The 72089-nt window shown below is 37.0% G+C and overlaps 1 protein-coding gene, 2 long non-coding RNA genes, 2 other non-coding genes and 1 pseudogene across 5 annotated transcripts; 3 read left to right on the forward strand and 3 right to left on the reverse strand.

The window, feature by feature from the left end:
• Positions 1 to 8558: 8558 nt before the first annotated feature.
• On the reverse strand, positions 8559 to 10136 carry LOC116159626. The gene has a single exon (XM_031472654.1). The coding sequence runs from the start codon at positions 10134 to 10136 to the stop codon at positions 8559 to 8561; it is 1578 nt and encodes a 525-aa protein (XP_031328514.1).
• Positions 10137 to 10371: 235 nt separating this feature from the next.
• LOC116179153 lies at positions 10372 to 11711 on the forward strand. Its single transcript, XR_004146965.1, has 3 exons — positions 10372 to 10590; positions 10649 to 11015; positions 11068 to 11711. It is a non-coding gene; the product is annotated as an uncharacterized LOC116179153 (long non-coding RNA).
• Positions 11712 to 24425: 12714 nt separating this feature from the next.
• LOC116179146 lies at positions 24426 to 26333 on the forward strand. Its single transcript, XR_004146964.1, has 3 exons — positions 24426 to 24889; positions 25280 to 25471; positions 25520 to 26333. It is a non-coding gene; the product is annotated as an uncharacterized LOC116179146 (long non-coding RNA).
• Positions 26334 to 27209: 876 nt separating this feature from the next.
• Positions 27210 to 27281, reverse strand: Trnah-gug. The gene has a single exon. It is a non-coding gene; the product is annotated as a tRNA-His (tRNA).
• Positions 27282 to 27667: 386 nt separating this feature from the next.
• Positions 27668 to 27739, reverse strand: Trnah-gug. The gene has a single exon. It is a non-coding gene; the product is annotated as a tRNA-His (tRNA).
• A 13851-nt stretch (positions 27740 to 41590) lies between these two features.
• Positions 41591 to 53516, forward strand: LOC116179137 (annotated as a pseudogene).
• Positions 53517 to 72089: the final 18573 nt, after the last annotated feature.

Genomic DNA, 72089 nt, shown 5'->3' on the forward strand with positions numbered 1-72089 from the left:
ACTCTACTTTCTAGTTCTTAATGTACGTTCAAACTCAAATTTAATTCAACTGTAAGGAGTAGCTGAGCTTCGGAGACGCTATACCTACAATTCTGTTGACGTACGAGTATGCAACACCGTGTTAAATTCACCGTTGCCTGCGAGTGCCAACACCTTTGACGTATATTCCACCTACTGGTAACGAGTGGCCATTTTCTGGAATGTCACCGGGCCATAAACGAGATTTGATATCGGGATTCGATCCTCAACAAATAGACAACTTCCATAACTCTTTAGCGTATTAGTTAGTTAATAACTTTTTTTTTCCTTTCTGGGTTATATGCTCTCACATTCAAGTAATTTGTTAACATTAGCAGCTATTTAATATCTTTGTCAACTCGGTTAAGTTATGATCGAGTTTGAAACCTGAATGTTGTCTCCTTCTGGAGAGGTTGTTCGATTAAGTACCGTACTTCTTATAGAGGCAAATTACGAGTAGAGTGAGGCCCTTCAGGCATTAGTCAATTAATTATATACCTAACTCTGCGACTTGGGAGGTTTTCTGTTGATTATTTGCAGGTTTTGGATACGAGAACTGCTTGGCGTCGACGTATAATTGATGCAAGGTAAGAGTTGCCTTATATGTTTTTCTTGTACTTGGCCTTATATGTGCAAATTTTTGTCCGGAATTTATTTGTGAAAAGTTGTTTTAAGATTAAATAACCAATTTAATCAATTTATTCTCGATGAAGGAATTTCATGATGTACAGGGTGAGTCAACGATTGCGCGGAGTAACTTAATGGCTTGAAGATAAGATTTTTCGATAGAGTACTGCTGTATTATGATATGGTTGAATATTCCCCACATTTTAAAAATATTTGGAATTATACAGGGTGCGCCCACAAAGTAGGGCGCCAAAATGGTACATTTTTTTTTAATAGAACCCCCTGTATTTGAATGGATTTTTGAATTCTACCTGTAATTGTACGTGTTTTTTATTATATGGTTAATATCCGAAAAACTAGTACCTGGTTTTAAAGATAATTCGATTTGTAAGAAAAATTTGCAAGCGTCAGTATATTGTCAAAATTATTACTTAAATTTTGATTCCAGGTTTTATATCTTTTATCTTGGGTTAAGTAAAAGTCAAATAATTGGTAGGTCCAAAGTTGCAAAACTTCATATTAAAAAACCTCACTTTTTTAAATGGAACACCCTGTATATTTTTCTGTCATCTTTTAGCTCCTCCAAAAACCTGCAAGTTTTGATACGAGTAATAATGTCCTATACCTATCTCTGATAGTTTCGAAATATCCTGGTTTTTGTATTCTAATCTTAAATAGTTATGTCATTTACATAATAGTGAGGTGGCCATGCAAAATAAAGCAATTTTTATCTATCTCGTCCAATACGAAAATCATATCGATTAATTTATTTTTCAAACAATTTATTTTAAGTCCAAAAACTGGAGAATTAGTAAAACCATTTGACTACAAAGCAAATTTAATTGAACTCCTAATGTCATCCAGTCAGTGATATTAGTTTCATTTTTTTTATATTCACCTCGTTATTATGTAAATTAGAACTTATTTCAGATTAAAATATAAAAACTAGAAAAACCAAGATATTTGTAAGTTTTTACTACCAAATTTATTCTCCAGTTTTTAGACTTAAATGAATTATTCGAAAAATTATTCGAAAGTTGATTGTTTTTGGAAGAGTTAAAAGATGACAGAAAAATATACAGGGTATTCCATTAAAAAAAAGCGAAATTTTTTAATATGAAGTTTTGTAACTTTGGATCTACAAAAAAAACACCCTGTAAGCTATTTTTTATGTTTCATAGTAGATGTATTTATTTGACTTTTGCTTAACATCCTGGAAACCTGGAATCAAAATTTAAGTAATAATTTTGACAATATACTGACGCTTGCAAATTTTTACAAATCGAATTATCTTTAAAACTTCTAGTTTTTCGGATATTAGCCATATAATAAAAAAGACATACAATTACACGTAGAATTTAAAAATGCATTCAAATACAGGGGGTTCTATTTAAAAAATGTACCATTTTGATACCCTACTTTGTGGGCGCACCCTGTATAATTCCAAATATTTTTAAAATGTGAGGAATATTCTATCATATATCATAATACATCGAAAAATCTTATCTTCAAGGCATTAAGTTACTCCGCGCAATCGTTGACTCACCCTGTATATAAAAGGTGTGACTAATATTTTGGCGTTGTGTATTATAATATGTTTTTGGTATCTCGAACGCCCTAACCAACTAACTACAATATATTTTTTTAGAGAATGTTCTGTCCCGCGCCTATATGACTTCGCGCCTTTATGTCCCACGACCATTTGCCTCGTGCCCTTTGGTCTTCGCGCTCTTATGTCCACGCGTCCTAGTGTCTCGCACCCTTTTGGCGGCGCCCTTTACGACTAATCACTTTCTTGTCTAAGAAACAGCGTTGTTAAATCATCCGTTTTCTTCCGCCATTTTGTTTGTTATCAGTTTGAAGATTATGAGTGAATTTTTCAAATTATTTGAAGTAATATTTTCCTGTATTTTTTTACAGATTGTTCGGCAACTGGTATGGCATTGACTAGAACATTGTTTGGCATTTTTAATGGTTAGAAAAATAATAGATCAAAAGTTTTCATTATTCATGTTCATGTACATTAATGGCCCAGATAATGAAAAAATAACTGCAGTCGCGCAATGAGATATTCCAGAGCTATTTCAGGAACAGAGGAAGAGAGGAAAGACGTTATTGGTTATTGGCTCATTTTAATTTTTTTTCACGTATGTTACTTGGTTCGTAACCAAGTAAATTTTGAAATTCTTGTTGGATTGGGCAAACCAAATGGTAATTTGTAAAATAATTTATTTTAACAAGTGATTGTTATAATAATAAAAAACTACCTACTAAAAAACTAACTACCAACTTTGCTGACGGAAAAGAAAACACTTGAAAATTTCATACAAATGTACAATTTCAATCATCTGTGGACGAATGTCTTATCTACTGTTGTACCTAAGTTTCATTAACCTATTATGATAGATTTGGAAAACCGTTCACGTTAGACGTATGGTATACTAAAAGTATTCAAAATGTGTAGTAGAAATTTCCACAATAAACTACTTCCCCCTTAAGACGTGTTTTGTACAAAAATTTAATGCAAAAAAGTCTAAAGAAAGAATTTGCTTCTTTAATCATGAAGGTACTACGCCGTAAAACCTTCAACAAAAATGCACCTCTAAAATTATGAATGAAAAACTATGTTCATTTTCAACGAGAAAAAAGATCCAAAAATTCACTAAGTAAGCTTTACTACTCGTATATTAATATTACGTTATGTTATTAAGAAGCGCGGCTAGTTTCACACAGCCATTAAAGGGCACATTCCGTAATATAATTAAATTATTCTGGAGCGAATTCAACCGTCTGAATTTCAAGAAAAGTTTTTGTCAATACAACCCCCATTTTCGTGGTGAACTAAAATCTCAACGCTCTTTGTTATCATGAAAAACGATTGCGTTTCATCCTGACACTAACTGGGAATATTTTTAAACATTAAAGCTACAATGTGTGCGATCGATCATGGGTTAGTTAAGTAATTCTTAAATTCCACTGGGAGCAATCATTTACTCTCTTTTCTATTGCAAGCGTTCTTTCTACATTACTTAAACTCCCCCTGGGTTTTTTTCCCAAAAAGTATGAAAGTTCGTTTAAAATAAATTGATCATTTAAAACACGCCATGGAAAATAAGTTTCTTGTCATATAAAATAAACTGATAGGTTTTATTATAGAAAGTATATGAAAACTGTCCCATCGTTCACCGGTGAAAAGTGTCGACGTGCGTCGTGTTAAAGTTTCACCCATATTGTAACGAGTGTTGTTTTATCAATTAAGCTAACAAAAGCAAGCTTTAAAATATACCTTTATTAGCATTATGCATTCATGAGTACATTTCAAATTCTCTTGATGTAAAGAACCCCTTTCCTCGACAACCCTTCTTAAAGCATTTACAAGATTATGTGGTGTGTAACATAATCGAAGATTAGGTTTTGTATTTTGCAAGATGAATTAAGATGTTTGTAAGCGGCTCTAAGGAAGTTAACGGAGTTGGGGAGAAAGTCGAATTGTTAGTAGCGGATTTGAAATTCTATTTTTACTGACGGTAGCTACTTCTTAGAGGTGGATTGCGAATTTATTCGAGTGTAATATAATTTTTTTGGCTTACCACTTTAACTCGATTTATAAAACTCCATTGTCCAGAAAAAAGTTAGTCCTTCACGAAAAACATTTCCATATTATAAAAAACACGTTGCACAAACGACACTGTCACGTATATTAATTTGACAAAAAACTGTCACTGTGACACTTCAAATGAATGGTACATTCGGTCTAAAATTACTTGGATAACCATCAAAACTTAAACGTTCGTTTACACTATGCATTTATAATTGCGAAATCTGCTTTATGCTGTCAGACATAATGACTAGTGCATAGGTAGTAAGTATAAGGTTTTTGTACATGTCGCTGTATATTACTAACGATTTGAAACATTGAAATGTTTTTACGCTAAGTTAAGACCTTGAATAACGGAAAAAACAATCCTTTACACGTTCATCTCCACATTCCCTTATAGGTACGTACATTAGGAAAGCAAAGTCTAAATTTTATACGTTTTGTGATGGATATCATTATCATTATTATCATTTTTTCAATTCATAGGCATTTATTCAAAAGGGTGTAAACATTTTGATATTATTATGTACATTTAAATTCTAGTTTGTTTGAGGTTCATTGTATTTTTCATTTTTATCCGGTTTAAATTCTTTGGCGAATTTTTATTGTTTCATCCTTATAAGGCGAATTGAATTTGCATTTACCCTTTTCGTTTCCTTATTCCTTATTCATTGCGAGCACATTGGTTCAAAATCAAATGTAGTTATATTCATCGCTAATAAATTCAATGTCGGCAAGTATTATATTCTGGCGATTAACTGGATGTTGTGTAATTTTCAAATTTCTCTCATTTTGGAGGATTTAATTGAATTTTGGTAAATTTGTCAGTAGCCGCCATTTTCTTTAACCAGTGCTTTTCAGAACTTTTCTATTCGTTTTAGATGGAGTTTGAATCAATTTAATTGTAAATCGGTTCCATACTATTATTTACTATTTTTGTGTGTGAATTGGACATGTCATTTTCTTTACAGTCAACTGAACTTTGATCTGTTCTGCATATATATTTATTTGCGGAATGCAAGAACTTTTTATCTGAGATATCACAGACAGCAAACAGCGCTTGGGACAGAGATAAAGAAATTGGTTCATAGGTCAATTATGTCAACTTATCTATTTATGAATCAATGAAGTTTGTAATTAGTGGGTAATTCCTCTTCAAGGGATTATACCATTGTTAATTTTCTTTAAACGCTGAAAGTAATTTATTAGTAATTAATTTCCAAACTCTATAGATAGATGGCCGATTGGATTTTAAACGTGTTGCGAGTTTGGGTATGCTTACTCCGTCAGTGATCGCGGTGTCTTGTTAACGTATTCGATCGCGGATCTGGATACAAGTATTTGTTTTGGCTCTTAAAGTATGCCTCATTTTTAATTATCAAGCAAATTTGTTCGGTTTTCTTTTTTTTATTTTGGATTGAATTGCTGCAAACGGTGTCGGAACGGAGCTATCTTCTTGTGTCCGCAATTTTTTCATTACTGGTCTAAGGAAATTCCCATCTCTGTCACAGATGAAAAATTCTTACCTCAACCCAGGTTCGAACACTTGACCTCCCACTTTATAGCCCAACGCTCTACCATTGAACTACAAAGTCGGTCATCCTGATGAAAGCGTGAAATGTGCATGGAAGGCGTGGAAAAAGGAAGCACAATCAGGTGTGATGGGGTATCAAGGCAACATGAAGCAGGTGTGACAAAGATGCGAAGAAAGGGTAAGGGGAGCATGAAAAAGGCGTCAAGAAGCAGGCTTGACGGAAATATGAAGCAACTATAAAGAAAGTGTGAAGGAGGTTTGAAGCCAACCTGAGGAAGGCGTGAAAGGTTTGGGACGAAGGCATGTGAAGTAACAGTAGAAAACGTAGGTATAAATGGAGCGTTAACGAAGTGTGTAAAATCAAGGAAGCAGGCGTACAGGAGGAATGAGTCAGACGTGAATGTAGACAGGCACGAACCAGACGTCAAAGAATGGTGGAAAAGGGCCAGCAGGCAGAAGGGACTTAGGGAAGGGTGTAGAAATAAACCCTGAAATAAATGTGATTGCAGATTGTATTAAGGGGGGTCATGGAGAAAGTGAAACAGAGGTGTATTATCAGGTGTGCCTTAAGGAAGTGCAGCCAAATAATGCTAAAGGCAGAAACAGGCAGAAAGCGTGGAGGAGGCAATAGGCGGGCGTACTGTGAGCAGGACAAAAGAGAGGATGAAGCCGCACAGGAAGTTGTAAGAAGCACTTATGCAGGCTTGAAAGTGGAAGTAAAAATGAATCATGCCTGAATGAAGGGCGAAGGGGGTTATTGAATAGGCATGAACGATGAAGGAGTTAGCTGAGAAAAGGACGCAAGGAATGCAAGTAAACCCGAGAAGAACCCGTGATGGAGGTTGGATGTGGTGGTTAGCGGAACGGTACGGAAATTTAGAGCGCCACCAGGAGATTTCGACCCTTGCTCCTGGTTAAGAACGTTGGTTTCGGAACGGGTACCCAGACGGAGAAACGGAAAACTCCAGGGATTTTGTTTATTATTTTTATTTTATTTTACCTTTATTTTTGAGTGGACGGGGTTTCAGCCAAGGCTGCTCTACCAACCCAACCCACTACACATTTACAAATATCTATGCCCAAAAATACATCGAATGAATGTCTTGAACATTGAGATAATGCTCTTAGTCATTTTCCCAACGATCTTGGTGCATGAATAACGATTTTTTGATCAATATACATGTGGCCTAAGAAAAGAATTTAACATCTTGAATAACACACGATCAAGATAATGCACGTGAAAGTTTTTACCACCCCAAATTCATGTGTAAAGGATAATTTTGGATACATTTTGTTTTAAAACTTTTGACCTAGACCACAGAGTTATTTTGAATTGTTAACGCATCTAAGAGTCTTTGGGCATAATCTAGCAAAAGTCTGAACTCGATATAAAACCTAGGGAATGAAATATATATAAATACATATGTTGATTTTTATTATATTGAGCCCACAGTTTTTCCTGTTCCCGATGCGAAGTCCTATAACTTTGTTCGTGTTGACCCAGCTTAATGTAAATCAATAGCGTGTGTAAAATTTCAACACGATCGGCCACTTTTAAAAAGTTATAGGGCACACGGACAACAATACAAAACTATCAAGAATCTGAGGATCCTTAATAATTTACAATTAGAAACACAGTTATGTGCGGCCGCTGGTTGTCCTTATCAGCGGTTAAAACGGATCTACAAATTAAAACATTACTTTTACCTTCTATTTCTCACTCCTAGAAGAATTAAATAAATCTGGATCTGACAGTAACATTTACTGCACGTTATATTTACTATGCTCACGACCTAAATCTATCAGTCCAAGCTCCGCTTTTGCCATATTTATATTTTGTGCGTGACACGGGGTTGGCACGTAACTTTAAAGCACACGAAGAATGTTTTACACGTGGGTACGGCAATTGCAATTAATAAATTTGCGACACGGGCTTATACAGCATTCAAGAAACCGTTCTTGAAATAGGTATCGAGTAATTTAGACAGACTAAAAGGGGCGATGTAATTAAATATCGTTTAATCAGAATCAATTTATGTACCCCGCTCATTGTATTAAATTGAGCGAAGGAACATAAACGATTTGTTCGATATGTTTATGACCATTTCGAGAAAATAATTTCTCCACTCTCGCTTTTAATAACGGTACCTATGTAAACACTATTTTCATATGCTCTACTTCACTACCACCGAAGGAACTTATTAAATTAATATGTTACCTAAAGTTATATTCAAAGTTAGAAATTGTGAAGGGTATAACGTTTGGTTTTCTGTACATATTTTATGCGTTCTGCTATTATGAAATTTGTCCCTACGAGAAAATTGGTAAATTAATGTCTTTAACTTAATTATTAAGTCAAAGCTAAATAAATGACGTTTATATGAGGATGACTGCAGACGTAAAGCTGCCTTGTGGATGAATTGTTGAAGTATCGTGTTCTTTTTTTTTGTTTTTTTTTCTTTCTTTCCAAGGCGTCGACATCTTGGTCATTCGCCTTTTTTTAATATGTTACTTAAATCATGTTGAATAAGTTATTTCCTCTCCTCTACCACTCCTCTTATTCTCGTAGGCTCCCGCAAGTTCTGCTGTAGGTCTGGTGATATTTGCAGCGCTGTTCTTGTTTGGACAAAATTTGGACACGTACATACGATATGGACGACCGTTATCCGTTCACCACATTGACACATGGGAGGAGGTTCTCCGCGAAGTATATAAGCATGGGTGAGTCCAGTATGTCCTATCCGCAGCCTTTGTATTTTCACGCGTTCGGTACGCGTTAGCTTAATTCGCCTTCCTTCCCATGGCCAGCCTCAGGGCTGCTTTAAGATCCGTGGGTCTTAGGTCCTGGACATCTACTCGGGTTCCTCTTGTTGCACGTTTTGCTGCCGCATCAACCAGTTCATTTCCGTGTATTCCTACATGACTGGGTATCCACGCAAATTCCACTAACTTACCGGACTTCGTAACATTTGTGTACATTGCTTGTATTCTCTGAATAAGAGGATCACGGGAAAAAATGTCCCGTATCCCGGCCATAACACTGAGGCTATCGCAAACAATCAGAAACACGTGCCCTCTATTTATTAGACAATACAGCAGAGCCTGCCACAATGCATACAGTTCTGCTCCGTATACAGTTGTCATAGGCGGAAGTGTCCACTCGTGCGACCTGTATTCCACGTATACAGCGCATCCTACTCCTGATTCTGTGCGTGATCCATCAGTGTAGATGATGGTTGAGTCCCGATGCTCCTCCAGAAAGGCAAGAAAGTTGCTTCTGTATATTGTTACTGGGGTATCTTCTTTAACGTATTCCGCCAGTTTTAAGAAGATTTTCATTTTCGGGATCATCCAAGGCGGAACTTCGCCTTGTCCAAATGGTAACACGGACGGCATATTAACTCCCATCGCAGCGAATAGTTCGTGGGCTCGAACACCGGCAGGTCTAGTAATTGTGGGCCTCTCCAGAAAACCGCGTATTCCGGAAAACAAAAGTTTATAGTTGGGATGATCCGGTTGCGCCCGGATTCCCGCTACATATCCACTTAGGATTTTATCGCGTCTGTGAGACAGTGGGAGGAAACCTGCCTCGGAAAGCATTATATGTATGGGACTGGTGCGAAAAGCTCCAATAGAGTATCTTATTCCCGCATGGTGGAGATGGTCCAGTCTAGCTAAGGTTGACTTACGCGCTGAAGAGTAGGCTACACAGCCATATTCCATCTTGGATAGTAACAGGGAGTGGTGCATTTGTAGTAAGGTGTCTGGATCAGCCCCCCATTTGGTACCCGCAAGCACCTTAAATATGTTAAGGACCAATCTACATTTATCTACTACGCCCTCTATATGTTCTCTCCATCTTAGTTGATCATCAAAGATGAGACCCAGGAAACGAACAGATCTTGAGACAGGTATGGGTCGATCCTTAAAGAAAACTACGGGATCATAGTGAGGTCTTCTTAGCCTACAGAAATGGACACATTTTGTTTTTTCGCGGGAAAACTTAAAGCCAGAGTTTTCGGCGTTACTGATTATTTGGTTTAGAGCCGGTTGAAGACGCCTGGTTATTCTTCCAACAGTTTTATCCGCACAGAAAATGGCCAAATCATCAACGTAGAGGCATTTGTGCACGGCAGGGTCTATACCCGATGCAATGTCGTTTATGGCAATCGCAAATAGGGTGACGCTTAGCGGCGAACCTTGGGGAATACCATTTTCAAGGACCTTAGACGTCGAGAGGGCGTTTCCACATTTCACCTTCATTGTTCTCTCTCTCAAATAGTCGGCAAGGAAGAGAGGCAAATTTCCCCTGAGTCCCCAGCTATGCAACTTTCGTAAAGCACCGTATCGCCATGTCATATCATAGGCCTTTTCGAGATCAAAAAATATAGCCACAGTATGTTCTCTGTCTCTAAAGGCGCGCTGGACAATGCTTTCCAAATATACTAACTGATCATTGGTGGATCGGTTTATGGTGATGGTCTACTATGAGTCGGTTTTGTTCTAAGTACCACATCAGTCTATTCTTGACCATCCTTTCCAGAAGTTTACCCATACAACAAGTTAGACTTATGGGCCTATAACTCGACGGGATCAATGGGTCCTTACCGGGTTTGAGGATAGGAACGACGACGGACTCTTTCCATTCACTAGGGTAAGTATTTTAGACCCAGCACCGATTATATAAGTCTAAGAGAGATAGCTTTGCAGTTAATGGAAGATGTTTTAGAAATATGTTATGGGATTGTGTCAGACCCTGACGCCTTTGAGTCTGCGCATCTTAGAGCTTCATCCAACTCGGTCATGGAAAGGGGTATCTTATACTCAAGTATCTCCGCAGTGTTAAAGTTGAGAGGTATTTCCCATTCCAGGTGAGGGGTTTCAGTGGTAGACCCATCTCGAGTTATAATCCGAGTGATTGACGCAGTTCTCTTGCCATTAGCCAGAAGCTTTATCCTTCTCCATACCTCAGATGAAGACGTGCTGGGGCTAATCGTAGAAGTATAACGATTCCAAGATTCTCTTTTGCATTCTAGAACTATTCTACGCGCCTTAGCTCTAGCTATCTTGAAAGCAACCAAGTTGTCTTCGGTGGGCCTTCGACGGAAAACGTTTAGTGCTCTTTTTTTAACTCTTATAGCATCCCTAACCGCAGGACACCACCAGGGAACGTTTCGGGTAATCGATCTGCTGCCCACTACAGGAATAGAGTTTAGGGCCGCATTTTTTATGGAATCCGTAAGTATCTGCACCCCTTGAGATAGGTTAGCAGTCAGATTTATGTCCTTAGACATTTTCTCCTCAAAAGAGGCCCAGTGTGCCTTCTCCAGATTCCATCTACGGGGAGTGATAACTGGCGTTCTATGAGAGTCTGTTCCAATAGCAATAGGGAAATGGTCACTGTTGTGAAGGTCATCAAGTGGTCTCCACTCCAGACGGGCGGCCAACACTGGTGAGGCGAAAGTCAGATCAATCGCGTGGAAATTACTCGCTCTGGCATTAAAATACGTAGAAGCACCTGTGTTTAATAGAACAATATCATCCCGCTCCAGTAGTTCTTCTATCTTACGACCTCTACTGTCTCTAGCTTCTGAACCCCATATAGGACTGTGTGCACTGAAATCTCCCACTAGTAGGAGAGGGACAGGGAGTTGATCCAGTAGATTTTCAAGATCTGCAATTTCCCAATCGTCTCTCGGTAGGTATAGACTGCATATTGATGCCAAAACCGGATGAGACATTCGTACTGCCACCGCCTGTAGGCGTGTGTTTAGTTGAATTTCTTTAGAACGAGCTTCAAGTTTAGTTATAATGGCGACTCCTCCTGCAGCCCTAACATGTACGTCGTCGTCCTTCCTTACGATATTGTAATTTCTCAACCCGTAAGGCTGGCCGTGTTTTAAATGCGTTTCTTGCAGACACACACATATTGGATCATGTTTCGTCAGTAGCATCTTGAGGTCACAGTACTTTTGCACGACTCCGTTGCAGTTCCATTGGATAATCGTGTTCATTCTTGTTGAATAAATAAATAAATAAATATATACATTTATATAAATAACGACGATTAACACTTTTGTAGACAAACGAACATATATATCACAGTAAATACAAGAATAACGTAGTTAAAAGGTAACTATACTTATCACAGAGGTTTTCACAGACTAGTTTGTGCAAGACCCTCTCGACGTTTCCCCTGAGTTACGGGGAAGTCTGGGCTTGCCTTTCGGCCAACCCTTCTTCTTCCTCTCTTGCTTGGCTTCCTTTACTTTATCTTCGTCAACAGACGTAACGCTAGATTCCCTAGATCGGGACTTGGCGGAAGGCGTCTTACGTTTGGCCCCCGCGTCTCTGTGTCCATACATTCCACCTCCGATGACGTGGTAGGCTCAGAGAAAAGGTGGACGCTATTCGCAGGGTTTGGCCTGGAAACTTCCAAGACAGGTCGAAGGGGTTCAAATATCCTTTTTGAGGTGAGTATTTTCATAAAGGCCTCCATTTCTTCTTTAATTATTTTTCGAATTTCAGGACCAACAGGTTTCACGGGAGATGGTGTTACTAGCGCTGAGGTAACCTGAGCAAATGACGTACTTGGAGTCACTAATGTCTCCGCTTTCCTTTTAGCTTCTAAATACGGTATCCTATGTATGACTTTAATTTCCTGTATTTTCATCTCCTTCTGATAGGTCGGGCATGTTTTCGAAATAGATTTGTGTGAACCCTTACAGTTGGGACACACGACGCTTAATAGTTTTTCAGTTACTATGATAATAATGATTATTAATATTATTATGATGTTTGAAATTCAAATGTTAAAAACATATGATGAATGTTTATTAGTGCTTTGAGGATTCTTCAGATATATTTTGGCGATTCTTCCAAAAAGTTCTTCCAAAATTGTTTAAAGGTAGAATTTCTTCAGAAGGTATTAGATGTGTTTCAGAAAATTTTTAAATATTATTTGGAAGAGCATAAAGGTTTTCTAAAAATTCTACCAAAATTCATCAGTTTTAAAGAATGCCGCACTCACCATAACTATATTTAGGTATCTCTTAGAATTTCTGCAAAAATATAATTATTGCTGTGTGCAATGGTGCACCACCCACAAAACACCTGTTCAGCTAGATCAAAACAAATCAAAGTTAAAACGTAGAATTTTATAATCTCTCCTCGTACACTTGCGGCATCTGCTATAAAGAAAAACCCTAATATTGACTTAAATTAATATAATTGGCGAATGGTGAGCCTCGTTCAACTTCCAAAAATTCCTGAAGTAAGAAAAAGAAAAGAAAATGACATGAAAACTCTATTCGGGCCGCACAATGGATTCGAATAAACACATAATTAATTGATTGACAACGACAAACATTTATTCCAAATACATAACAAAAAAAACGCAGGTTTTGGGACTCACTGAAGCTGAGTATGGCAGTAAGTCACGTCGTGGCAGATTCAATGGGGGAAAAAAAATTCGCCTTGCAAATTTAAAAAGACCGAATAGCTTCTCGTAGGGTTTAAAACTGCATGCAAAAGGTACCTGTCGTTTTGGTCTGAACACCGGTTGAGCATTGGGTTTTAAGTAGAGTTTCACTTTTGACTTCGTACAATCATCAAGTGAATTCTTAAAAGTTCCGGAAAACTAGTGATATATCAATTAATTGGTTTGATAAGGTTGGAACTGTTTACTTGATTGCAGATACTGGTTAACGGTTTTGCCCAAAATTCAAAAGCGCTAATGAAGTCTACAACAAGCAAAATTCGATCCTTTACTGGAGTATCGTAACAAGCTCCCTGTTGTTGTTCTTGGTCGATCTGCATCGTGCAGATAAATTCCCCAAGAAGAGGAGACTCTTCACCGGACGCTGTATTTGCGTGAAAGCAGGAGATTTACATTTCTTTCAAGCCTGTAAAGATAAGTTGATGCGTTATAATATCAAAAACAGTTATCAAAACGGTACACCCCGTTTAAGTTAATTGCAAATTCAGATGAACTATTCATAAGAAAATCAGAAAATTTAATTTACCTCTACTGCATTGAGGTGCAATTATTTTATCACACTCCAGCATAATTGGAAATTGACCACAATCAAACTAAACAGTCTCATATCTATAAAGATATAATTGATTATGAGCTAAATTAATTCACACCTGATGGTACTGAGCTTTAAATTAAACCGGGCCGATTTAAATGTTCTAAACATGAAGAATCCATACTCAGTTTATCGATACGTACTGAAGTTTGGCTTAGAATAAAATATAATAGGTAATTGGATCTCTTTAAGGGTAGACAAAACTTAAATTGATGCTTTACACGCACCATCATAATTATATCTTCCATTTAGTTTACGGGAAAGACCCAGGATAATGATTTTGTGGATTCTTAAACAGTAAATTGTAATGTAGGAGAATTATGATGATTTTGATTTGTGCGGCGCCTTAAATTCGAGAAAATTAAAGTAATCTTACTTAAGAGATAAATAATTCAGTCGGGGAATTTTAAAATGCGGACGGTGTATTAGAAAACCGCGTCAGAATTTACCCCAACTTGGCGTGTAAGAAGATCCAGTATAAAACAAGGGAAGTGTATTATTGATAAAAATGAGCGTCGCAAATTGTTTTATACGAGTGCTCGGCGACAGGAGCGTCTCTCTTGGCGGTCGGGACCATCTTACCATAAATAATGCAAAGACCGACCACCGCTCGGGCTAACTTAGGACCGTATGTCGATCTCAAATTGATATACTTAGTCAGCCATAGGAAATATGTGCGCGCTATTATAATTTATGTGCCTTCGGAGAGGTGTATATACTTGTTTTATGATCTCTACAGGTACGGCTTTTAAGATTATAGCTTTTATTGTTCCATCGCCCACTTTACTTCTATTCACTACACACGTATTGCATACGTCAGATACCTACACGGTATTCGGGGCAGAATTTTTATTTGAAATTTATTTCAGATATAAAGTTGGTGCCTGAAGTATTTTGTTTGGTTAACTAATTCATCATTAGATGACTTGTGCTTTTACAATATTCTGTTAATGATTTGAATATGAAATTTTTTCTGAAATCGCAATCAACATTATCATGCATTAAGGAATTTTTGATGCATAACATGTAACGATTTATTTTCTCCATTACAAGGCATTGTTGTTGTTTACGGTTTATTACTTATTGAAAGATCTCTGTAACTTCTTCATCTACTGATGGAATTTAACCACGCAATTTAACCGCGCAGATTGCCCGCGCCGTGATTTTTGCTTGTCAATTGTCACTTTTTTTTCTTCATACGCCGTATCGAAGTACACGTCAATTAAACAAACAGCTGAAAGCGACAGGTAGAACGCATGGAATTCTAATTACCAGATTCCGAATATATTGATCTTTGGCAACTGAATTTATAATTTGGAGATTTCGAAGTAATTAGTGGACGGGATTCGCCTATACTCGTAGTGAGGATATTCTCTTTATATTAAGTGCCGCCATTTCGAATTCTTGTAAAGTTTCCAAACCTTTTAGGATCTGGTCTAAATCGGCGTGGGTGGTGTTGACCCAGACCAAGCATATCTGGGTGGTCAATGTGGTAGTTGGAAGGAAAGTTCGTAGCTGGCTGAAATTACTTGCGCATATATCTGATATCTTGGCGGATATAATAACCAAACCGCTGAATTCAGTAAACCTGTAAGATCTACGTTCAAGATTTAGATTGATCTTATGCTGAGGAGAACATCGATAAGGCACGTTTTCCAATTACATATCTTCCTTTCGTCATCGAGGTAAATTTTGAAGAATTTGTGGAAAATGTGTCACCTATATCCGTATTTCCGTCAGTCAAGTGTTGAATACGGACGCGCGTACAGCCAAAGTAGTAAACAAATGTGAACAATAGCAAAGTAAGTGAAGTTTTCTCCACTATATAATTGATTACAAATTTAATATTGATCCCATTCCGTAAACTCTGTGTTTCAGTTAGCGTCTTAATTGCGGTGAGTTCACAGTTCATTTGGGTAAATAGTATCTATGAGAGGCTTTCCCATAGGTTGCAAGAGAAATCGAAATTGGCAACGTAGAAATTTAAATACCCTGTAATAAGTGTTGTAAAATTCCTCCGTTAGATGTCGCCTGCTGTCGTCGCCACCTTTGAAATTAAACCACCTCTTAGTTCTCTCTTTACGAATAACCCTCCCAACCCCCATAAGGAAGAACATCGCGCCCTCGCTCTCGGCGGGAAGAATGTAAGAAAAAGCGCCCCAGGTGCTAGAAGTAGAACAAAAGGAAGATATAATAACCAGAAACCAGAAACCTTAGACTAGAGCTGCTAAACAATGGCTCATAGCTCAGATCAACGTGCGTATTCACGAAAAACTTTTCCCGAAACCTTAATCAGAGCTCACCAACCCACCAGACATTAATCCAGAACCGTATTCCTTGTATTCCAGACCCGATCATTTATTAATTACCCCTGTCTACTCCTCACCAGATACCAGTATTACTTTTACGTTTATTTTGCAGCCACCAAATATTCAAAATTAAGTTACGTTACATAAAAATCTGAGTATCTGAACTTTGCAATTGAAAATGTTTCCAGTTTAACCAACCTCCAATCAAGAATGATCGATTACCAAACTAATTACTGAATCTTAACACAACTTTCCCCCAAAGAAATAGATGTTCCGGGCAACAATTCGCACGTATAGGGCCAAGTACAAGTAAAACATCTAAGCAACCTTGCATAAATAATGCTGACGCCAAGTGAGTTGGATCCCAGAATCCCGTAAATAATTAAAAGAAAACTCCCAACCCCAGAGCTCGGAATATATTGATTTTGACTAATTCCTCACTTTACACGTAGTAAGCTTCCATCCCAGGTACGATACTTATTCGGGCAACCGCTCCACAAGGAAGTCTACAATAACATTCGCGTGTCCAACTTGATCATAACTTAAAGAAGATCGCAAAGTTAATCAGCCCTGTGATGTATGACTAACGTTAAAGTTAACGTACAGGTTATCTGTCAAAAACGTCATTTTGCCTATACTAAATAACGGAAAATAACGTTTTTTTGGCAGATAACGTGAACGTTAAGGGTGACGTTTCTGATACATAACAGGGCTGAATAAAGAGGTACTGAAGTTAACAAATTACTTAGATGTGATAACATATTACCCAAAAGGGGGGAAGGGGAGGTGATTGATTAATACTCTAAGGTGAAACGGAGGTTGTCTCTTTGTTGAGGATGGCATCCCGTTATCAAAACTCGTTGCGGACTCGGTGACCCAATTCCAGCAAATGGCCTCTCATTATCAGCATGTGGAAGTTATATCAAAGGTGTTGACACTCGCAGGAAACTGGTGAGCTTTATCCAAAGTTATCAACTCCGCTTTTTTGATAAGCTAAAATGTACAATTGTACATATCCCTTAAATAAGAGGGCTAATTATAGATGAATGCAACAATCGTCGATGCATATTGCAATATGTCAAATATCAGCCGAAACCTACAGAAAGATACAATTCAAGTACAGAAAATGCAAATGGCGTACTTACGATAACAAGATAAAAACGCCATTATGTACTCCTCACATAGGAGTTATAGGTGAATCACCAATTAAATGAGGTTTATAAAATATGGATGGCGGCTATTAAAATTCCATGCGTTCTCAACTAATGCTCCAGCTGTTTAATTAAAATTGAGTGGTTCAAATTCAAACAACAGATGGAGCCATTAAACTGCTTCCCAAAAGCTCTAAGGATCACTCAACAAAATATGCTGTGAACAACATAATGCTCGTAATTAAGAAAATAAACCGTTACACGAGATAGCTTTCCATTTGGTGCATTATTAGGTTCTCACAAGACCTGTTAATTTTTATTTAGTTTTGATTCATTAGCCCATCTAAGTAAATATCCAGCATAAAAATTATTCTGAGATCTAAAAATATACCAGTAAGTAAACATATTGAGAGGTGTCTGTTTCCTTTGAACTTGTAGGATAAACGAGAATCTCAATAAAAGTACCACCTAACGAAAGAAGAAATGTGGCAAATCCCCATGAATTATGTATTGTTTCTATCAGGAGATATCCCTAAATGTCAGATATAGGATTTACAGATGTCGTGTTTAATTGATATCACTAACGTCAATACCTACTAATTTCTGTTCACTAAATAGTCTGGCAGGTCCTTCTCCCTCAAACTTTTATTGTAAAATGGAAACAATTTCCATTGCTATTAGTTTTTTTGCAGTATAATTTATTGGTAAATGGGTCCGAATTGTGGTGGAGATGTCATTTTGTAGAAGTGACGTGCAGCACGTGTTGGTGCCAATTTATTTATTTATTTATTTATTTTATTTACTAACAAAACGGGACTTGCCCTTTTACATTGTCAGCAGTCAACGGTTTTGGCTTTAACAACTTAAACAAACAAAAGTAACAAAACAACAATACTAAAAAAAAAACAAATTAGACATTACGGACACTCGTTCAAGTTTCCTGGCTCGTGACCTATTAGATTTTGTCATAATAGTATACAATAACTCCTTTTTTAAATAATGTTAAGTTTACATTAAATATATTAGAATTGGTCTGGTGAATATATGCATTGGTGCTATGACAACTTGTAACAAATATAGCAAATGAGCTCCTGGGTCACTGAAAACAGAATTGGAACATTCGAAACCGAGCACACAGACAAACGGACCGACAGAGTCCAAAATCATGACCTTGCTTAGGACCTCGTTAATAAATTGTTCAAACCACCTCGCACTTCAATATTTTCTCGCCAGTAATGTGTCATTTTCCTGACTTTTCTGTAAATAACTATTTCATGAGTAACAGCTTTATGCTGTTATAAACGTTTAATATAGTATTCTAAGTCTGATCGCATTTACAATTTGGCATTTGGTCAAACGGACAAATCGTGCAGGGGTAAAAAAGGTTACGGGGCACAATAAGCCGACAAGAAAGTCTTATTAAACATTCAGATGTACACTAAGCTGGAACGTTGGTCACATTATCCCGACAGTTCGGGTAACGTATTCCAATGTACGTGATAGAGAAATGCCAAATTGAAAGATACTTGGGGCTGGAAAGCAATTCTGTTACAAGATGTTTGATTGCCAATGTCGCCGTTTAAAAAAGACACGGTGTAAGTTTTTCGGTAAATATAATAAAAGTGGAAGAGAGGCGTGCGGATAAGTACTAAATGGTTATTTATCGTGTAATTTGAAAATATGCTCATTTTATTAAGCGCGCGCGCGTGCTATCTACGCGCGAAACGGTGCGGTTTCGCCGTATTACAGACAACCCACAGCTAATCTAATCTAATTTTATGAACCCTTGCTTATACGAACTGGTAAACAACACACCGCATCTGTATTGTCACGAAATCGACGTGGAAGTGTCGGAAAAGTGCTTTTCAATGAAGCCCCATTTAATACTAATATCGTTCCGCGACACATCACGCATAAACACAATGGAAAGATAATTTATATGCTCTTGTTGTGCATTTACATTTTACACACTTTGTAAACGACAAATGCTAAGATTTGATACAGCATTAACCCTTTACTTTCGCCTACTTCTCAAACCTTTGGAGACTATACAAAGTATTATAACGCAAATTTAACTACGCCATTTATTTATTTACAACTAATTAATGAATTTATAATACTCTGTAGATAGATTGATTCATAACAGTTAATAAATATGCTCTAATTAATGTATTCACTTGTACACGATGTATATCAGGTAAACACGAGCAGCGGCCATGTTGGAACTAACTAACTAAACATTTCAACTTGCATATATAGCAAACAATAATCGTTCTAGAACATTCCCGAACATTTTCGAATATTCTAGAAATACATCACATTTCCCGAAACGAATGCGTCATCAACTTGATGGCGCCCCGATGTCTCTCTTGATTTCTAAAATATTTGCGACAGTATTCTCCATTCACGTACCCATTGGACTAACTTGTCGATTGTTTGAGGGCAAGTGGGTATGATGTATATTCGAGTTCTTATTTGTAATTTGCATGCCATATAAAGTGCAACTAAATCATTAAGCTCACTGATCGGAATTTGAGTAGCAGATCAAATAACAGGGACTTCAATAGTACTGACAAAGAAAAATAGTCTTCTTCCCATGAATATTAAACCAAAGATTATACAGTCTGGTGCACTGCAAATGAAATGAATAAATTCATTATTTCTTAGGTTGGTGACTGCAGGGAAAAATCCTGAAACCCGTCCATTTTATATTTTAAAATTATATCATACTATGTAAAAATTTCATCCCTAAATTAATACTCTTAGAGTAAGAGGGGCAACCCCTACATTTTTAAATAGGAAGTAGGAGATTATCATTTGAAAGGTCTTCTAATTCTAGTCCTATATCTGACATTTAGGGATGATTCCTGATGGATAATAAACAATAATCCATGGGAATTCACCACAATTCTTTTTTCGCTAGTTGTTCACAACCTCCATCTTTTATTTATAGAATCGTTTATACTATTAGTTCAAAGGAAACGGGCATAGCAATATGTATACCGTTGCTAAATTTTGAGATCTCAGAATTATTTTTATGCTCGTTGTGTATTTAGATGGGCTAATGAATCAAAACTAAATCCCATTTAATAGGTCTGTTGAGAAATTAATAATGACCGGATCTGGAATGCACGGAACACGGTTCTGGATTAATGTCTGTTCAGCGTGAAAAGTGTTTCGTGAAATACAAAATCATGCTTTCATAAGGACAAGAAGAAGCACAACCAAGGAGCGAACTAAGATGGAGTTTACTTTAAAAGAATGGGGGCGACATCTAACGGAGGAATGTTACAACACCAACTACAGAGTGTTTAAATTTCTACGTTACCAATTTCGGTAAGACCTCTGAACATCTTGACATCCTCGGCTACGCAATGAGCCACAGCGTATTCTGCTGGTGCTTCAAACTAATCTTAAGATTTTTAACACAAAAGTGTGCCCTTTGCGTTCCAGAGTAATGTGCCATAAACAGAGCCAAACGATTTATTTGCACTACCACAGGTTTTCTTCGTGGTAGTTTCTGTATCCGATATACAGGGTGTTTTTTAAAGATGGGAAAGTACACACCTAGCATAACGCAATGTAAAGGCGTGGAGTTATTTAAAATGGACCATAGGGAAATTTACATTGCGCCAATTATTCTCAAATCTTGGCCTTGCGCTTAGTTATTTCACTGACAGATCTCGATCTGATTCTCAAACTGCATCAACTTAGCAGCAACATGTATTCCGCCGCTGGAAAAGCTGTTCATGTAGTACAATTTGTATAACAGTATATATATAGCATTAACTATGTATAACAGTTTTGAAACGGATTAATTTATAACAGTAATTATTATTTATTACTCACAATTTATCAATACATTTAACATAACACGAGCGGCAGCTTAATACTTCACTTGGCATCGTAGTTAAAACTAACTCTAAACACAATGCGATTTGCTCATGTAGCAAACGCGAACACTCCTGAACGTTCATGAATATTCTAGAACAAACACGTCATATTTCCCGGAAAAATGAGTCACATCCGCCTTAGATTCTTATCACCGATGACTGATCTTTCATGGTGCCTCGACGTCTATCGAGATTTCTAGAATATTCGTTACAATAGTTTTACTAAACTTACACGGTATAAAGCTCTAGATAGTTCTTCATTAATTTTGTCTTAGTGATTACGGATGCTTTAATGCGTGGTCTATCGGCAGGGAAATAAGTTAAGTGCGTAGGCATGCTAATGATTCCACGCTAAAAATTTATTCAGAACGAAGACAAGAGAGCGTGAATCCTCCCAATGCGTTGCTTTGAAATACAAAAAGATATGGTCGAGTAAAACGTGTTTAGTCGTATCTACTGTTGGAAAACTACACGTGCTTATTAATCAATACGAAATGTTAAGGCGAACCCCGTTATTGACGTGGCCGTTTTATTTTTGTACAAATCCGCGGTTTTAAATTCTCGTATTGTTGAAGACATAAATGTACGAAAACGGTGAAAACAGGTAGACTCATCCGTGCATAAAGAAAATCTAGGGAGAATAGCCGCAAACATATTTTCCGGCGGGATCCTTTACGAGTGTATGAGAAAGATGGTAGACGTGGAAATTGTTTTTCCCGGTGGATTGGTCCACGTGCGGCGTAATACTAAGATATGGCCAATAGCAGGTAGTTTTATATCCTGTACCGATGTTGCATATATAAGGGATCTCTCAATATTTTAGTACCTTGCCTCTTGAAATACACGACCTTCAAAACAAGACCTGAACGAACGAACTATATGAAAATTACTTTTCCGTCTCGACTTGTCGATACGCCATAAAAATGAAAATTAAATTAACAAGTAGGTTAAGTGCGGATTTGCTTATTAAAATTTATGATAAAGATATTATTCCCAATCCTTTGTCTGATTGCGACGGCAGGTAACATATTACACGTGTGTCTGTAACTATCATCAAATTTAACAGTTTCTTTTGAGTAGCTGTTCTTGTTCACCCTGAAACTTTCTGGTGAATCCGTGTTTGAGTCGGAAAATTCTTCGAACCGCGCTCGCCGTTATTACAGTCATCCGATCACTAACTCAACGTCCAATAGCAAACTACATAACTATAAAGGACTAATGTATGGTAATTTTGAAACTACCTTGTTTCAGGTGTGGAAAACACATGGATTTGTTGGGACACGGCCCCTCCTGGCAGCAGTTGTGAAACTAACGTTGCATATAACGGTAGGGGAGACCGAAGAGGATTGATACGTTGTTTAAAAACATCCGAGATTTTTGTGACAAATATTTGGATATATCTTGAGAGACACCACCTTCTTAGAACTCTTAGAACCTATAACAATGTTACATGAATGTAAACATGCTATACGGAAGGGACTAATTCTTTGATGACTAACGGTTCATATAAACACAGGACCCCAAACGGTTCGTTACCGATCTACAGGGTGTTGGTTCAAGATTTTTTCTTTCTTTATATCTCCTGCAATTTTTGAGATATTTCACTCAAATTTTAAATATAAGTTACGCAAAAGGGTTTACATCACTGGTCATGACAATGATATTGGATGTTGTTTTTTCAGGGGTCATGCTCCATTTTCTTCCCCTGAACTTTTTTTCGGTGGGCCACTAGGAGATTGTGAAACAAGAGCTTGGCTTTCTTATTTTTAAAAAAACTTTATGGTCTCTTGTAATGTTTTCGTATCTGTGACCGTTATAGAGGAAAAAAAATAAAAAATCAAATTTCGGTAGTTAGCCAAATGAAAATAAAATTTTTAAAATGGTCCAGTACGCCATGGTTTGATTTGGCTTGTTTTTATTAGTTTTGACATTTGACATTGAAAATTGTGTCTTGTGTTGGGATATTTTTATAAATTAGAGGTTTCATAAATTGTAATGTGTACGGTAGACCTAGGTCTTTGCGCTTCCAGAAATGTAGGACCAGTGTCACAGTTTGTGTACCAAAGCATTTTTCACGATTTTGAACCAGCTTTTGCCTTTTATCGTCCAAAAAAAGATCAGTGTTCAGTATGTAACGCATTTAAAGAGGCCAAGGAAAAAGATCCCTTAAGAGAAGGGCATGAAAAGCATAAACGAGCTGAAAAACAGTCCATGGATATGAAAGAAATGGACAAAAGGATTGCATCAGCAGAGCTGGGAAAAACGTTTAGAACCATAACGTTTGATATGCAGGCTATTCTACCAGTGTCATTTGCTGGTGATTCTCAAATTATATTACAAAAGTCATCTGAATGTTTACAATTTTACAATTTACGATGGATCTACACGAGATGGCTATTGCTACGTCTGGGATGAAACTTATGGCAGTAAGAGTAGTTATGAGATAGGGTCCTGTCTTTTTAAATATTTAGTAAACCTACCCAAAATAGTAAACCACGTTACGTCCTTTTCGGATACGTGCGGAGGTCAAAACAGGAATAAAAACCAAAGGTTGTAAAAACGTTACCACAGCAATGCTCTATGCTGTCAATAAAATCGATCATCTTCTAACCATCGATCTAAAATTTATGGAATCAGGACATTCTTACTTGGAAGCGGACCCTATGCACTCTACAATCGAGAGGGCTCGGGCACATAAAAAATTTTTTTCACTACTAGCGTCTGATGACATGATCATTAACCTTTTTTCCACTTGTAAAGTAGGCTTTCTCGACATTTGTTCAAAGTGGTTAATAATGTGGACATTATTAACTAGTAGTCAATAATGAGAACTGTCACGCTGTCACTTTTAGAAAACACAACCCGAAATTTCGCTCAATGAACGTTTAGACAATTTCTCTAAAATGAATAATTTCCACCATCCGCCATTTCCAGAGAAATTACATACCTAAAATTATCACATTTTGAAAGAATTTGATAATATCTCAATGACAGAACAAAATACGGCCTGTTTGACTTGTACTTCTACGTACTTGATTGACATGTTAAATTAATAAACAAAAAATTCGGTCCAACCGTTCACTTTCATCAATATAATATGTTAATTTACAGCACTTCAAGTGCTAGTAGTGAAAAAAATAGTATATATACCACGGTAGAGAAGTCTATTATTGCCTTCGCACCTTACAACCCTCGGCGCAAGCGCCTCGAGATGTAATCTTGGTGCTCAGGCAATAATACTGTACTTCTCTACCTTGATATATAATTTACTATTATAGCACTAGGAAGTGGTGTCTAATAATATCAGATGCTAGGATAAAACCTAGACCCTATCAAGTTGTTCACTTAAAGAACTCGGATTTTTTTAATTTGCAGAATCTTGTTGATGACGTTATGACAAACAGTACTTTAAATTGTGTTGGGAATAAGGTTGAACGGAGTTCTGTTCAGCTTACATCTAAATATGCCAGTCGCATTCCTATTTCTGACAAAAAGAAGAGTGACCTTGTTTATTTACTTAATCAAGAGATTATTCCCGAAGAGTACACCGATTTTGTTACTAGCCTTCCTTCAACATATGATGACACGCAGCTAGCAGTACACAACGAGGGAGACTAATCTGCAATGCAAATATTTTTAAAGACGTTTTTTCTTGTTTAGTACCCTAAGGTAATATATACGTTTGGGTAACACATATGAGTTAAGTGGAGCCGATTTTCGAAAAATATTTTTTTTTTCAAGTAGATGTGACGATTCAAATTTTTTCTATTGTATTATCAAACAGTTGTGTACAGATTATACAAAAAAATATAAATCGTTGAAAAACAAAACTTATTTTAATTGATATTACGTTTTAAACTTTATTTTTGTAATTATGCAAATTGCCTATTTTTCACTTAGCATTTTTGCGCGCTAGACCAAAGATGTGAGATTTGCATTTTCTCTGTTGCAAAAATACAAAAATTAGCTTTGGTAAGTGGTACGTCGTTATTTAAATATGTTCTTTAGTACTTGAGTAGATAGATAGATATTGAAGTACCTATTATGTATGTTATATAGATGGAACTGTCCCGTTCGCTCAGCCCTCTAATATCTGCTTCTTCTTCATTGGATGATGACATAAATATAACCGAGCGCAGGAAACGGATACGAATAATGCACTACATGGATACAATTACTTCATATTCAGATGAAGAGTTAAAACAACATTTCCATTCCGCTTAAAAAGAGAAACAGCATTAAAATTAATTGGTATTCACACCTCTATTCCTTTTCCATACTTTATACTTGATCTTTTAGTTATATCGCCCCAGTATTAAAGCCTATAAAGGAGATGGAATCATATTACAGCCGAAAAAGCCATTTATATCATAATCTGGTATTTGTCTAATATGGAAACATTTCGTCAAATATCTGATTGGTTCGACGTGACTTTGAGTTGTGCAATCGTAGTACTTGACTTTTTTGTTAACAACAGTTCCAAATTTATAAAATGGCCATCATAGCAAGAAGCCAAAGAAGAGGCTTATTATTTTGAAAAAAAAGGTATCGCCAATGTTATAGGAGCAATTGATGGCCGCCATATAAAAATACATAGACCTGTTACTCACGAATAAGATTACGTGAATAGAAAAGGTTATCATAGCATAATATTACAGGGTGTGATCGATTCAAAAATGAAGTTCATAGATGTTTCAACTGGCCATCCTGGATCAGTCCACGATGCGAGAGTTCTTAGAAAAAGTTACATGTATAATGCAGCAGTTGAAAACTATCAGACTACGTTTTTTAGTACCGCCTATGTGGGCGATTCTGCGTATCCCTCAATAAGATGGCTTGTGGTTCCTTATAAGGATAATGGGCATCTTAATGATGAACAAAGGGATTATAACTACAGGCATTCTGTAACTAGGATTATAGTGGAGCATGCTTTTGGAGCATTGAAAGGAAAGTTTAGAAGATTAAGATATTTTGAAAATTTAAAGCCAACATTTATCATAAAATGTGTTGTTGTCGCATGTGTTCTGCACAAAATATGTTTAATGGATAATGACATTACCGAAAAAATCTATGATGACGAAATAAATGAGTAACTTTTATTAAATATCTTTAAAGCAACGTGTAATTCATAATATATACTGTAATAATCTATGTTTGTCCTTTGTAACTTTTCAAAAACTTCTTTCAATAATTCTGTCTTTGATTTTTCCACTTCCACTCAATCCCAAATTTTCATGCAAATCGTGCATTTTGAAAAAAAACTGCCAGGTTTACTATTTTAAGTTTCGTTTCCTGTAATATGTTCGTACCTCGACTTTTCATATATTTATTTTAAAACAGTATTATTACATGTTGTCTGGTCGCAGGTTGAAGATCTTCTGACGTCTAACTTAATTCTAAATCTCCAACCTACTTTTACACACATTCTTTTCTAGCACGCAATCATTCTGTCAGCATTCATACCCAATATAATAGTACTTAATATTACTTAAATTAGGTTGCAATATATACAGTGTGATTACCTTAATTTACACCTTACAAAACGCTCTGAAAAAAGGGAACAGGAGGCTCCAAAAAGAAACCCAGAAAGTCCCAGTCGTAAAAATGTTGGTTTTAAGATGAGAAAACGTAGATTCTCCTGTAATTGGCGGAAGCTTCAGAAAACTAAACTTCAATCTACAAAAGAACCCAAACATTTAAGAAAGTAGGTACCTAACCTTAAAATATAAAAGTCACATTTTCCATTGTTGCTTTTAATGATATGTCAGACTATCAGAGATACAATGAATCCATTAGTTAGGCGAACACATGGGTGCATGAAAGACGGTCAGACATATTTTATCGCAATGAACCTGTAGCAAAAAAAAATCAATTCAATAGAAAGTTAAAAATAAATCCGCTTTTATCTTTAATGTATACCTATTAATTCATGCATGATTGAATATGCATGTCGTCACCAAATTTAGTAAACGAACCAAAAATGACTTCGTGCCGTGACCAGGATTCGAACCTGGGTTACTACGGCCACAACGTAGGGTCCTAACCACTAGACGATCACGGCTACCGAAGTAGTGCACGGAGGTGTAAACTGCAGTTATTTGGCGTTCAATTTATAATGTATTGTAAATCAAGGCTGACCTACTTATATTGCTATACCTAGCTGTTAGTTTACTTTCCAATTTAATTACATTATGTATACGTTAGCCGCTTTCGTAATCGCTACTATTAATGGACGAAATGGTCTAATTTTGCCAAAAAAATGATAAACATTCTTTGTTGATTAAAATAAATTAAAAGTTATTAATATCCGCTATCTTCGTAATTCATCTATTACAAGTGCTTACGTTTAGCTAACATGATAGCGGTATTGATAATATGAGGAAACTCGCTAGTAATCGTATCATTAGTGTTAATTATTATACTTACACGTCAAAAAGTGTACACTTTTGCCGTGACCAGGATTCGAACCTGGGTTACTACGGCCACAACGTAGGGTCCTAACCACTAGACGATCACGGCTAAAGAGTGCTATGGAAGTGGCCCATCATGTAACAAACATGCAGTTTACATTCAGAGTTTTTAATTCTTATTTAATGTTTTCAGTTCTTCAACTTAAATGAAATTATGCACGATATTGGGCCCGTAAAAGCAAAATTGGGGTTGAAACGAGGGTTGAAAGAACATAACGCAATCGCCGGTCCTCTAGCTCTTAAGCTAATTTTTTTAATGCATTTTAGAGAACAATTTAGTAGTCTTCACTCGCATGTTTTTATTTGTGCTGTACTTGTAATGGGCTTTTTTATATAAAACTTAAGTAATTGAATCGTGTACGGTGACCTCTTTACAAAGTCCACCCACATTTCCACATATGAAAAATGTAATTGCCCAAATTTGATGCCTCAGTGTTTAATTCATAGCAAAACTAAACAAAATTAAAATTCCAATTTCGCGAGACCATTTTCAAAATTAAGTTGCGAAAGTAGCAGTTCACGTTTAAAATAGCTCGGTTTTACAACTTCTTTTCAATTTAACTGACAGTTAATTCCTATGGAGGTAAAAGTAATGAAATTATTATCATTATTATTATTACACAAATACTACGAGTGGACTTGATGGCAACTAAAAATACACAACAATGTAAAAGATTCAGGATTTTCAGTGTGATCTCAGTTGGCTTTAATTCCACCCCTGTTCCATACAACAAGTTTTGGACCTCGAAGAATCTGTGCGAAAAGAGGAGTGGGGGAGGGGGGTATTGCAATTCTTTTTGACAACTTTCTTGATATGTCAAAGAATAGAAAAATAGACTATTATTCTTTATTGATGACGTGTAAAAGGTACGGAACTTCCGATCGAATGGGAGTGAAGCGGCGTATGGAGCGAAGCAAGGAGGCACAAAACAATACAAATACACCGGACTCAAAGACGAAACTGAAAAATACGATGAAAAGTTATTTATTTATTTATTTATTTATTTATTTATTTATTTATTTATTTATTTATTTATTCATTTATTCATTCATTCATTCATTCATTCACACTCACTCACTCACTCCCTCACCTACTCACCCCTCCACCCACCCATTACCATTAAATAAGTAAAGTGTAGGAAAATGTTTTTGTTTATTTGCTCTTGATTTAATACATATGCTTGTTATCATAAATTTGAATTGGCAGGGCCTTGTGCAATAATGGTCTAAATGTGTTCATTCAATCACATTATTTGTTTGATTTATATGGGGGCGTAAATTATTTCTTGAGTTTGTTTTTGTTTTGCCATAATCTTTTATTAATTGGTAATTGATGATGTCTATGCTGAAAAATAGCATAATTGGTTTTCGAGCCAAAATAAAACGAGTAAACCTCTAAAGCCATTATGACTTGGCATGCGAATAAGAATGATTCTCTCAGATTCGGTAGAGCGCGATTTAGTGAGTGTCGTGAATGGCTCTTTTCAGAACTAACCTTTGTTCGAAAATGTTGGCTAGCCGTGCCAGCCTCACAAGGAGTTTCAAATGGTTTCGACTGGAGGCCATAGAACTAACGCTTCGAGATTGCTGTTTGCTTTGTTCTTGCTTAGTTTAAAAACCATATCTATTAATTGCAGAGACTTGCTATAACTAGACTGCGCTTAACGTATCTAAGGTGTTGTCGACACAGTATGCAACACACAATGCACCGCGGGGCAAAAATCGCTGAGATGATATGCAATACAATGAAATAAGCCGTTATTTTAGATGTTCCGTTCATTAATCATTCTCGTGATTAGCTCGAATTAGTGAACAGATAAATTTCTGTTGAGAATAAACCAATAAACTTAGGTTAAGTGCCTATCAACATGTACTCTGTCGATAAATTTTTAAATAATATGCTGATTTTCAACGGATAAAAGTTTAAAGGGCCAATGGATCAGAGCCATTCGAAGAGAAAAATTTACTCCCACCATAGTGCATTTGCGGGGAATGAAGCCGATTTTAGAAAGGTACCTACGAAGGTGTTAAAAAATAATGCAATACCGAGCGTTTTCGACTTTCCCATTCACTTAAAATAACGTAGAACTATTATTCGACATCCTTTACCAGCAAGACAACGGCAATACTATTTGCCTATTAGGTATAGACGTAACTAAGTACTTACTGGTACTAAGTATATTTCAGGTTTTGTTACAAGAAAAATAGCTAAGTCTGTTAAATGTTCCATATGTGCAGATGCGATATTCGCATCAGAGAGTCATTCAAAGCTTTTAACTAGAAAAAATCGTGGAGGATTGTTGCACGTATCAAGCGATGCATTAAAAATTTGCCAAATTGCGGAAAATGTGTTCAGGTTTTTCATTCAATCCACACCACACCGCGTTGTAAACAAAATGGTTATCAGCAGTCTAAGAAAAATAAATAACAGTTACAGCCCATTTGGGTTTTTGGATAAGCATATATTGAATCAAAATCCGCTAAATAATCATATCTTACTACTTGCATCTTTAGTTTTAAGAGTATATTTTCCCATACGTGTTCACCACCAAAATACACATATAAATCAAATTAGGACTAGTGTAAGGCAGTTATATACCAATTTAGTTCAAATAAAATACCAACAAATTCGATTAAAATAGTTAACAGCTATATGTTATCTTTTTTTGATACTAAAATTTAGAATAAACATGGCTAAAGCAAGCTGCAGAACGTACGTCTGCCCCGCGATGAACAGTTGGTTGCCTATCCTATCTTGACAACAGGCGTTTATAGTAAAATCTACGTTACGTCTTTGAATATAAAATTAGGAAGAAGTCTAGCCTAATGGGAACTTGTGGTTCCGTGACAATCGGTGGAGAGGTAAGGTGTACCTCTCCCACTTTTATAATAATATAATCGGTTTTAGAGCGAATTTATGCTCCGAATTGCGTTTGCACTGAAGATTTCAATACTGTAATCTTTTGTTGGTACGTATAATAGTCGCGCGCACTTTAAATGAAAACGCTGCCGATACCAATTGGGATACAAAAAATTTTATAGAACAAAAATTAGAGACAATTAAATTTACTATAAAAAAGTCCGCGACGGCATATATCTATCTTTAATCGTTTAGCCATATCAACCATTTAAAGTTGCGCATCTTGATTGCGTTGGCATTCATAGTATCTTTGATTGCTTATCATATATTAAGGGTTGAAGATACATATATGCCATTTTTTGTAGGAAATTAAATTCTCTACAATTTATCTTTTATAACTTTTTTTGTATCTCTTTTTGTTTTCTCAGCGTTTGTAAAAAAATGTACGCACATAGTAATTTTGAACATTTAATAAACTTTTTAGTTAAAAAAGAATCTGGCGTAGGTACGACGCGAACCCTTGACCTACATGTAGTTATAATTTCAGGTACTTTTGGGGGTTCCGGTTGGGATGATCGAAGCGTTGTAAAAATTGAAACTAATTTTATATTCAAAGGTTACGTGCGGTCTAGTTATAACAAGTCTCTGATTAATTGGTACTTTGACATGATCTTTGCGTAAATGTCAAATGTGATTATTTTTCGCAGCTCCTGAATTCTTGGCGGGCAACTGAGCTCTAAAATCTGACCACACCCCTATGTATTATTATTGAGAAACAGGTTATGTCTTGGATGGTGGCACAGCATTTTAAATATTGATGTAAAGTCATCATTATGAGGGAAATAAGATTCCCCGATGTTGTCGTGCAAATTGAGAAGTATCATAATGAAATTGTGAAAGAAGTAAGAAAATTGAGTGCATGACATGGAAGCTTTTAATTAATAGCTCTTTGTTTCCGTCCTTGTAAATTGTATCAATGTCCCTAGAGCTACTCTCGTGTTATTAAGAGAGGGCCTCCCTGATTTGAATTTGGATTTGAATGTTTTTGTACACAACGCATTTACTACAATTTGACCCCATCCCCTCACTTCATTTATGTTTTATTTATGTTGGTTTCATCGATCCTCCGAGCGATACACTCTCAAGCAACTCGTTTCACAACACAACATAGGTCCTACTGCTAGAAAGGTTTATTACTTGACGTTTTGGCGGCAGCTTTTTTTGTTTTTGGTTGCGCGATCGCTTCTCGGCTACTTTCTGGGTTTATTACAACATATAAAAGTCACGTGCCATAATAACCAAATTAAGTGTAAATTATATTTAACGACAGACGCCGAAACTAAGCCTCAAAATAGTTAATCCACCACTTTTATTTTTATTGCTCAACTCCACATCTACACATTAGGCATACTTTTCATTTGATATTTTCAATTTTTTATTTTTCCATTTTGATTGTAGTAGGGATTAAATTTAATTTAATTTAACTCTGCTTGCATACAATTAATTTTCATTCGTCCAGAAGTAAGAGATTATGCAGAAAAGAGAGTAATTGGCCATTCCTGCTGGAGGACTATCTTTGTGATTAATATTCAGTTACAAGTAAAGTGAAATTTAAAATTCCGTTGTTTGGTATTCTTCAATGAGTATTTCACCTTAAAAGGCCTGCATTGAATTATTTAAGACTTCCCCTTGTACAGAATACAGGTATAGAATACGAAACAGTATAGCGTAAACGTTGGGAAAGCACTTATCGAAGGCGACACATTTTTATATTTACATATTAGGAATACGTATGGGGTATAATTATTGTGGGTGGGCGAGCCGTACATGAAAATAAAATAGGAATACGCTGTGCTCGACATAAAATTTTGGAAACCCAACGCATAGAAAGGATTCTTTGAGTGTATATTCAAGTTTATAAGTAGGATAAAGGTAGAGGGTTGCGGGTTAAAAATGAGTCCGATTAGGGCCTCTAGGGGGAAGTTACATACTCTCATGCACATATATCTCCCTTGTTTCGTATCAACCCAAAAAGTTACTCGTCCTAACCCACTCTATTTCGTTTGCTTGACTTTTCCAATGCTCATTTCTTAAATATACAACACTTTCTCGACTGTCCTCCAGAATTGCTAATCAAAGGGCGAGACCTTGTTTTTAAATTTTCATCTCTACTATTTTTGTTATATCCGCCCTTCAGCTACGTATGAGCACAAAGCGAAAGTATACAGTCGTATTAAATTTAAATTCTGCATTTTTTAGTTTCAATTATATGATAAACCAAATTTCTTTCGTTAGGTTAGGATTTAGGCACAAAGGTCTAACATCTAGGAAATGGAGTGGACCAAGGTAGTTACTGACCAGAGCAAGTAGTAGAAAAATCACACTAATTAGCTAATGTCAGATAGATAAAATTCCACGTTAATACATTTGTTTCAATGGAAACTATCAGATATAGTTAACAGTAACAAAACTAACCCTTAGACATCAATTTGAGATTCCAGTAAAATTATATAATAAGAGGTACGTATTTCCACAGATATATTGTGTATATCTGTGGTAGTTCGAAAGCTTGCACTAACACGTGAGATACTTTAGTAACGGTTGGAATCGTTTAGATTATTTGTTTTAATTAAAATACTAACTCAACCAGCAACAGTGGTTTCGAATAATACAATGAAATATCGAGACAAACAACCTCCTGTAATTATGACCCTAAATATCTCATTTTACGGTAAGACTAGTTTGTCTGGCATGGATCCTTACAAGGTGTGTCGTTTCGAACCTGTGCAAACCACATCTTTAAATGTAACTGACTGGAATCACTGCAATTCTTGTAGGCATCGAAGTCATAGAAAGTAAAACAAAAACGCCAATAAACCAAAATAAAACTTGTTTATTAAATTTTATTGTTTCGGGGTGAAATTCGACAGTTGTTATTTGTTGGTTTTCAAAACCCCTACCTGCAAACTAATCAACAAGGCGTGTATTAATTGACCTAAATTTCGCAATGGCAATGCCCTACAACTATCTGGCCTAGAATATTTCGACGTCGCTGTTTCTATTGCTTGTTCACAGTATGCGGCTGAAATCCTCTACGTCTTCTTTATTGAAATGATAAAAGAACTATTTAATCATTGGTCACGATAATTACTTGCAGTGAGTGCACTTGTTTCTTTTCACAAATAAGCTAACGTGACTTGTGAATAATAGATACTGAACTCATACCATTTGTTTTTCACAGTAAACATTATTATTATTATTATTATTATAAAGAAATTTACCACAAGGCACACCTGCGAATTTCATACAGTTTAAATGTCTGTTTAAATAAACCAATCAATTTGATTTGTCCATCTTTAACCAATTAACCAATCAAAAACGACATTATCTGCGGGGTGATCAGTTTCAAAATAAAAAAAATTACAAACTAAAATTTTGCGTGCTATCACAGCAGTGGGTACATAATATACCCTTTTGATGAAATAAAATACCATGAAAAACAGTAAAACTAGCCGTAACTACGCTTAAAGCCGTTTGTTGGTTTTGTAATTGGTTTCATGCATAGATGCAACACTACACGATCTACATCCCTATTTTAAGGCCCCTCTTGGTCCCAGGAAGAATCCTATTGAACTTATATAGGTCAAAGATCAACAAAGCTTCAATTGTATCGCTATATCTAGGACCAAATAGGTCCTTGAAATCGAAACATTGTCCGTCCTAATAACTTGTAATGGTCCTAGGGGTCTATCAAGCCTACACCGAAAAAGTTGACTTACCCTATACTTACCGTTGGCAACTCTGGGAAAAAACTACGAGCAGAGCCACCTACCTATCAAGCCGAAACGATAGACGTTTCGCGGCACTTTTGAATTTGGATGGCAGTCGGCTCGATATGGGTGGCACGTTGTGCAATCGGTTCTTGTACGTATTGGGACGTGAGACATAAATTAAATAAAAGACAGAACTTGTGTGCGTAAGAAATGACAAGAACAAATAAATATATTACGCACACCACAAGACTATACCAGGGAAACCTTCTACGGGACAAAAACCCCGGCAAAGGCCACACAAATACATGAAATAAGTCACCTACAGCAACGAAATGCAAGAGAAAGTACACATAAATAAAACATCTCAAATTGTATGATAAATCTCAGGTAATCGAATGAAATGCAATTAAACAAATTCATAAAAACCAAACACACGAGACGTCATAAATGCAGTGGAAAACATGATGTACGAAAATCCCCTAGTATTCGGCATCTGCGCAAAACGGTCGATTGGTTATATGCACACAAGAATTTCCGAGCCCGCGAGTAATGGCACGCGTTCCCTGTTTCGCAATTTTTCTTTTGCTCGTTCTGTTTTTAAAGTGCAATAATTGCAGGTAGTAATCATTCAATTCTTTCTCATGCTAACCATTAATCTTTGAATTTCATCTCAAAATTTGTATTATTATGCGTTATTTGCATTATGCATGAAATATATCTGCTTACTGAAAGTATGACGTGCTCCGAGCTTTTGTTTTTATTACCGTTACTGAGTTATGCTTCATTGTTATACTGTACAGGTGGTTATGCATTTATATTACTTTATTATATATTTATTTATGTATGCACATTTAATTACAAGAAAAATAAATATTATTATTATTATTTCTTTTATTGTATCTAAAGAATTATAATTTCCTATTACAAGGGCACAAACGTGCTAAAACAGTGCGTAATACTTTAACGAAAACAATTTAACAAAAAAAATAAAGATATTAAGATAATTATGAGACATGAGAGAAAAAAAAAGTTGAATCATTGTGGTTTTACAAATTATATAAAAAAAATTACTCATTTAATAGGAATGATCGCGCTCTCAACATAGAGGTGACAAAACCACCCATCGAAAAGAGTGTGTTATATGAGTCCGACTCCAGAGCATTGGCCAGCTCAACCAGGGAGTTTATCTCTCCTAGCTAGCTTGAACGAATATGACTGTAGAATGGGCATTGAAAAAATAAGTGTTCTATAGTTTCACGTTGGTTAAGGTTACATATTGAGCAGATTTCCTCCTGGGAAAAATAAATAAATATTGTAATTATTGTAAGTCAATTAGGTCAGTGGCCGAAAGTAGCGGCAGTCGGCGGCAATCTGGATGTGATATCAAAGGATTGGACGGACGGACTCGATCGCCACCACAGAATACGGCCTTTCCCGTGGTCAAGGTCCATGGTGCGAAACGGTGTCGAACGTAGAGTGAACGGCAGCTCCAGGAATCGGACCAATTCAGCGAGTGGCAGGGGTCACTTCGGATGAACTAAAACAAAATTACGGCGCGCGGTCCATTTCAAGCACTTACTGCAATTATTTAAGGGAATGTTTAGGTTGACGGTGCATAGTTAAAAACACCGCGAAAAGGAGTTCTTAATTAATTCACCGATCAATAAAAAATCAGGAGTTTAGTTACAAGGGAACGTGAGACACATATTTTACAACAATTACGTCATACAAACATTATTCTAATAAACATCTCACTCTGTGAACGCGTTAGATTTTAATCTTTTTAAGTCGTCATGTACGATTATATTTTCTATATTACATTTACATTGAATCACAACTATTTTCACTTCCTTAGTTTGCACGAACTCAGAGACGGTTTTCTATTCTCCAGTCCAGTTTCATAATTACTAGTATAGTGTAATTGTATACCAATTTTCTTAAATCGTTTAATTTGGTAATGTTGTATGAGAAATATCAATATCTTAGTTGACTAACGGATTACCTGCTTTAAACATATTGTAAGTTGAGTATTTTTTTAATTTTGCTAATTTTGATAGATTTACTTTACGTTTGCGTGCTATTATATTGCTTCAATATCCATGTGCTATGTTACTTTTTCAAGGACACCGTTTTATGTTCGATCTTTGTTCATTTCAATTTGAATTTGGTATACGTACTTAAAGTTTAATTCAAAATTCAAAATTAAATATAAATATTAATGATCCGTTGCTGTTTTGGTATCTATCTTATGATGTCTGCTGCGATTATAAAGGCCAATTCTCACCTAAGCGATGCATTGCAGCAGCAGCACTGCGGAGCGTCAAAATCTCTGTCGGGAAAGCGTTGTATGCCGCGTCGCTACGGCGGCGCTGCTATGTAAAGAATTGATAAGCAGCCTCTCCTGCCGCGGGGAGGCATACATGCGCAACCATTTTATTGATAATAAATAAAAGAACTAATTGACAAATGGAATTCACTTTTAGATAAACCCGCCTTATAGAGCAGATAGAAATAATAATTACATTAATTAAATTAATAAGAGTAGTCTTGACTTAATTTTTTTAGGCAACCCATTTCCAATGTGTTTGTTTGCATATTAGATTGCTAAAAAATGTAGTTCGCTCGGTAAACAAATGAGCGAAAGTTGACCTGATGGGGGATCTTATACTATGTTCTAAATTTGCCCCCCGGCTGCAATTCAAATGTAATTCTGTATGAGATTACAAATAACTGACCTGCGTTTAGCACCACGTAGTTAGTATATGAAATTTTATAAACTTCAATTAAATTTACCTTGTATATACATGTGATTGACGTTATTGGCAAACTAAACTAAAGTTATTGTAGCAAACTTACTACATCTCAGACATAAAAGAAACTATTTAGTTCGAAACAGTAAGTATAAGTTTTTAAACTAAATTCAGCCATTACATTAATCCTTCAAGTATACCGCTGTACGCCATCTTAATTCCTTTTTGTCGTACTCACAAACATATAGCTACGGTTTATGAAAATTATCAATTACGGAATGTACGGCAGTTTCTCCAGGAGCAGATGCTCCTTTTATATTTATGCTTAGATTTAGTTATTAGGATTTTACTTGTTGCGAACAAAGTTTCCGTGTTCGAGGGTTGTTTTATAATCTTTTAATGCTCATGTCACAATCTGAGGCGTACAGTTATAAACTGAATAAGTTGAGGAGACAATTAGGGTTTATAAGTGAACGCCATACAATCACTGACGAAATAAAGTCCGTGCTGTGTACCGAATAACCTGCTAATTATCGAAGAACCGTACGTGTGGTTGAAGTAAATTATAGGTAAACTAATCGCGCGTATTTAACTTTATACCTTCAATTAACATCACGACCATCTAAAAGTTCCAGCTCAAATCTAACTCGGATTGGTCGTGAAGCTCGTAATCTTACCCCACTCCTTAGTCAATAAAAATGTTTATGAGTTGAAAATTAACGCCAGCTTGCTATAAATTACTATAACAGATTTAATTAATACCGGCTTTTCTCGGAGTTTATCGTTTCCCGACAAGTTTAATATGTAAGATACTGAGCACAACTCAAATTTGGTTTCAATTATTTTGCAGACTTAACTGCACGAAACGTATTCGCGTAAATTGCGCCTACTTTATGCTATCAGGAACGTTTCTAAATTAGTTTTATAATGTAGTGTAAACGTAAGGTGAACGTTCATTTATTAGTGAAGGTTCGTCTTAGGTAAAGACGATCTTCCGCGGGCGTTTGATGTGATAAGGGGCGCACCACCCCTTACATTTGAAATTAATTTTTTGCTCACACAATATTTGCTGTATAGCAACATGCTTTGATCAAGTGTTTGTTAAGGATGAACTGAGTATTGTGAGGGTACTGCACAGCCCTTTTTGTCTTAGAACAATAATATACATAAGTTGAAATTTTATTTATTCATTACACTAATGCACAGCCACGCTTATAAATTAACATTCAAATTAATAAAAATTGCAGCCTTTTCTGCTCCAACAAATGTTCGTATTCTTGCTGGTGATTCTGCCACTATCGTCCCTAATAATTTTGTCACTGGAGTTTAATGCTCAGCGACTCTTCTATATGACTCAGTATTAATAAGGCACGTCAACCTCCGTGTCATTTAATAGTCAGGATATCAGCAGAATCATTCACGAAAGCAATGTCCTGTATAAAGGTCGACATCCTTCAATTTCAAGTAGCTTGCCACTAATGTAGGTGTTTTGGATACAGTATTTACTCATAGACATAGCTTTTGGACGCAATGCTGCATATTTTCCTTAAATTGTTAAACAATTAAAATTGTTTCCTTCAGCACCAGTAACAACAAAGGCACGCGGTTTAAAATTGTTCGTTTTTCTGATACAGCTAATATACTTCATTTATCTTCAATATCAGTGGGTTTAGGCTTATTTTGAAGCCTGCGTCAAAATGCAATATGGACTTTCTACAAAAACGGTCACTTACATTTCAATATGCAACAAAAAATTGAATAAATGTGCCTAAAAACTGGCGAGACGCAGAGTTTGCGTCATCTGGTTGGCTTACTGCGTTAAAACGTCATCCAACTTCGTAAGCCTAAGCAACAAGTGAAACAGATGATCGCTTTGCCATTTCAAAAATTTGGGTTTGAATTTGTAAATTTATTCTACATATACCGCTTCATAGCGAACGTGAACGAACGTCGGTCTGGAAATAAAAGCGATAACAATATGTGTCCATTTTCTATAAAGATGTGCCTTTTCAGATAAATCGCCCAGGAGACGAGATTCCAACGAGACCTTTCATTTGTGAAAGTTTATAAAGTGTTACCAATTTTATTTGGAGTGACAACAAAAACGTTATTGATATTTATTAATCGCGTCTTAGTAATTGAAATCCGATTGGTGACAGTGTGAGTTACCTGCATGTTTAATTTTATGGTAAACGAAGTTAGCCTAGGCTCATAAACAATTCCGAGTAGTAGGAGCGCTTTTGAAACCAAAGCGCGAGTAAATAAACAACACTAAAACTAATTGTGATAAACAGACAAGTTTTTTTCGGATCGCTAACAGTAACGGCTGGTTAAAGACAAGTTCCGCAAAGTTAAGTGACGTCATTGGAGCGCGTCTTATGCGATAAATTAAATTTTGTATACACAGTCATACTGCAGGGTATTTATCTTTATCCGAAACAAAATTAATCAATTAGGCAAAATTAATATCAACACAGCGAAACATTGGCATTTTATTCCTATGCGTAATCATGATCTCTAGTATTACTTTCCAGAAGTTGTAGCCGATTTGCATGGATTCGCAATTCACTCGAACTGTTCTTCCCCCAAATTTTGCATTTATCACGAACTCGACTGTACGATCGAAGCGATCTGTTTCCATGTTTCTAAAGGCATTCTAAGCGGCATTTTCAAAGGTGAGATAAGATCAGTTTGTTACAAGAAGAGAATATTACCCACGTTAATAACTTTATGGTACGGTGCTAAAATAGCTCAGTTAGTGAAACCACGTAGCTGCTATATTAAATTACCTGCACCGTTGACTGGTCATCCAGACTGAGGATACAGGGTGTTCAAAATAGGGTATTTTAAATTCAATGATTTGCCATTTTAGTAATTCATTAAATTGTTTATATTTTGACAAAGTTTCTTATTCTTATTTATATTCATAATTACTTATATTTATTCCGCAAGATATATTGTTATGCAAACTACGCCACGTAGACGTTATTTGTGTCAGAACCTTCAGTAAGGTTGGGCCACCCTGTATGTGGTATAATTTCAATTTTAAATGCAAACAAGTGGGTTATTTACGAATACACACAAAGTGGTTTATTTTGCTTGAATTTGTATCTCAGTGTTTGCTTTTCCTTCTAGAAATGTTTGTAGATGCGTAATTTTCGTCCAACATGTTAAAAGTAAGACACATCTCGTCAAATTTGCGTATTTTATAGAAGGTGTTATCTAGTCGTTGCGATTGGGAGCTTTATCGTTCGGTGAAATTTAATTAATTAACGCACGTGTCTTTTCGCTAATAAGGAGAATGCAGGTGTTGTGAAGATTTGTATGTGGAGAAGTCATGGCTGGCGTTTATCTAATCTAATTGTGTTTCGCAGTTGATTATTGAAAAATCATGAGTAAGGAGACTGCTTTACAGTGGGAGGGGCTTTTTCTTTCGCGACGATTTGAGAGCGTGGGCTTTTTTTACGTTAAATTTTCGGGCAGTCAGCTGTGTACGTGAAAACATAATTCGGCACTACTGTAATAACGTGTAGAAATTATACGGGACGCATTGCGGCTTGCAGCCACATTTAATAACATACAGTCAGGATTTCAAGTAGCAGGCATCTGGCCTTTTAACAGAAACATGTTTACAGATGCCGGTTTCAATCCTGCATTTTCGTATACCATTAGAAAATTAAAATCGATTAATCGATAATTAACAGACCTAAAATTTAATGAGATTGATTCTCTCTCTCTTTTCCCTGGCAAGAGAGCTTTCAGCAGCTGTAACAACGATGTAAATGTTCCTACAGGAACGGTTGCAAAAATAGACAACTTCACGTGCGTTATTAGCGGGAAGACAAACAATTAAACAAAATGAAAACACACGAAGCTCACTTCTCGTCTCCTTGAGCAAATAAGTAAATTCAGAAACTACTTAGTATCGAAGCGCCCAACGCTACTAGATACCGGTTGTTCAGCAAAGATGGTCGACTCCACAAATGTACGGTGTGGTCATAACTTCGGGTATAAACTTCAGAGCGGAAAACAACATTCAACGTGTTGGACCATGTCGTAGATGAAGTTTCGAATCCCTGCTTGTGTGAAACCATTAACATCGCTAACGGGTTTCTTGCATTGTTTTATTTTTTTAGGACTTTCTAGAGGTTTGTCCAATTTAGAAATTTATGAAATAGAAGTCGCTGTTCCCAGGCTAATATTTAATGCATCCGCAACTCTATGTCGAATGAAACTTGTTACGTGTACGAATTCTTGTATTAATACAGTACCATTCGCCTTTCCGCTGCGACTGGTAAAAGTGGGCCACCGACTGTGTAGCTCACTGATAGAGCGTTGAGCTACATAGCCGGGAGGTCGAGTGTTCGAACCTGGGCTGAGGTAAGAATTTTTCATCTGTGGCAGAGATAGGAATTTCTTTAGATTAGTTGCGAGCAATCTGCCGGCTATTCCGAGTTAGGTTTTTCTGCAATTTTCCTAAATAGTAAATACCGAAGTAGTATAGAATAACTTAATATAATATAATAAATAACGACTACGATTGGAGATAAGTTGCTTACTTTTTCTTAGTGAACCCGATGGCAGTTTTGGGTTATACAACGTTTGGCGCAGAACACCGCAGTGAGACTTGGAAGTTATGAAACTAACGGACAGATGTGTCTGAGGGATGAAACATGTTGACGTTTTATCTTTAGGAAAAATTCAATATACTTCGGTTCCTCATAGCGAAGCAGATCTTCCTTACCTACTGTTCACCATAGCGTAGGGTCCTATTTCACGTAGAGCTGTCACTGTTTAAATAGCGTGGTTTCTACCGCTAGATGAACAGAATCCCTCGCGGAAGCTTCTGCAACCCCGACAATCAACGGCGGAAGCCACAACTGCAAACAGGCAGCGATAATGTGCGCTAGTGCAAATCGCCACTGTAATTTGTTACTGATGTTTTAAAAAACAGCAAATTTTCAATATTGACGAGGACAATAAGTATTTGTATACTCATATAATAGTGCAAATATTAATAACTAACCAATATTTGTTCATGCAGGTACATAAACTCGTCCCTCTTCCCCTTACGTTTCCATTATCTCATATTGACGCTGTCGACTATCAGAGATAAACTTCACATAAAACAATCTCACGACCACTTAATTGACTCAAACATGCATGCAAAGTTGTTCAGGTGTAGTGTGCTGCTGGTCCACTTCCTAACAGGAAGTTGTACGAAACTGAAAATAGGCGGTGCATCATGGATTGTAGAAAATCAGGAGAAAAGTAAGCAGTTGGGTGACTTAAACGACAATAGTATATTCAACTTTATTTAGGTCTCAATCTTTCTGCAATTGTACCCGGTGGCATATACTCAGACTTGATGCGAGAAAACATGATTGAGGATGTGTTTTACGGTTTTAACGATATTGAAACTAGATGGGTTTCAAAAATGGATTGGAATTATTCGACCAAGTTTTCCGGTACGATTTAATTTTGGTTGCTGTATTATAATGGAACGTTCTTTTCAGTGCCGGAAGATATGATGTCGTATAAGACTATCAAGCTGGTGCTTGAAGGGGTAGACACGTTTTCAACAATATATTTGAACGATTACAAGTTGGGATCCACCAATAACATGTTTGTCAAGTACACTTATAATATCAAACCTTATCTGAAGGTAATGTATCCATTTAGATAATAATGATAGATGTACTCGCACACTTTATTCAAAATTTTGTGAAGAACTTTAGGCTTTTGGAATTCTCTCACTCTTTTACATCCAAGATCATGGTTGTATTCATCGCTCCAACCACCATGTAGTCCATTCAATTTTGCCTTGCTTCAAATCTTCACAAGACAAGAACTGAACTCTGTAGCATCTTGGTCTTCACATTCGGGAAAATGTCATCACTGGTACCTCCACTCTTCCTTTTAACTTGTATCTTTGCTAGCCAATCTCTTTTCTCCAACTAGTTCTTCCTCCGCTTTTTTTCTTTGTCTTTCTAATTTACGCTTTACTTTAAGCTATTGTTTTTAACTTTTTATTTCAGCTCGTGATATTGTAACCACCTATCCGCAGTTATAAAGCTTGGAGTGTTTTCCTTTTTTCGTGTTATCGAATATACTTACCAAGGTTGGCATGTATGCTAGTCCTACTCATTAACACTAATTTCGTTTTTGTATTTCTCGAAGAATAACATTTGAGAGGTCATAACGCTATTGACATTAACTAAATACAACCCTGTGACTTTGAATCCAGACAGTACTGTTTTGGCCGTAGCAGAATCGTTTATCAGTCCTGACAAAACTGTTGGAACGTCAGCTTTAGTGATTTCTTCTCCATCGTGATCGATTCTCCAGTTGCTTACAGATTTTTGGCACATTTTCTTGAATGGGCCAAACACAGCCACAGCAAATGGTTGCAGTATATGAGTAGTTCGGAGATTTATAGTCAAATGGGAACCACGTCATCCAACTACTCTCAGTCTTTCCTATACTCCACTCCCCAGTTAGGTGGAACATCTGCATACAGTGATTGGCATTAACCGAAACCAGCGTAGTAATATGTTCTTGTCAGAAATATCAGATCCATTGTACACATTTCGTCCTCGGGGTTCAATAATAAGCCATCCAAAGGAAACAGGTGCTCCTTGTTGAAGATCCTCTTAGGGTCATTAAAAATGTCCATGTCCTGCGGCTTTGTTTGCATATTGTAGCGATCTTTCTAGAACATTCTTGAGGCACCATCAAGTCGGTCTAGGACATTAGGGCGCGAGACATAAGGGCGCAAGGACAAATGGGCGCGAGACAAATGGGCGCGGGACATAAGGGCGCGAGGACATATGGACGCGGGACAGAATATTCTCTAACAAAATAAATTGTCGTTAGTTTGTGTTGATATTTTTTTATCAACAGTCATTATACGGGGCTTTCGAGATACCAAAAACATAATACGCAATGTCAAAAGTTGGGTCACACTTTTTATATCACTTTTAATTCTATTTCTATGTTTTTAGGGTCTACATAGTTCTTTAAACGGGAATGTTATGCTTTCTCCCAATCGCTCGCTCGCTCGATTTTTATGTCCAACCAGAATAGAACCACCGAACCCATTGCGATGTAATTGTGCAGATGGATTCTTTATCAAATTTATGGAAAGGAATTGCACGAATTTCAAAATAGGCATAGCCGACACCATACAATAGGCGACGCCAAAATTTGGGTTTGATAAATTCACAATGCCTTTTTGACTGCTCGGCCATTTCTGAAAATATTTAAAAGGGAACGGTTGAACCGATTAAGCTGAAATCTATCTATTCGGTGGTGGAGCCAAAATTTCAAACGCAATGAACTTGTGATTCTCGACGATGCTACAAAAGTCAGCAAATTAGTTTAGTAATTTTTAATTAGAGAAAATGAAGATGTAACACTTCACTTTTCCATTTACCAAAGGTAAGGAAATGTAATGTGATCGCGATGAAAAATAAATTTGAGATACAACCGGATTTATCCATTTCGCAGTTTGTCAATATTAGAATTCATTTCGACTATTTTTGGCAAAAAACGAAAGTTTGAAACTGTTGGTTTCAACAAGATAGTGCACCCAGGGATTAAAAAAATGTAACCCAACTTTTGGCATTACGCATTATATGTTTTTGGTATCTTGAACGCCCTGTGTAATGACTGTGGATATAACGCGATATCCCGCGCCCATATGTCCTCGCGCCCTTATGTCCCGTGCCCTTTTGTCCTCACGTCCTTATGCCCACGTGCCCTTATGTTTCGCGCCCTAACGGCCGCGCTCTAATGTCCGGCTCCGCCATCAAGTCGATAAGGGATTAGTCACCGGTAATTAGGAATGAAAGCGGTTGTCACTAATTGTTTCTGGAAAATATGCCTTGTAGATTTTTCGAGGTTTACTGTTTGCAAAGTAAGAATATTGAATTGTGTTTAGTGTTAGTCTCAACATCAATGCCCAAGTGATAAATAGTGAACTTTGCGCTCGTGTTATAAATTTGAGTACAAGTGATAAATAATAATTAACTGTTACAAATCAATCTATTTAAGAGCAGTTATAAATTCATCATTAATTTTACATAAATAAAACCCACAATTAAGTTTACGTTAATTCTATGTGCTTCTGTGGAAGAAGAGAATGCCTACTTTAAAATTAACAATGCCAATTTCTTCCTGGCTTGGTATTCGTGCAATGAGTTTTTCACGAGGCGTTAACTAGTTTCTTCACCGGATGAAGGTGTTCTTCTTTCTCTACAAGAAATTTTGCCAGTTTACCTAACATAGAATTAGGCCCACATGGACGTTGCGATTCTTCAGGACACTTTCCTGTTTATTCCTGAGTTTTGTACGGGGTATTCGCCACTCCATTTATTTTTGAAATTTTGGGTATTTTGGAAATGACGTTTTTGGAGCTTTCGAAATTTTGGAAATTCAAAAGTTTGCGACTTTCGAAATTTTAGGGTTTTGAGATGACAATTTTAGATTTTTCAATTTTTGGCATTTTTCAAATTTGAAATTGACATTTTAAACTTTTGTTTTTAAATTTAGGTAATTGTAGATTTTTGGATTTTTCAAATTTTGTATTCGGAGATTTTAGGAATTTCAAATTTTGGGACTTCAAGAAAGTTTTTAGAGGTTTCCATTAGAAAATGAAAAAAATTTTAGGGATGAAACAAGGAAGCTTCAAAGAAACGTTAACAACATTCCTAAAAATTCGCGTAAACTTTTTTAAACATCCCTGATACTTTTCACTCCCGCCGTAAGTTTTTTGAAACCTTCTTGAAACTTTCTTTTGAAATTTTGAGTATTTTAGAAATTACGTTTTTGGAACTTTTAAATTTTGGGAATTCAAGTTTGCACTTGAATATTTGTTTACATGGTTCTTGAAAACCTAGATTGGACATTGCTCTTTTTTGCAATATAAAAATTCTTTTGGAGTAAATCAAATTACCCCGGCAGATTACTCCGTTGCTCCTTTGAGACTTCATTCAACAAAACTTTTTATTATTTTTCAGAAACTTTCTTTGGTTCTATATTTCTTCCATGAAACTCTCTTGAAACTTCTCTGAGAAGTACCTGCATTTTCCTTCATAGTTCGATGAATATTTTTGGTGTTTTGAAACGAAATGAAAGCATTTTTGAATGCGAAGAACATTAGGACATTAAAGTGTCAAAAAACCCGACGCATATAAATAGGTCTCTTTTAAATTTTAGGATTGTTATGTATGCGTGAAATTAAAAAATTTCGCGTTTAAGATTTTTGAAATTTTGCTTTGTTTACTGGCATTGAGAAAGTGTTTTATTTTATTTTTTTTATCTCTTCAAATAACATTAGAAAAAATATCGGGAAATTTCGGTTTTTCTGGCATATCTTTGGAAGTAATCGGAATTTTCCGGTTTTCTTTAAAGCATGATAATAACTCTCTCATTGCACAGCTTTTCTTTGATCATCTACGGCTTCGGAGATCCCCATTATAGACATCCTTATCTTGGACACAGTGTGTACAGGGTGTTCATTTGAAAACTTCCCAGTACGGATTTATCGAAAATCACTGATTAAAGGAAAAAACGCCGACACGTCAAAAGATTCATCAAGAGGGACATCTCTTTAACAAAAAAAACTACTTCGCCTTCTTTCACCATCTGCCCCCCAGGGTCATTCCCTTAAAAAGATTTTAAATGACAAGTGGTATCGAGTAATAGCTTGTTTGAAAGGTATTTCGAAGTCCTTTATTTTGACGTTTGATTTTTTTTAAATCGGTCGATTCGTTTTCGAGAAAATTAGAAAAAACGTCAAAATAAAGGACTTCCAAAGACCTTTTGGTCATTTAAAATTTTTAAGAGAATGACCTCGGGGGGCAGAAAGTGAAAGGGGTGAAGTAGCTGTTGGTTAAAAAGTTGCCTCCCTTGACAAATCTGTTGACGTGTCACAGCGTTTTTTCCTTTAATCAGTGGTTTTCGATAAATCCGTGGTGGGATGTTTTCGAATGAACATCCAGTATTATATTACATATTAGCATTGAAAGAGCCCATTGCTTCATAGGATAACCTTCTTCATTTGATCCTGTCAGTCGTTTCCTCTTTCCATCGACTTATCCCTAGTTTCTCGAGGTTATTTTCAAAAATGTTACAACACAAAACGTTAAAATCCCTGAAAAATTTAGTTATACCTAATACGATTCGTGCCGATTACTCATTCCATGAGTACCTTGAATAATAATGAATTACTTTATTAACGATTTACTTCCAGGACCACGTCAATCATCTGCAAGTACGTTTCAAATCGGCTGTCAACAAGGCGAAAGTATTATTCGAAGAGCAAAGCAAAAACTATTCAGTGGTACCCCTTTGCACACCAGATGAATATAACGGCGAATGCCATGTCAACCATATCAGAAAAACGCAAGCTTCATTTTCATGGGATTGGGGTCCCGCAATTCCGTCAATGGGAATATAGTGAGAAAAATTGCTTTCGTTCGACAATTTATTAAGTGATAACTTGCAGTAAAGACATTTACCTGGAAGGATATAACTCGGCCATTATCAGGGATGTGACCGTTAAAGTTCAAAACAATTCTGCCAACTTTTGGGATATCGAGGTCCGAGTTTACTTGCAACCTAGCCAAATTAAGATAAAAGGTGATATGTCCGTCGTTGTGCATACTGACAATGGTGAATTTCTAATGAAATCGGAAAACTTCATCTTGGGAAAGAACGAGCATGGAGACTACCTCGTTACACTCAACGGGCAAATAGAGAAGGTAGAAACAGATGTTTAGTAACAGGTTTGAAATATTTTTTAGTCTCGCGTGAAACTGTGGTGGCCTAATGGTTACGGTAACCAACCTCTGTATTCGTTAGTGGCACGTTACAACAATGTCCACAACACAGAGCACAGTGAAAAGTCGATTAAAATTGGATTCCGTACAATTGATTTGTGTGAGGATGAAGTTGAAAATGGAAATTTATTTTATTTCAAAGTTAACAATGTACCCATATATGCCAAAGGATCGAACAATATTCCCATAAGTATTTTACCAGAGCTGGCTCAAAACGAGGATAATATTAAGTTCTTGTTGGAATCCGCGAAGGATGTCCACATGAATATGATTCGAGTTTGGGGAGGGGGAAATTACGAAGCCGATGTATTTTACGAACTTGCGGATGAATATGGTATTTTATTGTGGCAGGATTTTTTGTTTGCGTGCAACATGTATCCAGCTACTAAAGAGTTTTTGAGGTAAGTGAATCTGTCTTATTGACCATAGTGAATATGGTGAACACACCATGCACATTACGGACAAAATTTAGTAAATTTGAAGCATGAGGGCTGGAATAGGAGAATTTCATTAGATTTGAAACATGAAATCTTAATCTTTAAGAAATAAGTGCGAAACTTGAGTCAAAGGCTAGGCCAAAGGCATTGAAGCTAGACTAACTCGGATCCTTAAAACTTAAAACCTTCCGCCTAGAACTAAAAGTCTAAAATTGAGAAGTGTAAGATACAAAGGTATAAAGTCTGAGCATTAGATTTGAAGCGTGAAGACTTAATCTTTAACTACAACTTCGGAAACCTGAGATCTAAGGATCCTGCGTAGTGAAAAATTTCCCTAGGGCAAGGCCAGCGTTCTTTGGTATGTGCAGTTCCTTTTTTTAGGAGAAATGGAAAAACTACCGTTGAAAAATTGATATACAGGTCGTCACAAATTAAGTCGTTTAAACCCTTGCATTCAACAATATCAACATCCAGCCAGGTTAAGGCTATTAATGGACAAATTCGTGTATTGCGATTTTATTTACACGGTGATTTGTATGCTTTCAATACTGCTACCGTCTGTATTAATTCATTTATATTGAAACCGCCTTACCTTCCTTTGACTTTATTGTTCTTACGATCACAACAAAATTTAGTTTTACTGTCGTCTAAATTGACGGCGAAACAGCCGCACCTTGAATGATTAGCGGGCAAACTGAATAATTGCAATTCACGTACATGAGTTTTTCTCTCACTAACACCACTAGATCTTATTCCTTTTCTCAAACATGGCACGCGATTTTGTTACAACGCCCGATTTTTTCGTTACGATCGACACAATGATTTACAGAACGTTTAACTTCCTTCAGAATCGAGACTTCGCGTATTTAAATAAATTATTGCCGCCCTCTGTAGGCTTGAAAGGTAGTTGCGCTTACAACTGTTAACTATAAGTTCGCGATTAAAAATTCTCGCAGACGGCTATCCGCAAGGCCGACTGATGCTCGTCTCTCCCTTTACGCTGTAGCTGCCAAGCTAAAACGGAACCACCGCAACACTCGCGACCACGCCTCTTTTTCACCAATCCCGAGTATCTATGTACCTCATCTCGACTTTATGTGGATGGAACAACCGCCAAATTGAAGTTTCGCTGTTATAACCCACGCTTTATATCGCCACTCAGGGCTATGTCTCGTCTCAACGTTCCCATCGCCTTTTGAGAGTACCTTCCTCCGGCACTTCATTCTGCAGATATTTACAATGAAAGTATTGACATCACCAGTAGATGTTGCTTGTCCAGACCTCCCACCTGTACCCTCTTCTGACACTTCGTTTTGGAGATATTCGTTTCGACCTAACCAATATATATGCCTCGTCCTGGTGATTAATGTCTTTGTAAGTACCTACTCTCTTCCACGAGACCGCTTTCGTGAGTACCCTCTTCCGACACTCCACTCTTGAGCTATGAGGAATTATGTCTGATCACAATAATGGGCTGAAGAGGAGGACGGTGGTTGGTAGAAATTAATTCCTTTCATTGAGACTTTTCATGAAAGGCCCCCTCCTCAACCCCCCGATTTTGATAAGGGATCGAAGATCAGGGCTGTGGCCGGTAGGAAACACTTCCTTTTAGCTCAGAATATTAGGAAAGTGAAAACCAATCTGCGAAGTGAAGTGAAAAACGCCCTCCCCTCTCTTACCTGTTAATCTCGAAAAGGAGTCGCAGAAGAAAGTTATTATTTATAGAAACCAATTCCATGACACCTTTCACTGGAATATCACGAACGTGTTTCCCCCTCCCCATTTTTGAAAATTGTCAACACCTCGGAGAATAATTTATACCCCCACCCCCCACCCCACCCTTAAGACAACAAAATTTAATGGCCATCTGGCGCACCTTCACACCTGTTGCAATAATTGTAGGACTCTAGCACAATTCCCCTAAAATGAGTTCAAAACCGTATAAGTTGGCCCGGGCGGACGGACGGATAACACGCAAACAACCCACCACCCAAGTATTTAAACACCACCACCACAACGCTAAAGTGGGAGGATATTTACAATTCCTGGTAGCCTACTCTTCGAAGAACCAAAACCTTAAATGTCGCGAAAACCCAAGACCCCCTCCCAACACGGTTCGAAAATTGAAGAGTAGCTTTCGGATTCGCCCCCTGGTACTTCATTGTATAAGACGAAATTGGACAACACGTTTTAAAAAACTTCCCACGAAGTTTTCTACTTCACTTGACAATGATGGAATACCAAAACTATTAAGGTTGCTTAACTTCTTCTGCACACTTGAATACTGGCGAATTACGTTTTTACATACACAGGCTGACTACCCGAAATTTAGCGTAAAGAAAAGTTCACGCTCCCAAAACGCCGCGAAGGAAAAAGCTCCGCTTTCTCCTTGTCTTCAGTATTTAACGAAATACCACATTCATCATAACACAATCTCCTTCCTGGTAAATTTTCAAAGCAACCGCCAAACACATTTAGATTAGGTAAACACCAGTCACGGCGGAACGCGCCTAGCGTCCTCACTTCTTTCCTTATCAGCGAAAAACACGTGCATTAATTAAATTGCAAACGATAAAACTGCTTATCGCCACGACCAGATAAAACACGCCAATTTGACCAGATACAAGATAGGTGCGAATTTCATGTTGATGAATTCACGGTTACGACGGTTCAACCTTCAACTGGAAGAAGCCTAAAGGAATACCCAAAAGATAACGCCAATGGAAATGGCCGTCTATTCATCACGTGGTGAATTGCGTAAAAATTTCCAATTATAGCCTCATAAAAGAGATCAGTGTAATTCGAATTCAACCATGCAGCATAGATGCTACACCAAAATCGCCAAAAATAACCAAGTTTCTAACTAACAACTTAAGACCTTCTGCAGGGGCACCTCTAAAAAGCATTATGCGGGTCTCTCTGTAATTGGGCGTAAGCCTGTTGAGGGCCTAGAACAAGAGGGACAATAAATAAATAAATAAAATAAATAAACTAAAACGGTTGCAATTCACCTCATGAAAAAAACACGCCCACGTAACTGCTTTACCTTACCGTCTCGGATGAGAAAATAAATGGAAAGAATGCGCCGAAGAGGCTGCGTGGATACAATGCACCAGCAAGTGAAGCTCTCTATAAAACGCTTACAGGGGTTCTCCGACAAGTAAAAGTACCGTGAAACAATAATAATGAGTTCTACGTAATAGAGGAAATAAATCGTTACAGAATACCTTCTCCTAACTCCTCTTCTTCCATATCCCACCTCTACCGCCGCTGTAGTCAAAGTCGCCCGAAAAATAAAATTCCGCGCCTTATGTTTAATGCAAAAACGTACACAAACTATCTGATAGGGAAAGCTTGAAAACCAGTGATTCCAAAAATTATCACCTCCCTTTCATTTATAAACTTACGAAATTTTGTAGTAATGTTCGAGCCGAAGTCCGTGATCAAGTTAGAAGACTTCAACATCACGCAAGTATAATTGTTTGGGCCGGAAACAATGAAAATAGAGCTGCACTTGTACAAAATTGGTAACTGAGAAACGTTCAATGTTTATTAGCTACTATTATTAGAATATGTGCAGGTATGGGACCGCTGATAACTACGAACTATTTAAGTATGATTACCTGAAGCTATACGCGGAAACAATTAAGAATGAGCTTCTACATAGCGACGATACGCGACCATATTTAACATCAAGTCCCTCCAATGGAAGGAAAGCAATTGAAGAAGACTTCGAATCGTTGAATCCTCAAAGCAATAATTATGGAGACAGTAATTGATCGTACCGACGCGACGACGTCTTCATTAAGTTTCTATTTTTAGTACATTTTTATAACTACAATAACGATGGGTGGAACACTGAAGCTTATCCAATTCCACGGTTTTCATCTGAATATGGATACCAGTCGCTACCATCCGTCGACACTTTATTAACTGCCACCAATAATCCTAGCGATCTGTTAACAACCTCCGAGTTTTTACAAAAGAGACAGCATTTGCCAGAAGGATTTAGTAAAATGGACACCTTAATTGGATATCAACTTACTTTACCTGACAAAGATTGCCAGGACTGTTATAAGGAGTATATCTATAAAAGTCAAGTGAGTACTAGAGGTTTGAATGAAACTGGAACGGTGCTCTCAATATTTTACTGTAGGTTGTACAAGCGATGTCGGTTAAAGTTGAAACTGAATTCAACAGACAGTGGAGAAGTATCTTTACGAAGGGTGGCCTGTATATGAACAATTTTGAGTTTGTCAATTAATTTCTAATCATTATGTTGCAAAAATCCAGACTAATCATCCCTTGCAGATTTCAAGGGAAAATGGAAAATGATGCAATACTTCTCCAAACACTTTTTCGCTCCAATTATAATCACTGGAGATCGCACTAATCATGGACTAAATATTTACGTAGTGTCGGATTTAATGCAAACAGTATCTGACGTAAACATCGAAGTGGTGGTATACAAATGGAATTCGTTTCATCCCGTTCACACATTTCGCCTCCAGCAGAATGTCGTAAGTGCTGCGATGAAATCAATAAAAGCGCATATCTATTCGTGTTTTGTTTCAGGAGGCTGGCAGCTCTAGACTCGTCCTGAATTTAGACATCAAAAATGTTTTGGAGGGTATATCAGGTTGCGGCGATAACGTATTAGAAAATTGTTTCCTCTATTTACAAGAGGACGGAGATTTGGCACCTGATAACTTTGTGTTTCCTGTTCCTTTAAAGGAAGCTGCAATAATGAAGGCAAATGCTAGAGTAATTATGCCATTTTTGCTCTATTTACAGTATGAATGGTGATTTATTTTCAGATACGATCCATAGAAGAGATACGCGATCCTAATATCTACTTTACAGTTGAAATTGAAGTTCACAATATTGCCTTGTTTGTGTGGTTGGAGACCGGAAATATTACCGGCCGTTTCTCAGATAATGGATTTCTACAAGTGACAAAAACAAAAACTGTGAATTTTACACCCAAGGAACTAATATCGCTATCGGAACTGCGTAGATCTCTCACGATTACTGATTTAAGTGCGTTTGATCGTATATAATAATTTGGACGTTGTGTGGAATTACTCAATCGTTTATGTGATAGAGAAATTTGAATAAATTTTTCAACGGGAATACATTTTCAGCGTAATCTTTATGATATTAATTTTAAAAAATGTTGATTTCTACAAATTGTTCACATCAAGTGATACTATCCAGCTAGCTTTCTGAAAAAAAAAATAACCACTGTCCAAAAGTATTGTAGCGGGCTATTTACACTTCAAATGGTCTGAAGACCTCACTTGCATAAAATAAAATAGAATCTCTACGGGACTGGCAGAAATCCTAAAATAATAATCAAATTTGTTAATTTACCCACGGCTAGCTCAGTAATAAAAATGTTTTTTTTATTACCACTAATTTATACAATGCAAAAAAAAAATCAAAACAACTCTCTCTCTCTCTCCGGAAAAAAACTTCTCTTATAAAATATGAAAATACACCTTGGTAACATTAACTTCGTGGTGAATGCCAAGCCAAAATGTCCATACGTATTTCAAATTCCAACAAACCAGCTCCAAATAACCGAAAATAATATGCGATATGGTTATTATGCACTGGAATAAAACGTCAATGTCCCGCTGTGTTGATATTAAAATTTTGCCCAGTAATTTAACCTTCACGGTGTGAGTAAATGTACCAATTAATAGTTTCCTGCCGAAAAAAGTTGTGTACAGAATATCATTTATCACACAAAGTGCTACACAAAGGTTTTACACGGCTTTCAACTAGTCGCTACCATTAGCGATGCGAACGAAGAAAAAATAATTTATCTATATATTTATTAGTTTTTTTTTAATTCAGTACATTTAATTTCGTTTCTACATGAAGAGCACGTGTCTCCAATTCGAAAATGTTCTCTAGCATAATTTTTTTTCACTCCCAATTGAATAGTCTTGTTATAAATGAAGCTAACTTCCGAATTTTAATGTAAAACTGAGTCTGCAGGTAACTCTCACTCTGTCACCAATTTATTCACACAAAGTGATGTTGATGAAGTACTCCATATTTATTTCTGAGTTGGATGTAGAAAAAATTAAAATTGAAATAGAAAATTGAGACTCAAAATTTTTATTTCTAAAGGAAACAGAAAATAGAAATAAAAATGTTGAGTCTCAATTTTCAATTTCAATTTAAATTTGTTCTTAATGTAAATGACTTCAACAGCACACCCGACCGACACATTGATGATGGGAGGACTTCACGAGTGTCAGAACAAGACTAATCAAGTTAAATATGGACGCTACCAGTTTCTCGTCGCTGCAATAATCGTAAGCGGGAAGGTATGGCGTTTAATACTGACTCTACAGCCCCTGTCTTCGTTGACTAACAACCACAATAAGTTGACCGCCTTTATTACAGAAACAAAAGGAATCATACCACATTCAATAACTCAAAGTTCGTAAATAAAAAACGTGGTACAGTCTTTTTCAAAAATACCCCCCCCCATTGATAATCCGTGCATGCTTCTTGAACGAACATACATTCATAAATCAATCAGCAGTACCAAGAGATCATGTTAATCTGGAGGGAGAAGATCATGATATGATACTGCCATCACCTCGCTTAATACACTTTATGCCATGTTCTCTTAAAGATTGCGAAGGGACACCCCTTCTGGAGAATCTGGAAAAATTGTTAGGGGGGGGGGGGTAGTGAACGCAGAGTCCGCGAAAATGTACAGTGCCGGGAAATTGCTCGGAAATCTTGGAGGTTTTCGCGGTAATCCGGTTGGAACCAACGATTTCCATAATTAATTAATCCAACTCTATAGAATTTAAATACGTAGAAAGAAAATGATCGCTAAACTTAAATGTAAACCGCGACTTCCCTCTGCTATTAAACAATACGCACTCCTAGCGAAATTCAAGCTTTTACCCCTTGTTGGTAGTATTTTTGAACTTTATTTTGTGTGTTCAAAAACAAAAAATGTGTAGGGTAGAAAAACACAAAGAAACATGTCGTGGCAAAATATTAAAATTAATTAATGTATTCCAAGCTCAGTACAATTATTCAACAATCTTGACGTCCCTAGAGGAATTAGACCATGTAAAGAAAAAGTAATAAACAAATACATACCAGACCTATAAAGGAATTGAAATGCCGGAAGAATTATAACTAAACACTTTAATGTCCATGCCCAAACTGCAGCAACCAGAGAAAAGGCAGAAAATTAATTATTATAAGGAGTTTAATTCTACAGACGCGTGATGCATGCCTTTTAAATACCCTCCATAAGCGAGGAAAGGGTAGTTACTGCTGTTACACAGTAAAATTCGAAGCAAATTTATTTACTTAGGGAATTACAATGTAATCTTGCTGTATGAGCTTATGGAGTAATTAATTACGAGTATGGTCAGCATAATAAGAAAAGTACAATCCGTGGCTGTAATTAATTGTAAATGACCCCCGCTACCCTACAATTACATTAATTTACCAAATGTTCGATATAAAATACACTAAAGATCAAAAGAAAAAGGCACATAAAATGTAGGTATATCAACGCATTAATTATTCTTCCCCCCTCTTTATGTAAAACAAGCTCCACAACAACGGGAATTCTCTTTCTTTTGCATCAAGCGATAGAGAAAATTCGAATACCGCAGGAGAAATATTTAAATCCTAGGCCTACCAGTTCCTCAAAGAAGTAAACCAAAAATTCGCATCTTTTTTAAGAAAATAAGCACTGCCAATATCGAATTTAGCTCCGAAAGTCGGTTCCATTGCAATATAAAATAAATTAAACAAATATAGCAAACGAGTTCCTGGGTATGGCTAAAACATGTGCCAACCAAATTTTGAAACTGGCGTTAAATTTGCTTTTATTCCAAGTGGCTATGTATCAAATTTCATTTAAATCCCTTCATAAATAAGAAAGTTTGCAATTCGGTCTGTAAATGGTCGAGATGCGCAAAGGGCACTGTGAATGCTGATCGATTAAGCTCAACTTTTGGAATTGCGTTTTATATGGATAAAGCTATGCGCGTATTGAATTTCATGCAATTCGGTTCATAACTAACGGAGATGTCAAAAGGGCCTTCCTTATTTTTTGGGCTACATTGCCAATTCACGAACTCCGATCTACAAATTTGATAAAGAATCCACCTGCAAAATTTCATCGTAATCGGTCCTTTCGTTTATGAGTTATCGTGCTAACGGACGGACGGACAGGCGGACAGACACCGCAAAATTATAAACTCGCTAGGAGCTCGTTAATAAAGAATTTCTCATTACGCGTTGGAGAAGAAAAATGACAATAAACCCGCGTAAAGCTATAAGAAGTAGCGCAAGCATGGGTTTTGTGCCCCCTGCCTCGGGGGATTAGTTAATTCTTTTATCGTTTAAATAATAAATAAATTATAAATAAAAATGTCCACCCTAAACATGACGCGAGGAACAGTTATGAACACTTCAAACACAAAATACTATATGCCAACTTTTTTAAATCAGATAGTATATTTGCATTAGTTCCAAAACCGGTTTCTGCGCCCATAATCTTTTAGTTTTGAAACGATCTCTAAATCTTCTGACAATTCTAAATTTAATTTAGACGTCAAAAGTAGCAAGCTTGGGTTCTGCCTCCGCGGTCCTTTCCATAAAAACGGCATTGTCATATGTTCTGACGTCATATTAGGCGTTTTCGAAAATTGAACCGGTTTAACCGGGTTGATAAAAATTATCATGGAAACGATTGTGGCAATAATGGTTACCATAGCAATATCTACCAACCCGGTTAAACCAGTTGAATTTTCGTAAACTCCTAATGTTATATCGTGCTTCGCGTCCAGTTTGAAATAAGAATGACAGATGTCATTAGAATGCACAATCACATGTTTCACTTTATCTATCCTAGCGGTTAAAGTGATCAGTCAGATCAGTCCGGCCGACCACCAGGACTGATCATTTGTCTCTCTAGATAGTAGAAACGGCGTATCCACATCCAATCAATAATCTTTTTTGTAATCACACGAAACTTTCTTGTTCAATGCAAGCGAAAGTAATGAAAACAACCATGGACGACAGGCATTTGCGATTTTATCGACACTTTACTCCCAAGACGATTCACAAAGTAGGTTAAAAGCGCTGTATTTTCTCGCCAAACGATAGTGCGCTATTTCGTACATTTACAATTGATCACTACATGTGACCCGATTGTATTTCATAAAAGATCATTTTGGAATCGCTCCTATTTAAACGCAAATCAATCGGCAAAGCTGAAATATTCAGCGACAGAAGACTGCGCATAAAAGGTTAAAAAAATTGAAATTTAGAGAAGTAATGTAGCGATCAGTCGTGCGCGATTGGTGTCAAACACACCACTTACTGTTGCATACACAAACATTACATTAGGAAAATGTACATCGTTCGAGGCTTGAATAACAAATATGCTCTGTGAGCACGTGACTTCAATCTATAAACCTACCCACTTAGACTTATTCGCTTTTAAAAAATATGGATTCAAATTATGTCGCCGCTTTTGTGAAAATGCGTTTTATGCAAAATATGGTTCTGATTTCGCCAAAAAGAGATCAATAATTTTGTCCGTGACCTAAATCGTGTGAGATTCACATTTAACGCAAAGAAATAAGAAGAACAATACCTTTCCGCCTTGTGATTAAGGTTAACAGTAGCTTGTGACATCTGTTCCCAACTGTAGACAATCATTTATTTTGCGCTGCACTGCTCTGCTTTGTTGTGTTCTATTCTAAACCGCCTTGCTTTGATTCTACGGTAGCTTGTCGTTGTCAAGGTTTAGTTCCTTTGGTTTCTTTTCGCCTCGGAAAAAATAAACCTTTAAAGCAGATCTCTCACCTCGGTGTGACCCTACGGGGTCATTGGATTTACCCATTTTCAATTGGCTTGTTACATGCGGTATACAGGGTGTTTGGTAAACATGCGGCAAAAATGAAAGAGGTTATTCCTTGGACTATTCTAATGATATTTTATCCTTTGATGATTTTTGAAAAAACGCATTCGAATGATGAGCCATGATAGAGGATTTCACAAACAACCGTTTAAGTAATAAGGGCAGAAATTACACATGTATCTTCGCAACGAAGCGTTTTTTCAAAAATCATCAAAGGATAAAATAACATTAGAATAGTCCAAGGAATAACCTCTTTCATTTTTGCCGCATGTTTACCAAACACCCTGTATATGTTAACTGTGCAAAGTTTAAACCGAATAGGTTGAAGCGTTTGCCAGGGGTAGCGAGGCGTGACCCCACGGAGTCATTAGATTTGACCCATGTTCAATAGACTTGTTACATGTGGCATATAGGTCAACTGGGGAAAGTTTGAACCAAATCGGTCCAAGCGTTTGACACTTATCGTGTTCACGGACAGACGGACACCATCGACTCCCCTATAAAGCTTGCCGCTTAATAAACAAAAAAAAAGCTTTTGGTTTCAACAGCTAGGATAGTGCACTCGCCCACAATGGCATAATCGTGCGAGAATACCTATCGGGGAATTTCTGGGAAAATGAAAAATATGTCCGATAGGTATTCTTGCACTATTAGGGCAACGTGCGTGGGTGCGCCATCCTGTTGAAACCAACAGTTTCACTGTTGTTTTTTGTGTACCGTACATCGTTGTATTCGTAATAAGAATGCTACTTAATACGGTGTGCACTTTTTTTACGGACCATATAAAAAAATAAAGTTGATGAGTGTAGTGATATAAGGCCGACTCTAACTCAAAAAGTCACTAGATGTGAAAAAAAGTCACTAGAAAAGTAACTAGGTTCGAAACTGCTCAAAGTCACTAGAGGTTTGAAACTGCTAACAGTCACTAGAAAAGCAACTAGGTTTGACACTCTGCTAGTGATATTGGGCCGATTATAACTCAAAAAGTCACTAGATGTGAAAAAAGTAACTAGGTTTGAAACTCTGCTCAAAGTCACTAAAAGGTCACTAGAGGTTTGAAACTCTGATAACAGTCACTAGGAAAGTAACTAGGTTTGAAACTCTGCGTCATTAGAGGTTTGAAACTCTATAGGGCCGATTCTAAATCACTCTAGATGAAAATCCCTATAAAAGTCACTAGAATTGAGTGGTTCTGAACTGCGCTAGTGAGGTTTGTGCCTGTACTAACGTCAAGGTCAAGGGGTCAAGGTTCGCGCTCGAGATAAAGTATCGGAGGTTTGTGTCCGAGTTAAAGTAATTCGGTTTGCGCCTGAGTCAAGGGTTCATGTCGATGGTAGTGTAGGGTCGATTCTAAATCACACTAGAGGAAAATCCCTGGAAAAGTCACTATAATTGAGTGGTTCTGAACTGCGGTAGTGAGGTTTGCGCCTGTACTAACGTCAAGGTCAAGGGGTTGAGGTTTGCGCTCGAGATAAACTATCAGAGGTTTGCGTCCGAGCTAAGCATACTGACAAACGACATAGACAACGCACGAACAGTTCTTGGGGATTACAGGAGAGCATTAAGAGAGGATTTCCCGAAATTCCTAGGGGAGCGGGAAAAAACGGCATTTTATGTTTTACAGTGGAAACTGCGGAAGATGAAGACTTGACATTTAAATCGTAGGTTCTGATGGACGAAACCTGTATTCACCGTTTGCTGGCAGCAATATCGGAAAAACGACCGGGATTAGCGAAAAAGAAAATCTTGTTTCACCACGAGAGCGCACCCGTCCATTTCTGTCGTTTTTGTCCCAGAAATTGCTCGGTTTTCTATTTAGAGGAACTCGAGGAAAAGCAGTTCCGGATGGTGATCGCGAGGATGAAGAGCTGAAGTGCGTGTAGCTTCAAAGACTACGTCGATAAACAAAGCATGTTTTAAGTATTATTGTTAATTAGTCCAAAGCAGACACTTAGCAAATGATCCCCCTATAACTAACTTCGACAAATTTTTAAAGCCCAATAGAACTACAGACATCAACATTGTTATATACCGTCGGTTTGTAAATCTGAAACCTCGATGAGTACACAGTTACTTAAGCAAACAGTGGTGGAATTTCAACTTACCAACTTGTTTAAATAATGCCAACTTATAATTTGATTTAGCCTTCCACAGTTTCCGAGTAATATTTCCATTGTGAAAGGAAGCAAAGAGAAATAGTTTTATAATTGAAAAGTAAGTACCGACATAATATTGTCTTACTGACGTTGACAAAACGATATCAAATAAGCTCTCCTTATAGGAAAAGGGGCGAGATCAATAATTGATGGCACCACTTTAAGAGAATTTAAAACACTGAAGGCAATATGGATTTTTTCTACTGCGGTGCCAAAATGAGATAAATGAGTTCGAAGGAATGTTTGTGTGGTTTTACAATTACTTTAATGTTAGCTTTCAGTTAACTTGGAAAATGCAAGGGAAAATTTAGTTTAATACATTTTACCCGTTAGAACAAAAATTTTAAAAATGTAAAAAAATATGTTGCCAGTTTAATGGTTTTTCAACGTAACGCCCGAAAAGTTTTAACGAGTAACCATTATAAATTTATTTAGGTTTTCAGTGGGCATTTATTTTAAATTTAAATTAAGTTATAAAAGAGACAGCTCGTTCGTGACATTGTAATCAATAATAGCATTCTTGTATTTATATTTGAAGGGAGTTGTCGCTTTTTTAATGTGATAAATGAAAAAGGTTCCTCGGGGAAGTAGAATTTTCCACCCTTTTATTATGTACCAATACCACATACATTGTAGTCGTTACCATAGTAAGTCGTAATATATGTATACCCAATACTCTCATCAATACATAATATTATAATGATTTAGGACCGAAATATCCTCATCGTTACAATCCAATGAATGATATCTACCGCTGAATGGCATAAACCCTTTTCACACGAGGAATAATTCACCTCGTTTAATTTCAACTTTATTATCCTTTCCAGAAAATCAGATCCTCATTACGCATTACTCAGATGAATGTTACAATCGAAATTACTTCCTTTCACACACGAAAGGTGCCCTTTACTTTTTCACAATATTGTATAGGACAGACAAATCTGATCATTACAATGGAAACTAATATTTAATTTTCATTGGCTATTGTCCAACACCAAATTCAATACAGTAGTAGTGCTATAATTGCCACCTAGAGCAATTATTTTCTCGTCCTGACGTTCCTCTTAATTCCTTTCATTAGAGTACCATGAAAGATAAAACCAGCCCCCCTCTTCCCCGCGCGGTAGTTGGTTCCTTTCGTTGAGACCTTTTAATGGAATAAGTTTGTACAAACCAATTTCATTAGAATAGAAATTAGAAACTGGGGCCCCCCCCTCCTATTTTCAAAAAAAATTTTTTTAATGCTGAAAAAAATGCGCTAAATAAAGGAAAAGGTTAACGTGTTTCATTCCCCCGACACCCTGAGAGGACCGGAGGCGGGTTGCTCAGGGTTTCCTGACCCTCTTCAGTCAGAGAACGAGAATGTAAGGATGGGCTAAGTTAAAGATGGGAACGGAGTTAGTGTGCTGAGGAAAGAGTATTGCATTCGCCTCGCAGATTTAAACATACTGCCAACACTATTCGAAGCTACGTCCGTCCGAGGAAAACCCTCTGACAAAACCCCAGATAGAGCAGTCGGCAGAGGGATTCGAAAACTTTTTACCATGGAGTTGTTCATTGGTGGACACGAAGATACTGTTAACAAATAATATTAAATTGTAAGCCGAGATTATATTATCGAAAATCTTATATAAGGCTGATTTGTGAATTAATTTCAGATAAGATCCATTTTAAAAGTCTACGTCAGAATCGTAACAGTGAAGATCTGTGTTACTATCACGCGAAGTCTAAATAACCAGCAAATCGATTGTCAGATATTTAGATTTTACAAACCTATACGGTGAGCAGAAGTGATCTGTTAGATTATGTGATGCTCAACCACCAGGGATCTGTCGTTCATGAAAATTCACTGATTTGGCGTGAATAAATTCGTGATTTATTAGTGGTTAATATCTCGTAAGTGCTGGTAAGACCGGAAACCAGAGCGCGTTCCTTCCAACGTTTAGTGTAAGTCCTTTGGCACGTCTCTCGAAGCAATATTTACTGATACAAAATACATTTCATAAGTTGCAACTAATTCTGCTAATTATAGAATTAAAATTTCTAAGAACAGGGAATTTTCGGGAGCTTCAGACTAAAGTAATGTCTACTAACATTGCTTACAGTGCTAGAAACACTTTTTATATGTTGCAGTGTCCTAACGTATGGAGAACTAACCTGAAAATGATTCGCAAATCAATGACGTGGGAATTGACATTTGAATAGCTGAATCGTGCGCTAAAGTGGAGCCAATTTCGCGCGCCAACATATTTGGAAACGGTGTAAACGTGTCAAATTTGAACACACCGTTTAGCATTAGGCATAACGTAGATCCCAATGCCCCATATACAGTATAGACTAAAAGTGACATTAATTTTAAGTTTTTTTTGCATGAACAATTTTATGTACAGGGTGTTTTAAGTAGGAGATTATGACATCGACATTAATTAGTTAATATTTATTTTAAATTAATTCACCCTGTTTGCATATCTGTAAGATATTTATAAATATATTTTTAGAATTATATTTTAGTTCACGTAAATTATACTTTATATCTTTAAAACGTCTATAATATTTAAAATTTCTAAGCTGCTTGTAATTATTAAATATTATGACTGAGATCTATTTATTTCATGGCAAAATGTTCTATTAAATCTGTAGCGGTGGAATTTAAAGGTAAAACAGCACTTCAGTGCCAATTGCTTGTGACTAATGGATAAGCGCAAATATTGCTACAATTATTGAGGTCTTCATTCTTGTCTTATAAATTCGAATTTTACCGCCAATAAAGATTGAAAACAACGATTACGCCTATAATATACATAAACAAGATAGGTTTGGATTCCAAATTGCTGCCCGAAACAAAAATCACATCTTTGGCGGAAAAGATCTAAAACGATTTCGTTGCCATCTCTACATGAAAATCAGTGGCGCATCATTAGGAAGCGAATTTAGCTTACAGGAGGTGGAATTGACAAACTGTTACATTTTGCGTCTCTTCCTGGATTACAGTTTTACAAAAATGCGTAAAAGTTTCGACATTTTAATCAAGTGCCACATATTTCAAAGTTTATTAAGGTGTACGAATAGACAGAGAGACTAAGACGGTAACAAATATCTTGCGTTAAAGCAATTGCAGAAGAATCTTCCCGCAGAGAAAGAGCCTGTCCTTGAAAAATAAATTTATCGCAGTCCTAAGTTTAATTACTTATACAATCTAGCTACATCAGGTTGATGGAGGCCGACATAATAAGGTGGCCCAGGTGCGAGGCGGTGGCTGAACATGATAAATGTGCACCGTTGCTAGTAGATGTCACCCTCTGTCTTCCTTGTTTGGCCTCCGGGGACGGCACTGATTCTGCAGCCGCCTCGTCATTGATATTTATTAGTCAAATAAATAATAATTTCTTACTATACACGCCCTTATTTAAATTTATTCCTAAATTCCCAAGTTGTCCTTTACGCGTCATAAATATTGAAAGTTAATTCAAATTTTAATACTTAAACTTCGTTCGACGACCGGCGGGGAAGGGATACTCGAGTTTCGGAAGTATACTACGTCTTTAATTTGTTTCTTTTGAAGTAGCCAGTATTTAAATAATGAGTTTTTGAATTAAGGGAATTAATAGACGGGACGGTACAAAAACTCATTAATAATCGACGTGCGACGAGGGTCATTTGCAATACTTTCTCTTTCATGCATACAAAAATGATTTGCGCATCTAGAAACTACATCTGAAATACTCTAGATTAAAAAAATCGATTCAATATGAACGCAACTCCTAACACACAATCGATAGGGAATGGGTATCGGCGGAAAGCTTCTAAAACTTTGAAGGGCAGACACAATTTACGTGAATGTAGAAAAAACTTCCTCTTATCGCCCATTTTAAGATATCCCAAGTTCAAGATTGTTGAGGTGTTTACTAAACATAAATTATTCATGAAGGTAAGTAAGCAGTAAGGAACACAGTGCCAACACTACTAATTAATAAATTGAAGGAGACGGTAAACATTTCGAAATATAAATTAGATTAACTCTCATCTCAACTGGTTAATAAAGTCCAAAGAGCGCTATGATGCTGAAATGAACTGTAAAATATCAACACAACATGGAACAAACATTAACATGAAAATCTCGCGCGATGTATTGCCCGCCGGTCAAATTTGAGGAAAACGTTACCCCTTCATCACTGCAAACGAAAGCGCCAAGCAGGAGCAGGTCCCAACATTAATAAACATCTTCACTTCCATTTCGTTCAACCGATAAACAAACTGAAAAACCAGTCTTCGAAGCAATAAGAACGCGAACCTTCAGCTTAGTTCCATCTTGGGCCTGGTTCGTTAATAGTTCTGTAGATAAAAATTTGCTCCGAGAAAATGTCACTGCTGAATACTAGTGCAAACCTGTCGTATACTGGGATTCTCGCGGATGCACAAGGCGTGGCAAATCGAAGTCTTACAATTAGTCGATATTCTTCCGGAAACTTCTTCTAATATATTCATCAACAGGAAACGCCTTCTTTAGGTGACCGTGTGCTGAAGATACCTGTAACCCTTTCTATTCACAAAGGAGATCGACCAGACAGCACTTAGCCACACCAAAAGCTCATTGTGCCTACCCCCTTTCTTTCGCAACACGGTTCACAGCCCGTTCTTCTCATTAATGGATAGGATCCTGTTTAACTTAAGTTACTTCACCCTCTCCGGTTCCACGTAGCTGTCGCCAAGGACCTGATTTCAATCTCTGATCAAAGCGTCACAGTGACTGACCACATGGTCGGTAGTTTCATCTTCCTCGCCACAGAACCTGCAGTGGGCTCCTCCACAAGCCCAATGTTATGCAGATAATGGTTGATCATCTATTGCCCCATAAGGACCCCGGTGATCTACCTAATCTGTCTTCTATTCAGTTTTAGAAGCTTAGAAGACCCAGATTTGCCAAGGGGCCTTGTTAAAAAAGCCCTGGAATGTGTGAGTTCGGTTGCTTGTTGTCAGTGAGGATAAATTCTTACGCTCGGGCCCGAGGAAGACTCCGACACTGTCTCCACGAGCCAGTTCGTCGCCTTTTCGTTACCCCCTATTCCCTTTCTTCCTGAAACAAGGTGCTATGGTGACCAAGGGAGAAGCTGACGTCATCTCTTAGTCGGTTACCATATATATCCAATGCCCGTTCCCCACTCTGTTAGGAACCTGTCTGTCAACCGCAGAACGACATTATACCTCTCAGGTTTGTGGAACGGGCAGTCCGAGTTAAGCTACTGCCCCCTGTCCGGGAGAATGACTTTATAACTGTTTAGTCTTAGTAAGACAGCCCGGATCACATTCCCGCCCAAAGCTGCCTCGATCCTTCCACTCGTCCTAATCATTTAGCCGCATAAAAACCTATCCGAACCTCTGCATCTACAGCTAAGTGTAGGCTCTAGTCTCAGAAGTGGCACCATGACCAAAGGACGTGCTTCCATGGCTCCATTGACTCCCAGACAGGCGATTATCTGAACCCTTCCTAGCTGCTACCTGTAGGTTGACCTGCGTATAGCAGGCCACCATATAAGTACACCGTACAGTATTATTGACCTTATCACTATAGTGTAAAGCCCATATCCCAACCGGGAGTTCAAGCCCCATGTCCAACCAAAAACCCTTCTATATGCCCCTAGATATGCAGTGGTCCTTTTGATTATTCACTCAATGAGTCAGGCGAGAGTCTATGATGATTCTTAAATATTTCAGTGACCTCGTAAATGGATCAACCTCGTTTTTTCCTGGTGAACGGAGACGTCATGGCTACTGCCCCACCTATCCACCTGTTCGAGAGCCCTCTGCATGAGCTCTCTTTTACGGTGTTTGGAAACTTTCCAGCTATGATGATTGCAAGATCGTCCACGTATCCCTGTCTATACACTGCGTCCTCATTCTGAGTGCGGAGGAGCCCGCCTAGTACCAGGCCCCACAGCAGTGGGGATAATACCCCGCCCTGCGGACGTCCTCTAGTAACCCATGGGCTCATCTCTGTCGTCCTTAAAGTAAGGGAGGCTCCAAAGAGGTGCAACAAATGTAAGAGCAGAGGCTCCAGGCTCCTTTTGGTGGGTCCGAAGTTACGTAGTCCCCAGATCCTGGAAAATGTGTTTCCAAGAGACATGTAAGACTCACTCGCGGTAGGCATATGGAATCATGGAAACCTCAGTGTCTCCACTTTTTGCTCCGGGTCTTTCAAAAGGATCTTACGAAATTGTTGAACTTCAAGAAGGCCCTCCATAATCCCCGTTTAGACCTTCGAATTCCTTATACCTGCGCTGAGCGAGATATTCTCAGTCCGCTGGCAGCTTAGTTCGCATGGCCCTATTAAAGAACCTGCGAACTTCCTTACGAATCTTTTCAAGATCTGAGTTCCACCAACATGTTTTCTTCTTTCCTCGAAAGGTACGCAGTTTACATCTGAACTCATGTGACGCTGTTATGACGAGTCGCTTACCAATGCGGTCGCCAGTACCAGTCAGTGGATCTGGGATTCCGAAACCTACAGGGCCCGCAGTGGAATGCCAGGTTTGGTTGCAAAAGAATGTGCCTGTGGTGCGAAAGCGACGGCGCATCAAACACTCTCCAATTCGTGATCAGCGTACGCGCTGTGACAAAGGTAGGGGTGCTCCCTGATTTAAACCATTTAAAACAGTTATTTGCAAGTACTCCAGAAGGACACTCCCTTACTGTATGTACTACAAATTGCTCTGTAAGAAGGTCCATCACTGATGTACTAGGTACTCCTCTCCCCTAGTGATGCTGACAGTTCCGACCCCTGGTCGGACCCAAGAACCGCCACACGAGCCAAAAGCTCGTCGACATCTTTCTCAATCTTTGAGGGCGCCGGTAGTAATGTCAAATGCGAAAGGGGCCCTACCAGGCTTCTCCGTGCGAAAGAACGTCCGCCATAACTGTTATGTCTCTGAATTAATGATACGTATAATCCGGAAACGAGGATTTTGCCTTTGGAGTAGCTTCAAGACGGTGGACGTCTCATCCGGGAGCCCTATAACACAGCCATCACCTTGGTTACTCTAGGGACGTGGCTCTGAACTTTCAGACACGAGCCAAGCCAGGGCCTGATAAAAGGGACAGAATCGTACGCCCTCTAGCGGCGAAGCTAGAAACTTCAAAATAATTTCCAGCGATTTCTCTTGCCCCTTTTGTTAGAAATTTTTTTCCCGAAGCGGTGCAATTAACGGTTCCATAGATATGGCCTGTGACCATTATTAATGGGGCACCCTGTACAATAGGTATACATTATATAGCATAATATGTGTTGTCGCAAACGTCACATTTAATAAGAGCTGCAAACTTTTAATGCTCGCCCTGCATCATCCAGTCATTTATAAACACATTGTACCAGAGTTTATCACAATTATCCTGTTAATCATTTATCAAGAAAACCAGACCTTTAAGATCACATTACACGTAATTCTGACAGATCAACGAGTACTGCAATATTTATGGAAACTAAAAGGATGAAATTTAAAATCAGGAGCGTCCATATATACTTTGCCATTAAAAATGAGAGCAAACCGCCATTAAAACCAAAATAAACACAATATTTCGCGGGGTAGATATTTTGTGCAGCAGATATGAACACAAACCAACATTATTTTAAGTGGCAATTATTTTTGACACGTTCGTATTGTTCGACTAACGCGCTGCAGACAATTGTCCAGATAAAGCACACATAAAGAGAATTATAAAGCTTGTTACATGTATCATTTCTTTTACGGTTATTTTTTCAATTTCACATAAACTCGTTATTCAATTTAAATAATTGGAAGTGAGAAGCATTAATTAATGGTGACACTCTGTTGAACAGCTGGAACTAGAAATGAGTACTTTATACATATTTCGGTTATAAGAAATAAAAAATGACTTTCGCATAAAGCACTTCTTTATTTACGTTCTAACTTTTATTTATTCTTCTGTGTATCATTATTACAAGAAAGTATTTGTTTATTATTGTTCGACTTGATCCGCGGACACAATATATCAAGAAAAAGAGTGGTAACGATGTATAACAGAGAAGGAATGCCAGAACAGGGAATATAGAAATTAGGGTGGAGATGGGAAATGGAACACGAGATAAAAAGTCAAGAGATAAAGAAACAAGAACAGAATCGGATCACTAACCGATGGAAGTAAGGACTAAGGACAATAGGGAAGATTAAAAAAAACAAGAAACGAAAAGATTTAAAGAAAAGGGAGATGCAGATGGACAAGGGACACGGTGGAGGATTATAGAAGAAGAATAGAAGAGCGAGTATATGAAATAGGAGTAAGCACAGAGTAGTAGTGGAAAAATATGAAGGGGAGTATTAAAAATAGAGAGATAGAGACAATGATGAAAAAAGAAACAAAGGGAGAGATACGGGAGAGCATAAAAAAATTACAAAATGTAAGGAAAAAAGATGAAGAAATAGAAAGAGCATGAAAAAGAATCATGGAAAGAAAAACTGAGAAGGACTCTTAGAAGATGATAAACAGATGGTAATGGTACTGAATGCAAGATTCGAAAAAGAAATGGAAGTGAAGAAGACGTTGGAGGGCACACAAATGGGCTTTAGAGAAATGAGGGGGACAATCGAATGTGTACATGTATTACACAGTGGTGGAAAAGGAATTTGAAAAAAAGGGCGGAAATGTGATAGCGTTTTTCATGAAACTAAGGGCAGCGGTTCGCAGGATACAATGGGAAAAAGTATGGGAAATGATGGAGGATGGAAAAATTTACAGAACCGAACCAAGCAGTTATATGGAGAGCCAAGAAGTAGGGTAAGGATAAGACGGCAGTGTTCTGGACAATAAAAGGATTGAGACAGGGATGCCCAATGGCCAATTAGCCCAACCCAGGACAGACATTCTAGTGTATCCCCAAACAACCTGTCAAAATTCCATTAACTTAGGAATACTTTTCAGATTTTTGCTAAATGTACTTAAATTGAATATGCAATTGATCAAAATATCGTCCACAGTTTTATTTCAAAAGGAGTCTCGTCTTCTCACAATAGCAATATTTGACCTAAAAAGATCATCCTTTAAAATAAAATCATATATATGTCAAAATGACGGACGACACAATAAAGATACCCAATGAAGGATATGTTGAAAATACGTTCAATTCTATGCGGGAAGAGAATACACCAGTAAATATCTATATTACATCGGGAGCTAGCAAAATGAACAATAGTTTGACTTCGTAAACAACTCGACGTTAAAACAATTAACAAAGAGACTGCGAGATAAGAAATGCTGCTCCGAGATAATTGAATGAGATAATTAGAAATCTGTCGCCGGCACTCCGCAACAAATGTCCCGCACTTGTATATCTGTCATGATTATCATTGTACATTGATATCCTTCCTTCTTTTATTATACTGTGAATGTAGTACTTCAAATTGTACTCGACCACTTAAGGGCTCTTGTTAACCACAATTACAACATTATTTAATTAAAAATTCTTGATAAAGTGCAAATATCAAATTGTTCCCCGTACGCCATTTATAATTTCAGAAGTACCTATTATTCACATGCCGTGCAAATTAATACAGTATAACGCGTTTGTGTTAATTGAAATCATATGAAACTGATCACAAGCACTTCAAATCAGTCGTCAGTTGTGTACTTTTTGTTAAAGTAGCCTTTGAAAAGGACCTGTGACTTCAATTTTGTTTTCATTAAATCAATGTAGTTAGTAATTTAAATGTTCGCATGGGAAATTACTGAGTAGATTCTGTTAGAAAGGTGTTCAAAGGTAAAATAATGTGATGAAAAATTTTATGTTTATATATTCGAGAAATTTATTTGCGATAAATAAACTGTTATTATTATTTTTGAGAGTGTATTTCTCTTCGTAAAAAATTGTATAATACGTCTGTGTTCAAGTTTTACATCCATCATCCATTTTTCAGCATTAAAACCACTACCATAATTACAAATATTTCGCGCGCGGTTTGAAATTCCACCTCAAGGTACTGTTCCTCATAGAAAATCCATTTTATCGTAGGTGATACACTACAATGACAATAATCAGAATATCAAATTAATCCAAATTTACGTACCCCATTAATAAATGTGTTTCGGATTGCGATATACGTAAAACAAAGGTAATTAAATTTTAAAATATGACATAACCTACAGAGAAACGTTGTTAATCCAATCTTATCGAAATAACTTTACCTGGTATTGTATTTTGTAGGAATTAAACGCTTAAAGGGAATTGTATGACAAGACTAGTTTTTATTTATATTGAAGTTATTAATTAATTGTTTATACACACATGCTATTTTACCCAATTAAATTATAAAATCGCATATAAGTTTAGAATGTAATCACAACACCTCGGAATGATATTAACAACCCATTCACCTAAATGCGTCTAGATAGATAATTTCAATAATTTTAACTTGATGGATTTCCATTTCCCACGTCAGAATTTATTATCCTTCGCTCGCCAAAGTAGGTACCATAGTTCTTTTCCATGACAACGGCAAAAATACGCTACTATTTAACGAACGCGGGAAAAGGATGTAAAATTATTTGACTTGGGGAATCTAAGTATGAAAGTTTGAGAACCGCTACTGGTTTAAATACAGAGTAGCATAAGCTCCATGTTTTCATTAAAAAAAAGTTCTGTTTACGTTTAAAGTTAGCTCCGCCTGCGAATTACATTTAAGTTAAAAAATAAATTCGGAATGGAATATAAACGTAATACGGGACATTCCTATTCTACATAAGGAGGGAATCCATAATGGGTAGGTTATCTAAAGTCATAAACGATCATGTAAAACATTAGGAAACGTGTAGGAACAGCACACAAGAAGTAAAGTTACCGCAGAGTGAGCTAGTCATATTCGGAAATTGGTCCATTAATATCAGGTCTCGCGGTCCGGGTAATCAGCCGAGTGCTCTATACATCTCTCTCGCCTGCACTTAGCTTTAGCTCAACTTCCTAGAGGATACCTGAATATCAAAAAAAGCGGACGAGTTTATATTCCAAATAATAAATAAAACCGACTTTAGTGCCTCGTTTAATATCCGCGGCATTTTGTCCATTGGTTTCTAATTGAATTCGAATTGGTGTAAATTAACCGGAAGAAAATGTCTGTACTTTCGCTCGAATCTAAACCTCAATAAAATATATAAATTTATTTATTTATAAAAGCATTAAATATTCATCAAGAATAGCACAAGCCGGCAGAAAAAGGCGAAATAACGGTTGTAACTCTCATTGGAAACTGGGCTTAATTATGTTGCGCATTTTTCTTATCGGCGATCATAAAGAAGTGGAATGATCGTAAAATGAATGAGTATTTTCGTATCTACTTATGTCGCAAATTTCCCTTTTTATGGCTTGCATTCCCCCCGGCAAGCACAAAAGGTGGAATTTTTATACATGTTTACGGCACAATAATTTGTGCAAACGTAAATGTTATAATTGATATTTCGAATAAGAAAACAGTATTACGCCTGTTTTTTAAGATTGTACTAGACATTTACTGTAATTTCCTTTGAGACAACATAAAAAAGTAACAAAATTTGTAATTGCTTTTTTATTGCGACACGTGCCATTGAATTATTTGTGTCTCTATACTTACTTTTTTATGCTATGTACGAATATTTACATCGAAGGGTAATGGCGG

This window comes from Photinus pyralis, unplaced genomic scaffold (assembly GCF_008802855.1).
Source record: "Photinus pyralis isolate 1611_PpyrPB1 unplaced genomic scaffold, Ppyr1.3 Ppyr1.4_LG1, whole genome shotgun sequence".
Classification (NCBI taxonomy): Eukaryota; Metazoa; Arthropoda; class Insecta; order Coleoptera; family Lampyridae; genus Photinus; species Photinus pyralis.

Excerpts from the sequence above, each read along its gene's own strand:
- LOC116159626 (XM_031472654.1), bottom strand. The coding sequence starts at position 10,136 with ATGACATGGCGATACGGTGCTTTACGAAAGTTGCATAGCTGGGGACTC.